Source organism: Capsicum annuum, chromosome 5 (genome assembly GCF_002878395.1).
Source record: "Capsicum annuum cultivar UCD-10X-F1 chromosome 5, UCD10Xv1.1, whole genome shotgun sequence".
NCBI classification, from domain to species: Eukaryota; Viridiplantae; Streptophyta; class Magnoliopsida; order Solanales; family Solanaceae; genus Capsicum; species Capsicum annuum.
This window is the reverse complement of record NC_061115.1, coordinates 153634530-153706618: the sequence shown is the minus strand read 5'-3', so window position 1 is coordinate 153706618 and position 72089 is coordinate 153634530.

Sequence of the window (72089 nt, the reverse complement as noted above, 5' to 3'; positions counted from 1 at the left end):
CCTTGTTCACTCTCAAAGCAACCTTACCAACCAAAAAGTTTCTAAGTATATGGTTTGGATAATCATATTTAAAGCACCTGTCCCTCTTCTCATTATAGAAACCCTGATAAAACCAACCATAGAACTTACAAAGAGAACACGATAAAGTCGATTGTGCCCCACTAATCTAAGATTGGGCACTCTGTGCCCTGACGTTTTTGTCACCCTGCTAAGTCTGGCACCTAATGGTTTTGGGTAAGAAGCACTAGTTGAAGAGAAGGAACTAGAACTCCCCCACTTATTCTTTGGCCACTTACCACCATCCCGACTACTTTGTTGTTGACCACCACCTATCTCAGGGAATCTAAACTTCTTACCTTGTCTTTCACTTACCTCAGCCTATTTTTTGTTTTCCTCCTCCACCTGTTGCATATGAACAACCAACCTAGAGATATCTATGTCCTTAATTAGTAATATAGTCTTTCTTTCAAAGATTAACTTTCGAGATAGTCCTGAAGTGATTTTTCTTATTTGGCCCTAATAGTTGACACCATTTCCAGAACATACCTAGACAACTGGTGAAATTTCAAGGAATACTTCTTGACCAATATCTTCCTCTATTTCATATTAACAAATTCCTATGTTTTTAATTCCCTCAACTCTTGAGGAAAGAAGCCATCTAAGAAGCATTAGACAAAGTCTCCCACAAAGATGACTCCTTAATATCACCCCTTGCCCTATCCCATTCCTCTTACCATTGGTACGCAATATCCTTAAGTTGATAAGCTACAAACTCTATCGCTTCCATATTTGTGGAATGTATAATCCTAAATATCTTTTCTATCTCATCCTAAAAAACCCTGAGGATCCTTCTCACCTTAACACCAATAAAGGTTGGTGGACTCAACTTCAAGAAATTTCTAACCCTTGTGGCCTCAGAAGATGGAATAGCAATTGCACCACGATCAGCCTGAGAAGACACCAACTGAGCAATCATATAAATCGACTAACAAAACTTAACATTCGTTATGTCGGCCTGAGAATACTAGAAACTGGTGGAACTCTAGAATAATCAAGGAATGAATCCCTAAACCGAGTGTAGATCGCCTGAGTAGAATGTGTCCGATCAATATTGTCCCGAGTTGGGACAGAGAAGTTTTCATGCACATCAAATTGTATGATCTAAAAATCAAACAACCAAGAATTAGAGATGATTCCAGGACTTAGACTCCAAGATTACAATTAGAACACAAAGTAGTAAAATATTCTCAAATGCCTTGTAGGCTCTCCCTTATGAGTATGGCACACTACAGACCCTTAAAAAAGACACTACTCAAAATGACTTTATGGACTCCCAATTGACCATGAACCTAATGCTCTGATAACAACTTGATACTACCTAAACAAGGGCCTTATCATAATGGGAATCTCAAGTCCAACAAGGATCGGGAACCATCTTCATCAACCAACCCAACCTCCAAATGCGTACTCTGAGTTGGATGAATTTTGAACATATAAAAAGATAGTGTTTTGTGCAATTCAGGACTTTGGATAGGTCCATAGCCGTGACCAACCAAAGCAAGTCCAACCATCCAATGCTAAACCAATAACCATACCAAAACAAAAATAATAACCAAGTACAAGTCCATAACATAATAGGATGGAACTATCATAAATATAGTCCAATGCTATCAGCCCTAATACCAATGCCAATATTAAGGTTAACACCACTAAAACTACCCATACCAACCCATAGTAGTTCTACAAAATCTCTAACCAAAAGTAAATCAATATCTAGTTAGGACATGCCCCCAACCATAGCCAAAACCAATATCCAAGAAATAATAAAAGTATGTAAAGACATCTATGATATGAAATGGAGCCTTCCACGGTAGAAAACTCACTACTTAAATCTAATAGTTGATCCTAAATACAATTATTAAGTGGGAGAAGTAGAATAGTCAATTCCTACATTGTGTGGGGATACAGCCGCCCAAAGATGGGTTAGCAGCTAAACACTAGCAAGTAGTTAGGATAAGGATAAAATAAAATCATACCTTTTAACCTAAGTAAACCAACCATACGCATTCATAACCATACATATATATATATATAACACCATGTTGGGAAAGGGAACCGAGTTTAGCATGCTCTTGAAACTATTAACGTAGGTATGTGAAGCTTAACTATCCTAGTACTACCCAAGGGCTATATAGGTCCTGTGTAACCCCCTGAACGGGCCCGATACGTGTATCCGTATGAATTAAAGATACCATAGGAGTAGTGGATTCCTAAGTACCCTTCTCTCTCTCTGTGATACATATGTACAAGTATACATGGGGGATTCCCGTTTACCCCGTAAGTATCATATATAGTCGCCATGACCAATCCTTATGTCCACAAATATGAGTTTATAGTGTCCTTCCATTGGATTCATACCTTCATGGTTAGCTATCATACCCCACCAATATTTCCTAATTAAAACCATTGCCACACAACCAAACTACCATTCCATTTATTATTAACCAACATTATAAGTAGTGGTATCGTCATACCTACTATACCTTTCAAGGAATTTCCTTAGTCCTCCTTTTTAAGAAAAAAGAATTCTCATGTACTCATAGATTACATTATTAACCTAACTTAGGGGAATCCCATGTACCTCGCAGGTGATTATTATTATGTTTGCTTGGGGTATTACCTTATACCCCTACAAGGATTTAAATTAGAACAACTATAACTACCAACACATTACCATTTAACCATTCTAATCCATTTAAACTATTTATACCATTTAGGGTCCCATTACCAAGTTATACCATGCATAGTTCAATGAAAGTCAATCAATTTACCCAAAACCATTCTCATATCCATTTAATCAAACAAGTTGGGGCCATAGTATTTTGAAATCCAAAACCATGTACCAATTATCCATTCCCATACAAAAAATTGTTCAAACCACCATAATATTATAAAAACCATAAGTAAAAGACATGGGAAAACAAAAACCAACCATGGTAACCAAAACCCCCAAACATATATTTGAAAACCCAAAACCATACAACATTTATGCTATGAAAACAATTCCTAAAACATGCCTTTTGTTGGAACTAACAATGAAGAAAGAGTAAAATACCTTAGATTAAGAAGATGATGAAAAGATTCCACCCTTGTAAGTCCCAAATTGATCTTATTGATGAAACCCTAGCCTTTCTTAACCCAAGGGCCTTAAGAGAATTTGAGATAGTTTCTAAGTGCTTAAGATTATAGTATTAGGGTAAATAATGTCTCAAAAATGATATAAGTTGTAGGGCCTTAAGAGGTAAAGAGGGAAAATGTCTAGATTACACCCAACTTAAACTGGTTAAAATCTCTGTGGAATGCTACGACCACCCCATACCAATCATACCCTACCATAGGAGTGGTACCCACCACTTGTACCCTAGGCCTCTCCTTGGACCCCAACACTATCCAAAATCTACAAACCATACCCGACCATATGATTAGTACCACGAAATCGTACCCTAGGAAGAATCATGAGGGGTTGAACATTGTCCAACATGTAAGTTGGATTGTACAACTCGCAACCTCTCCTCATGACTCATGATAAGCCACCATACTTATATCCAAGTAAAGTTACTAAGTTTCAAATTAAGTGAAGGAAAACCCAAACTAATGAACCATCATAAAACATACGACTCTCACTCACCTAGTCATACCCATTCTAGAAACTCAACCACCCAACACTAGTCAATATATGATTCGGTCACCTGACCTATACCCTATAATACGAGAAGTATCCCAAGTCGTATGATGTCTAAAAGATAAAAAGCACAAAAAAAAAATTAAGGGTCAAAACCCACGGTAATTCATAGTACCAACCAAAGTCAAAATCATGGTGATCGTGTGTGTGAAAGTGTTGGATTTAGTGTTTGATAGTCTCAATATGATTTTAAAATTGTGTTGCTTGGTGACAAGCAAAGTCTTTATGTTGGGGGTATTAATGAATGGAAATTTTTCCACTGATTTATATATCATTTCTTGTATATGATTATGACTAAATTGATTATATGAGACTAATTTTCTAATCAATTACACTAATTTCTAGTATTTGTGGATTTCCAACAAAATTTGGTTAAAGAGAAGTGAAGTCGAAGCTGGAAAACAGAAAAGGCAAGTTGAGCAGGACAAAAGTTGAAAATATGTCTTAAAAATAGACCTCAGATACCATTATTATGATCTGAAGAGCCACAATCACGATGGATCCAGATAGATGAAGGTTTCACGATCACGAGAACATGCACCGTGATTGAAAAAGTCCAGACAGTAGAAGATATTACAATCATAATAAAAAAAGACCACAATCGCAGCTGATGGGGTCATTCCCAAGGGCAATAATAGAATTTCACATGGATTGATCCCAATACGCAAAAAGGCCAAAACCTAATATCTTTAACATCCAATTTTTCAGTTTATAGAGCTTAAAATACATTGCTACACAATTTTTGAATGAAAAACTTCCTTTGAGTGATTTCCAAGAGATGATTTAGTTATTTTATTGGACAAAAAGCTTGGAGATACCTTTCTTTCTTTCTTCATGGATAAATAAATGTTGATTTTGGTATATCTTATTTGCTATCTCATGCGTAGATAAATCTAAATCTTTGGGTTATGCTTGAATAAGTTATGATTAGTGCATAGGTATTGATGATTTATCTTCTTAATTAGATATTTATTATGGGTTTTGCAGTTATTCTATGTTTTAACTACGAATTGGGGGTTGCAAGCCCCAATTACCCTTGAACCTATGGAATCCTTGAAAGTGGGGATACGGGTGAGGAGTATATGCAATCAATAACTTGAAATAATTTATTTAATGAAATCTCTCAAATATAAGGATGTTAATTTAGGTATTGGATTGGTGAAATTTAGTACACTAATGAGATGTTCGAAAGAACCCATTTGTATAAATTTGTTATTCTAATTGAAATATTGACATCAAAACCTATGAATCTAGCCTATCTATTACTCCTAGCTAACTTGGTAAAATTATCAATCACCTAGAATTGCATAATCCCAAGGCCTCTCTCTCCCTACGTGATTACACTCTTAGAACTTTCAATCTCAAAATAATGTCCTAAAACTAAGGAAACTGTCATTATAAAAACTTTCTAATTAACCCCCACCCCCATTTTACATTTATTGTTGTTTTATTCATATTACGAGTTAACTTCTAGTTAAATATCAACAGTATTGGATTTTGAATTCTGTGTTTTCACTCCTTGTGGATTCGATCCCAACCTAAGTTCGGTTGTTACGTTGATAGTGATTGCTTATACCTATTTAAAAGTGTAATTTGAGTGTTATCACATAGTAGGGATGAGTACAGTCCACTTATACTCAGTAGCTATCATAGGCTGACTGAGCAAAGTAGAAAATAAAGTATATAAAATACATATTATGGACACATCACCTGCAATTAGAAAATTTCCCAAATGGTATCCCACATCATCTCCACTAATAGTTTAGGTTATAGAACATATACCAAGTACAAGTTTGAAAAGGAAGCATAGAATAAATAAACATCAAATCAATCACAAAAGTAAAACACATAAGGTGCATAATATATGAAATTCAATGAGAATGATAATGAAGATGACAGTGATGATGATAGAGTGAGATGTTCGAGGTTATCGCAGAACCACCATATGTACCTATCAATAATTGCTCTTGAGGTAGGACCTATGGGGAGTTCACCAATGGCAATACCAATCCAATATCTATATCTCCACTCTGACTCATGATCTACCGCAGATAATTTTTAAAGGTGTCACATTTTGATATGATTTTAACTACAAAAATGTGAATCTAACTATGAAAAAAGAAAGATAAAAGATAGATACATAGATAGCCTCTTGGGTGACTAACTACTAAATCAAATGTCACCTCTTGGTAGTAGCCTCTTGGGTCATTCCAAATGTATCCCGAGCTCTAAGCTAAGAACCACACATAGAATTGCTCTAATGTGTGCTAAAAGAAGGTATTCCAAGCATGTTTTTATGTCCTTAATTATATCATGGCTTTGATCTACATGTGTTGGCCTCGAATGACATGCTAAAGATTGTTGCCAATTAGAATCATATCATCCTTCCCTTCCTGAAAAGAATTCAACCTTGAGTCCAAATCTTGCAAGACCATAGAAGAAATAAGCAAACATAATATCCTCATTGCAAGAGGTTTAGGGTTAGCACAATCAATCATATCATCAAGACAACGTTGAACACACTTAAGATAAAACCAAGCATTGAAATGATCAATCAAGGCTGTAGAACCCCACAAAGTAAGAACTACTCGACTTCTCAAGTGACTTTCATAAAAGGGTAGACCTAAAGAATCATGATAAGTAGGCAACCTCACATGTAAACCCACATTGATTAGATATTCTAATAAGCATAAGATCTTTTTGAATCATAACTCACATGATAGTTTCTATTGCTAAGTATTTGGTCATAAACAAGGTAATCCTAAGTTAAAACTCCACCCAATGCACTAGCTATCTCCAAGAATAAAAATACTCCAAAATTATCACCGAGGTCAAATAAATAGAGTGGCCATAGACATGGGTCTAAACAATACTCTATTCCCCCAAGGGTACTACCAACACAAAATAAAATACTCTCATCACAAGCATAAGAGTATTCCTGGACAAAGAGAGAGTAAACTAAGGTGCCAAGCAAATTAACTTTCTCTAAGGTATTCTCAAGGTCATGCCCAAGAATGGGAACTCTCAAACAAGAATAAATAACTGGTAAACCAAGATCACCTTTCATTTATTCAAAATCCTTTCCCACAATAGTTTTCTCATCTTCCAAGAAGAGATTCCATATTTTAGAGGCTAGTCAATAAAATTTTGACATGACAATGTACTAGAATTTATTTGAGGATACTTAAAACTATTTTCACATGATAATGTACTATCATTTAATACAAAGGCTTCAGCACTATGTGGGAACAAATCTATCTTACAAGAATAGTTTATTCGGTGATTATTAGGATCAACTAGTGTATACACGCTCTCAACTTGTACATTATCATCACAAAGTAAACAAAAATTAGGCTCATCTAAAGTTAAGTTATCACTTACACTTAGTTGGATAATAGCCTCACAATGAACTTTCATATTTACTAGAGTGCAAGAGTTCGCTCAGTTACCTTGTAGCTTGTTCAGATGTCCATCCAAGTTGAACATCCCTCTTTCTATGTTCCCCAAATGGTTTCTTATGGACAATATTTTTTTATCAATAGGATTAAGCTTCTCTAAGATGGAATCCAAAGACATTTGAAGGATGGAATTGTGTATGTTACCCTTCTCAATTATTGTACCTACCAAGAAGACACTCAACGAAATAACAAACAATGTTAGTATTAGTAAATAAAGGTTCACAATCACTCGTGTTTACACACCTTTGATTACCTCACAATTGGATCAGCTAATGTTAAAAATTGCTTATACTTCGGTTGTTTGCAAAGTGTCGATTATTACTCTTGGTTGGAGTGAATTCTTGTTTTAAAGAAAGACAGATGACTAAATCATAAACAAAAAGGAATTGAATCAAGAAGTTAACTATGAACTAAAACTAGAAAAGAACACAAATAAATGGGATGAAGAAAGAAAATGGACTCAAGAACTAATCAACCAACTAAGTAAGGTGATTACTAGTTGTTAATTAGCTTAGGAATCAAAGAAAAGATGAATAAGAATAAAGAAACAAAACTTGGAATCTAAAAATGAGCATATGTAGCTTTCTAGAAAAAGATGTAATCTGCCTCATAGGGATGGTTGCTGCGACTAGTCCTCACTCTTGGAATTGACCATTCCTTTGTACATCTCTACCTTTAAGAAAAAGGTGTAGTCTGCCCCTTGGTGATGATTCTTGGGACTGACCATCACCCATGTGGTGGGTATTTGTAGGACCATTGCCTTTTTCAATCTTAGAGTGCTAACTTATCCTTGGGCTACAGTTTTTGTGGTTGACCATCACCGTTGTGGTGGCTCGTTGATAGGGTCATCGCCTCTTTCCAGATTGTGTTTCCAAATTATTGTGTTATTGTGAAGCTTGTTGGACAATTTTACAAGGACTTGGGGTTCTTCAAGTGAGATGTCAAGCTCAAGAAGCTTTAAATTTCTTGTGGTCACTCCATATACACTATTTTGTCCCTTCTTCTTTTGGAATATTCCCTTCTGGTGCTAGCTTTATCCTTTCTCCGCTTGGGAATTTTGGAATATTCCTTGCCCTAAATAAGTACAACTTTTCTTTCACTCCCTTTTGGATCAAACACACATTTTTGAATGTTCTTCTTCAATAAGATATGAGGATTGAAGAACACAGGAACATTCAAAATTTAACCCTTGAGAAAATGACCTCAGAATTCAATGAAATTTGAAACCCAAGCTCATTTTGAACTCCCGAACACAACCAAATTGTTTTAAGCTCAAATTCTCAACCATAATTTCCAAATTTGAGAATCCACTTTAACTTTTGTTCAACTCAAGATTCAACAATGGTAGATCACTCGAATCCCATTGAAATAAGCTCAACTTCTAGATTTTGACTCTACTAGTACTAGGAAACACTATTATAGCACTAAAAATGCAAAAACACACAAAACTCAAAAACTCAAAATTTGAAAATGACCCAAACTATGATGATAATTTTTTTATGATTTTTTAGATAACAAACCCAAGACTACAATCATGAGAATGATCCTATGCTCAGCTCTGATAACAAATGATATGGTTCTAACTATGAGAATGTGCATCTAACTATAGAAAAAGAAATATAAAAGATAGATTGATATGGATAGATAGATAGACACAAAATATAGAAATAAATAGGAACCATGGGTATATCAAACTCAAAAAACACCAATTCAATTATCCAAAAGCACTTAATCTCTTACGTTGACCGCAAGGGAATCGAAATGCCCTTACAACCACCATTTCTAAACAAAAGTCAACAAATGCTTTTCCAAGCTCTCATGCTCTCTCAAGATACATACCTCAATATTCATCAAAAGTAATGGCTTTTTAAAATATAGCCTAAAATGGAATGGACTGTCAAGCCTTGATGGCTCTACTGGCGGGCCATATCAAAGGTGACTAACCACCAAGTCAACCATCACCCCTTGGTAGTAGCCTCTGGGGTCCTTCCAGACGTATCCCGAGCTCTAAGCTATATCAGCCACACATAGAATTTCTCAAATGTATGCTCAAAAAATGTCTTCCAAGCATGTTTTTATATCCTTAAGTCGATCATGGCTTGGATTTTCATGAGTTATCCTCGAATGCTATGCTCAAGAGTGTTGGCGTTGATTAGAATCGTGTCATATTTATATCAAAAAACCAGTATTTCCATAATGGTACCAATGTCCCATGAATGTATATATGATACAATGATGTAATTCTCACAACCAAACCAAAATGAGAATCTAAAATCAAACCAATACACATGAGCTAGAATCTACTCAATAATCCAACCATCCATGATACAATATAATCCATGTACTGTTAGAGTGACATATGCAAGTAATATGTTCTTGATATCATATAATCCCCAACTTAGGCATTTCTACCAAGAAAAAAACAACCAAATCTATATACACAAGGCCAAATACATTATATAAGACCCCTACATGGGCCACACGTAGCAAATAAAGTCCCAAACCACCAATAACAACAACATAGGCATCCACACAGGCACAAAATAGTAATAAGATAATTTTTCATGATTAATACCCATACCCATAGTGATAACGATCCTAGTTGAAGGTGATAAATTGATATCAGAATGCGAAATTAAATAATAAAATTAAAATGATAGTTGATAAATAAGAGATGAGAAGTGAAGAAAGAAAGTCCTAATTAGAAAATAATCAAGCAAAGGGAGAAAGAGTGCTCAATAAAATGCATGAGAAACCAAATCGAATCCATAGTATGATAACTCAATGATCAATCAACCGAAGAAAATAACACAAAGAATTTGGGAATCCACCCTAATAATTAAATTTAAGATAACAATTGGAATTGAACTCAATTACTACCCTAACCTAGAGTAACAAAATATCAAGACTATTCAAGATAACTCAATCATCCAAAATATAAGTAATAAAAATGGCTAAGGAAACTTTTTATAGTCATTGCTTTTACAAAATAGCCTATTATAAGAAATACCCCAAAAGTGACTATTTTACAAATAACCCACAAGGGACCTTCTTGATTGTCCAAATTGAATCTTGATACCTATGACCTTGTGTATTTTTTCTTCATCTCTTTCTCCAGGGTCCAAGCTGTAATCCATATATGGAAAGCCCTCCTACTGTGCTTCAAGCTAATTCTACTTTTATCATCCTCCACTTCTTTAAATGTATTCATCCCCAAATCCAAATCTTACTAACACATAAAAAGGGCAAACAACCAAACATTCCCATAGTATGAGGGTTAGCACGAGGATAAGCAATAACAAATCTATTAACATGCCAAAGGTGCACATGATTAACATATAACCAAGTATCTAAATGAGTCACAAATGGTTTGTAACCCAACCAAACAAGAGATACTTGGTTACATAAGAAGCATTGAAAAAGGGGTGAATCAAATGAGCCATGATGTTTAGGAAACCACACATGTAAGTCCTCAATAGTTCTACAATTTCAAAAACACATATTTTCTTTAAGTCAAGTAACACATGATAGGCCACTTAGCTACGTGTAATGTCATAAACCAGTTCATTCTAAGTTAGGAATCCACCAAATGCACTAGTTATTTTCAAGAATGGGATTACTCCAAATTCATCACCGAGGTCAAATACAAAGGTATTCCTGATATATATTTACAAATATATCTCATTCAAACCCATAAGATCAAGCAATAACACCAAGAAATAATCACATAAAACAAAAGAAATGTTACTATAATACTTATCACCATGCATGCCAACAACTTCACTTATAACTTCCTTGCCAATTTAGACCAAGCATATCATAGCCAATGCACAAACAGCGTTTAACTAGCAACAACTTCAAAAAATAGCAACACAGTCAACAACCGCATAAAAAAACTGTAATATCAACATAATGACAACAAACCAGCAACAACTTCAACAAATAATGATGATGAGAAATGTCATCAACCCCCAAAACTTAGTTGCCCCATCTTTTTACCAATTTACCCCTCTCATACAGCCGAGAATGGCTATAAATTCATGACTTTTCCTCACATTCAATTTTTGCTCATTTATTTTCAGCAACATTATAGCAGATACATACCTCTCTCTGCATATGAGTTCTTTCTCTACTGATTTTCAAGTATAAAGACCAAACCTAATAGTCTGTCTCACTGTGGATTTAGAAATTTTCAAGAAAATCAATTACAAAATTTGAATTTGAAATCCAATATTTAAAATCTAGAAACCCTAATCCCCTCCCCCTCCAAAGATAAACCCCAAGTTCCTCTATAAATAGATTCTCAGAGGAAGAGGTAAAAAAAGAGGATTTTAGAGAAAAATCAGAGATTCTGGAGGGGCACCCATCTAATCATACGTAACCAAAATTCTAGAAGAACTCTCAAAAACTCAAAATTTGACGACTTCGTTTGAACTCCATCGGTAAGAATCGCGTCAAGGTGGCAGAAACTTCACCGTTTAAGTTCGTTTGTCCCGGTATCATTGCCCCAAAATAGGTAATGCTCCTATGCTTTCTATCCTGTTTCCTTGATTTGAGAAATTGACATTGAGAATGTCTATATTGGGTTTGATTTATCTGATTGTTCTTTAATATGTGTATAAATCTATTGTAATACATTCCTGTCCATACTAGAAAATGTGTGTTGGAATTTGCTGATCTCACATTTAGTAAATGTATTAAAATAAGCTTAACATGAACACCATATAGTATTTGTAACTTTGTGCTTTCCCTTCTCTCCTAAATGAACACGAATTCCCTTGCTCCTATCTATTATAGTGTTTTTTATTGTACTTGTACTGAATAAGGGCTTTACTTGATTTTGTCTTGTTTTGGTTAAATTTTTATAAATATGTGATAGTATTGGTTTTAATGTGATGTCCTTGATCTCTATATCATATTGATGAAAAGGAAAAATTGGTTTAAGATTAGCTACATGTATTTGCATATCAGTTTACTTAACTTGTAGCTCAATGCTTACATAAACATCGACCTACTTTCGAGAAAAATCTAGTCTCCTCCCTAGTTTTGTTTCTTTATATTTTGAGCTATTATGTTTATTTTGGAATATCTATGTTGGAATTATTCTTAAGAAAATGAATGTTTTCTCTTATGTATTGCATGTATATTAATGTTTTACTCACCTTGAACATCCAATAATGTTTGAGAACCAAATTCTTAACTCATCTTGTCTTTCAAGAGTTATTTTTATTAAAAAAAAGTTTGTTTTGCTTTAAAACAAAAAAAGAGCTCACTTAATTGTTCCACGTGCTTTCTCTATTTTAAAGGCTTCGTGATTGTTTCCTTCTCGTCTACATGTAATATGATCATATCTTGTTTAAATAATCTAATTCAAACACTAATTGCCTTCTTTTTTTCACATGCAATTCCACGAGACTCCAAATCCCCGCATCCTTTTGGGCAAAGCCCAATCTTTCGAGCCAAAAATGGATTAATATACAATGAATAGCCTCTGGTATACACTGGTATACAACAAATATGCAGGATTTATGGGTCGAAAGTGGATGTTATATGCTTATTCATAGTTCATAACAAAATTGAAAGCAAGTATATGGGTTTCCTCTTTCCTTGTACTTGTTTGTGTTGCTTGTAATTTGGACTAACTCTTATTCAATTAATCTAGTGGGGGTCCCCTATTTGTTGTTATTCTATTTTATCTTGTTTTTCATACTTAATTCATAATTTTCTCACCTAATTTAACTTGTCTAACTTAAATAAATTGGTTCCTTCGGTTCTTCTCTCTAAAATTAGGACTTTAAAATCAAGTATTTTATACCAAAATGGAGTTTGTTTTATTCATGTAACTAATGGGGTATTTGTATTAAAGTAATTTTCCTCAAACTCAAGAAACTAATTTTTCTTGTAAATTCCAACTTTCCATAGTTGATAAAACACTTTTAATTTGATGCCCTCTCAGCGAAAGGTATTATTTATAAAAAAATTTACTTTTCTATAATAATGATTAACAATAAGAAAATATTTCTATAATCTTCTTCTTTTACAAAAAACAAAATTCATTTTCGCTTAAATCCAAAGAATGACAATTTAGTTTAATTCAAGTAGAATTTTCCTCGTTTAAATAAATAAAGCCCTTTTAAACTGTGTAAATAAATAATTTTAATGGTTTTTATAAAATCAACCTTTTTTGCAAAGTTAGTCATTTTTTATGTTAGTCAAAAAATATTTGGTAAATCACTTTTCGAACGGACGCTCTTAAGTGTGTTGAAACCCTTCTCAGGGCGTTAATTGAACCCTTACCCATTTTCTCTAGTTTTAAAGATTTATTTATGTCTTTTAACTTTGAAACTCTTTTAATCTTTTTTTTATTTTTATATAAAAATCAAGTGGCGACTCTCTAACTTTCTTGAAATTATTTAAAACTTTTCTTGATTTTTTTAAATAGTTTTAAAAAGGTCAAAACCATTTTCTCTCAAATGAAATTTGAAATGGATTAAACAGAAATAGTGACTCTGTTAGAGATTTAACAAGGTTCTAATCAAATATTTTAACTAACTTCCTTGACTAATCATTCGAGTTTGTAATACTTGAACGGTTTGTTTGCTTATGTGTTTAAATTTTCATAAAATTTAAACTTTTGCACTTCATGTCATACTTTCACATTTTAAATATATAAAATATTTTTAGGTTTCATGGTTGTTGTAGCCCCTATTTGTTAATTTCAAGTGAAGTATTGGGAATAAGATAATTTATTGATATGTTAAGCATCTGATGATTGTTCGTATTTCATAACCCAAGTTGTCCACTTGGAATCCTGGTCAAAGCCCACTCAAGATACCTACGATAGAGGGAAACCAAAATATTTTTCAGCCATGAGCCTAGGACGACCTAAAACCTGAGGGGGTATTGGGCCCATTAGAAAAATCTACCTAACGTTTATTGACCACGTGTCAATAACAGATGATCAAACATTATGTGTTTTAATTAAAGAACATAATGCCAAATTATATGGACCATTACCCCTTGATATATATTTTGAGCCAATGGAACATGTTAGAAATGACATGTATATCTTTCAAGCATTAGGCTTACCTTTGGCTTCAAAGGTACCATGTATGATAAGATGTGTAACAATCGTTTATGTGATAAAGTATTTCCTTATTTTGGTTTGTCAATATTTTCTTAATCTGTTTGTTTAAGTGTCATATCTTTGGATTTAAACAATACTAGTCCATTATTCTATCTTGAAGTCTTAGAGAATTATAGGCATATAAGACTCCAAATTTGAATCCTTCTAAAATACCCTTAATGGTTCATCGATAAAATACCTTCCAATTTACCCAAGTTTTATTAAAAATTTCATTAGGTCATTATCCAATTCACATTGATCATATTACTCTCACAATTCACTTTGTCCCACATTTATTATAGTTAGAGCTATCCAAATATTCTATTAATGAAAAGACAATGTTGTCGTCAAAAAACAACTTTTTAAATAAGACTTTTAGGATGTTTATCTGTAAATACCTGATTTTTTCAATTCACTTATCTTATCCTGTTTAAAATTTTATTTTTCCCAATAAATTCAAGATCCATCAAAATATCAAAGTTTTGATCATTCTGTCACTTTCCCAATTGTCCTATCCTTTAAATTTTGGACTTAGTTTTTACAAATCAAATGTATGTCATTTGTTTCATATATTACTTTGGTCAATCATTATGATCATGAACTAACATTTTACCTTCTAGGTGTTTTTCTTTTCTATTAGAGAAATACTGATTTGTGTTGGTATTCAAACTTGCTTGCTTTAAAAAGACAAAAAGCAAATTGTTGGCAAAACATCAGTCTTTCACATGATCTAAGGTTAAGAAAGAAACTACAGATTCATCAGTTCTTACTTGGGATAATAGAAGGACCCATTCAACTATGGATCCTAGTTTGATCATCACAAATATTTAACTCGAGTCCAGGCCAACCATCTCTATGGCAATAGACCCTAATGCCTTGATAAGAAGAGAAATAACCCCTGAGGCTATTGCTGGTTTGGAGAAAAAAATTGCCGAGCTAAGGCACATGGTGAAGAAAAATAGAACACCTTCTCAGACTCCTCAAAATATGACTCTACCTCCCAATGCTCGACAGAAAGGGCCTATGTTTCAAACGTCAGAAGGAGTTGATCAAGAAGGTCATTTTCATATGCTTCTTATAATGCCCCTTCTTTGTACTCATTCACTCATCCAAAGGTTTCGAACATATCATTGTCACACCAAGCTCTGCCTATGTACACCTATTTTACCATCCTACCAGTAATATAAACGCAAGGGTTATACCACTTAGATTCTAATCATTAAGCTGAAGCAGCGAATGATCCAAGAATATACACTAATGAGAAAGTGAACAAAAAGATCAAGTTCTTGGAAGACCCAATGATAAGCCTCCGGGGGATTGGGAGTAACCAAAGTGTGAAGTATAAAGAGTTGTGTGCATTTCTCAAGATCGAGTTGCCTCCTGGTTATATGATCACAAAATTTGAAAAGTTTGATGGGTTCGAAAATCCCTTCTTTCATTTGAAAACTTATTATGAAAAAATATTTGGTGTAGGAAAAAATAAAGGAATACGGGTCAATCAATTTAGTCAAAGTTTGTGTGGAAAGGCTTTAGAATGGTACGCTAAACAAGATGTGACTAAGGGGCCATGGGGATGACTTTGCAAATGCTTCTGTCGATCACTTCAAGTTTTATGTCAATATTATTTTAATAGAATCTCTATCACAATGCTAAGGCAGAAATCAAATGAGAGTTTTTGTGGATATGCCATACAGTGGAGAGAAGAGGTGACCAAGGTACATCCTTTTATGGAAGAAACTAAAATGATTAGTTACTTTATTAACGCACTAAATCCAGAATATTTTTATCGCACGATAACAATGGTTGGAAAAATATTTACTAAAATTATCAAGACCGAAGGAATGATTAAGGATGTCCTCAAGATAGGAAGGATAATAAATTTGACAGAACTGCAATCCACTCATAAGGGCTTCCATACTAGCTCTTTAGGAAATAAAAAAAAGAAGTAATGGGAGTGATGACTCAAGAATATTCTTCAAACTACAAGCAACCTCCTTGGTACCAACCCATTTCTCGACATTCTCACTATCCAGTCTACAATGCGCAAGCAATATATCATGCTCAACCTCCACTACAAAACTACTAAAACAATGCACCTCGTTCCAACCATAAGAGAAAACCTCTCATGACCTTTATGCTGAAGGAAGAACCACTTACTTAGCTTTATGAAAGGTTGAAGGAAGCAGGGATACTTCATCCAATGAAAAAAAAACTACGAATACTTCTGCTAATTGGTATGATCCAAAAAAGAAATGTGCTTGCCATTTTGGAGTTATTGGATATGATGTAGAGAAATCTATCACTCTCAAGCATAAAATTCCAGATCTAATTGACAACAAGGTGATAAAGCTTGCAGAAGCTCCAGCTAATGTTAACAACAATCCATTTCCAAACCATAATAAGTAGTCATTGGCACCATTAATCAAAAGAATCATGAATTTTCCTCGAAAGATGCACTTTTGGCATCCTTCTATCCTAAATTTGGAAGTTATTATTTTCTTTTATTGTAATCTTACTTCTCGTTTTATTTTCTAGTAATTGCATTTTGTTACTTTATTTCCTTGTAATCGCATTTTATGGTTTGATTTCCTTGTAATTTCACCTTTTAGTTATAATGAACTATGTTCGACCTAATTTCCCTTGTGGAATATGTAGGTGTCTTGTATTGTCTTCGATCACATTATCTAAAGTATCAAATATTCCTTTTGTACATATGAACTATGTTTGACCTGAATTACCAAGAATAGGATACGTAGGTGGCCTATGTCAACTTCAGTCAATTCCTTAAAAAAATTATCTTTTCATTGTTTTGTATGAACTACGTTATACCTGAATTACCAAGAATGGAATATATTGGTGGCCTATGTCAGCTTCTATCAACCCCTCATAAGATTTATCTTTCTATTTTATATAGGAACTATATTTTTTACCTCAATGAAATTTGTGGGTACCACACTAGCTCGGTCAAATTTCCCATAAGATTTTCATAGAAACTGTCATAAAATTTTTGAGAAAGATCTTAAATATTCATCAAAAGGATCCTTTCTTAAGTTAAATGAAGATGACATTGAAGTATGTAACTTGGGCAGAAATTTTTAAGAAGGTCTCAAAAATTTCACAAAACTTGACGTTGCTACAAAGTTGAAAATCAGACGTTACTGAAGCAAAAATTTGGGCATAAATTTTGAAGTTCTTTTTGCTTAAAGTAACCTACGTCAGAAATAACTCAAGTATTTTGCATTTTAGACTGGGCATAATATTTTAGAAGATCTCAAAAATTCCATACTAATAATGTCATAACTTATAGGAAAGTTTGACTGTTTCTATGCTATAGCCTAGAGAAGAACTTCTGAGAAAGATCCTCAAAACTTTCATTGAAACTGTACCTCAATATCAGAAAAGTTTGCAGATCAGTGATCAACAAGGTGCATAAGAGAGCAAGGGAATACCAATACAGTCAGACTCTTAAAACTAAGAATTTTTCTTTAGATGTAGGAACAGTGAAGTTGTTGACTGCGTTAAGCATGACAAAGGGCACTATTAGACCCACTGTGGCCTTGCCATAGTAATCCAGACAACTTCTCTCCCATATTTTCCTCTTGATTTAGGTTTCTATTACTTCATTATGATCTCTAACACTTACTCTATTTTTTTAAAGAAATGATAGGGCATAACGATAAAGATGTGGGGATATTATCCAAGCTACTATTTCTACATCATCACGAGTCAAACAACTTCATCTTTATCTTTAAACACTATCTCCTACTACACTCATGGCTTAGTTATAACAAATTATTATATTATTAATGAGTGTTGTTAAATTATATAGGTGACATTATGCAACACCCTCTCTAAAAAATAATGCAAAAGTATCCTCTCAAAGTTTGATAATTCAATCCAGAGGCTCAGGACATACACAAGTCCTTTAAAGGACTCCTGATTCAAAGGATGAAGTTCAACAAATCAACTTTTATCTTTTGGTAGGAAATTTAAGAAATAGATATTGAGAATGTCTATATTGGATTGGAGATATTTGATTGTTCTTTAAGATATGTATAAATTGATTGTAAAATATTCCTGTCCATATTAGAAAACATGTGTTGGAATTTGCCGATCTCACATCTATTAAATGTATTAAAATTAGCTTAGTGTGAACACTATATAGTATTTATGTAAGTACCCAAAAATGGGTCCCGAGATGTCACATGGTGCTCAAGACTAAGAGTATCCTTAAGCTAATGTTGTAAGCCTTCTACTAAATCTGAAGCTCATAATAAAGAAATATAATATATAATCAAAGCTAAAATGCAGAATTATATCTAATCTAAGCTAAAATTATCTTAACATGATATTTGAAAGTATTAGTCTTAAAAGTCTGAACAATTAACAATTAGCACTAGAAATATGAATCATAACTAGAAGTCTGACAAGCCTCTACTACTGATAACTAGAGAGAGCCATTGGGACAAGCCTCCAACTGACTCAAACTAACTAGAAATACTGAATCAACTACAATAATAAGCTAGAAAATCTAAATAACTAGGTCCCCAAACTATGAGGACTCATCAACTATCGGGATGTAGATGGAGATGCCCGAAATCACTCACACTGCTGAAACTGAGCACCTGAACCTACATTATGAGACAATGTAGCACAAACATGTATATGTGGATCAGTACTTCTAGATTGTACTTAGTATATGGGGGGTGAATGCATAATTAAAACAACATTTTAATATCTGTGTAAATTTGCAAAAAAATACATGCTAAGTATAGATAACTCACAATAGCTTGAATAACTGAAAACTCATAATCATAATCATGAGTAACAAAACATGTATAAATCTAGTGAAAAATAACACTTAGTTCTAAAAGTCGTACTTGTATTTTATCTTGAAATCACACTGTTTAAGTGTAGGAAGGACTCACCAACTGTCTTATATAAAGCAATATCTGAATGAAACGGTGAGACTTTGCACTTAGTTTCTATAAGTTGTTCTGTTATTATTTTCTGTAGTCTTTTCTATTAAGGAGGTTCTTCTAACCATCTTACACTATATGAGCTATCATAGTGTCTAACGTCTAGTTCCTTAAGGGAAAACCTCACTTTGGGGAGAGATGTCATACTTTTTCCATGGAGTATAACCTAATCTAAGTGATCACATCTATATCTGTCACCCATATAGAATTGGGAATAATCTGATAATCTGAATCTACGTTGGCTCATAGTTCTAAGGCATGAGAACATACCCAACTCGGTGCTAAATGCTACTCCCTTTAATCTGTATGCTCATTCTGTAGGAAATCCACTTTTAAAGCTAGTATAAGGGTTTACAATGAAACCCTCTTGTAAATCTGTTTATTATACACTGTAGTTAAAACTTTAAAGTGGATTCTATGTTCAAAATCTGAATATAACTAATCATGGAAAACTTAAAAGCATAATCTTTTTGAAATAACAACATTCACACGAGGGCTAATAACCTATGCATCTATTCTATGTTAAATTATCATAAAGTTCATGCTTAATAAAGAAAGTATTGATAATTCAATTCAAAATCGGAAAAATAATGTCAAACGAATAAAAATACGAAAGTAGACATGAAATTCAACATCTAATTCACTTAAAATCTCATAATCTTCAAATAGTAATGAGTGGGTATAAACCCTATACTGAAATTCATGTAACTTCATATAAAATTAAACTGTAAAACTAATTTTGGGTACAAGGATGAAAGGTTTATCATTGTTGAAAACTGTCAGACCTTAATTGATGAATAATTGAAGAAGTTTGAACTTTGAGTTCTTATTTTTGCTCTTGAAGATCTTGAATTGGGAATCTTGAATTTTGGGTTATCTTGGAAAAAGAATGGTGGAATTTGGATTTCTTAAGGTTTAATTTTTGGGGTTCTAGGGTTTCTTGGAGAGTAATTTGATGAATATTAATGATAATATGCTTAGAAAAGGTTTAATCTTGTGTTTTTCACAAATTGGGGGCTTGGGAAATGACTAGGTTGCCCTTTGTAAAAATTAGTTTAGAACTGCAAATCCTGATTTTGTACGTCAGCGCGATATGCTGCTTATCACAGTGGCTTACTAAAAAAAGGACGAGTGTCATTTTGCACTCCACTACGACGTGGTGTCTGTCCCATTGAGATTTCTGGCATGATATTGAAAATCACAGTGAGCCACTATAAAGGGACGAATGGGAGTTTGGGTTACACCGCGATGCGGGCTAATCATGGTGCTTCACTAGAAAACAGACAATTATGAATCTTGCCTTGATTGTGATGCAGTGCTATCGCGATGCTCTACTGCTTTTCACTAAAAGTGTCATAACTTCTCAATCGAGTATCAAATTTAGGCAAAATTGGTATCATTGGAAAGCTGATTCATTTATCTATAATTTGGTGGGTCTACAGCTAGAAAATTCTACACGTATCAAGAGTTATACATTTTTAAAGGTTACCCTTGACACACTAGGATCTAAATGGGACTAAGAAAAGTATGGGGTATTACAATATCTCCCCCTTAGGAACATTCGTCCTTGAATGAGACTAGTTCAACTGAGGATAATGTGGAACTGAGGCTATATAGTAGCATGCAAAAGTGAAGCAAAACTGCATGACTGAATCTAAATCATACTGAGCGACTGAACTAATCTGCGAATGTCTAACTTGATATGAAGATAACTATATGGCTGACTATGAGACTGGAAAAGAACTGAATTAAGGAAGTTTGTTACCTTTGGTTGAATCTAAGTTTGTGGGATAAAAGGTAAGGATACTTGGTACTTATTTATACTTCTGCTTCCCAAGTAGCACCCTCACCGGACTAATTTGCCATAGAACTTTGACCAAGGGAACTTCTTTGTTCCTTAGCCTACGAATTTGATGATCAAGAATCTCTACTATAAGTTCTTTGTATGAAAGGCTATTCTGAATATCTGTGCTTTCCAGAGGGACTACAATCGCTAAATCTTCTATACACTCCTTCAATAAAGATACGTGGAACACTGAATGAACTGATGACAAGTCTGCAGGTAGATCAAGCTCATACGCTACCTTCTCCACACGACGTAATATCTTGTAGGGAACCTAATATCGGGAACTAAGCTTCCCCTTTTTGCCAAATCTCTTCACCCCCTTCATGGGTAAAACCTTCTAATACACAAGATCATCTACTTCAAACTCAAGATCTCTCCTTCTCATGTTTGTATAAGATTTCTGACAACTTTGAACTATATTCAATCTCTCTCAAATCAACTAAACTTTCTCTATGTTGTAAATACCATATCTGGCCTAATCAAAGCGGCCTCACCTACTTCAAACCAACTGATTGGTGATCTATATCTCCGCTCATGTAGAGCCTTAAATGGGGCCAACTAAATGCTAGAATGGTAATTGTTATTGTAGGCTAACTCAATTAACGACAAGTGGTCATCCCAACTCATTTGAAATCAAAAACAAATGCCCTCAACATATCCTTTAGAGTTTGAATGGTCCTCTCTGACTGACTATCTATTTGTGGGTGAAAAAATAAACTGAGATGAACTTGGGTACCAAGACCCTTCTGAAAAGCTTTCCTAAGATGAGAGGTAAACTGAGCACCCCTATCTGAGATGATGGATAAGGAAATTACGTGTAATCTAACTAACTCTCTGATATACAGTTTAGCATAATCTTCAGTTGTGTAGGATGTGTGAACTCGCAAGAAATGGGTTGATTTGGTCAATTTGTCTACAATAACCCAAATTGAATCATGTTGAAGATGTGGATGGGGTAATCCAGTCATAAAGTCCATATTCACCTCTTCTCATTTCCAAGTGGGAATACCAAACTCCTGGAAAGTGCCACCAGGCCTTTGGTGCTCTATCTTAACCTGTTGATAAGTTGCATACTTGGCCATAAATTCTGTGAAATCTTTCCTCATACCACTCCTCCAATAGAATTCTCGTAAATCGTGGTACATCTTGGTGGCTTCTCTATGAATGGATTAATGAGCACCATGTGCTTCTACCATAATTCGGTGCCTCAATTCATCAACACATGGCACACACAATCTACTCTGGTATCTCAACACACTATCTCCACCTTGGGAGAAAACCTCTAACTTTTGGTCTTTAACTGAACCCTTCAGCTTGACCAACCTAGAGTCTTTATCCTACTTGTCTTTCACTTCAGAAACCATAGAAGATTTTGAACTACTCTAAATACAAGCATTCCCTTCAGTTAAGTCAACCAACCTCACACCCAATCTAGTTAATCGGTGAACTTCCCAAACTAATTCCCTCTTATCATTCTCCATATGAGCAATACTGCCCATAGACAATCTACTAAGGGCGTCTGCCACTACATTGGCTTTGCCTGGATGATATAACATACTAATATCATAATTCTTCAATAATTCTAACCACCTTCTATGATGAAGATTTAACTCTCTCTGAGTAAACATATATTTGAAGATTTTGTGGTCTATGAACATATCGACATGCACCCCATAAAGATAGTGCCTTTAAATTTTCAATACAAATACAATAATAGCTAACTCAAGTTCATGGGTAGGGTAATTCTTTTCGTGAGGCTTAAGTTTTCTAGAAGCTGTAACACCCCGCATTTTGGGCTAGAATAAAAACTATTGTTTCTATTCATAGATGATCCAAAAGCCATAAATCCTATGAAAATTTGGCATGTTAATCAATTATGTAGTGTGTGAACCAATTTTAGCATGAATTTAGATCATAGAGGTCCCCTAACTCAAGAACGAGCTGAAAGTTTTCCTATCATTCGAGTTTGAGTGAGTGTTGAAACTTGGGTCAACTTCAATCGACCGTAACTCTTTGTATATAATGAATTAGAGGGCCTACTATATATCAAATGAAAGCTGTTTGAATTAGCTTTCCAAAGATAGCAATTATTCCTAAATCTGATACCCAAGAGAAAAGTTATGTACATTTTAGTGATTGAGACAGTAACATCATGCGATGAGCGTACTATGCATGCCCTATCGCACGCACCAGAATTTAAGGTTCTATTTTACATTTTTAAGGGCAAAATAGGTATCTTCCATCCCTTATCCATCTATAACATGGGATTAAACTCCCAAAACACCAAAATATGATTCTTTTCTCTCAAATTCATCAAGAACTTATCCTAGGGTTTCAAACTAAAAATCTAAATATCTCAAGATTTAACCGTGGGTTTTACTTAATTTTTCAAGATTTGGAATCTCCATAGCGAGAGCTACAAGAAGCACCCATTAATCGTATGTATAGCATCCCAAAAGGTAGAGTTCATTCAAAAGCTTTTAATTTAAGGTACACGGGGTTTTCCTAAAATCTCATGGGTATGGAAATCTTGATTTTAAGAAAGGGTTTTTCAGATTTATTAATATATTCATGCTTTACAAGCATTGATGATTTTGTTTTGGCCTTTAGGCTTTCCCCCAAATTGATTTGAAATTATATATATATTGTAAGCATGTGTTTTAAGTTTTATGATTGAATTTAGAGCATTATTCATGAAAAATCCCTCTCTTGTGATGATTTTCATTTACTTATGATATACTATGAAATCGTTTGAATGCATCTTAAAAAGCATGTTATGAAATATCTTGAATAATGTTATATTTGGATTATGATTTTGATTCCAAAAGAGAGAGGGTTGTTTATGTTGATAAATGTTGAACATAATTATATAATGAGAAGGGTTGCATGGTTTGTTAAAGATTACATGACCACCACTTGTTTATTGAAAGGATGGGAATTTTGCATAGTTTTGACTTATATTTTTGGAACATGAATTCCCTTTGTTAAATTGCATATTTGGGTAGTCTGAACTATGTTTTAATGAAAAAATCATGCATGATGCATTATGGCTCAGAAATAGGACTTGCAAGTCTTGGTATGACAATACCAATCCAGATAATGCCATGGTAATTCAGAATAGAATAGAATGCATGTTTGAAGTTAGATTTTTCAAATGTTAAAGCTAGAATAATGCAAGATTCATAACAGGATAAAATTAGGCATAAAGAGATCTTAGGTGGTTCCCCGAAGAAGGCATGAGTTTAGACAACTCATTGTCCAAAACCATGATTTGCCGATCCTGGTATATTATTATACGCTGGCCTAGTGCCCTGAGGCGTTTCAGACTCAGACACTCCAACCCTTGCAGCACACTTAGGTTGGGGGCTTCCCCGCCGAGTCAATGGCAAATTCTATATAGCCCATGGAATATCAGACTTGTAGGGGAGTGCCACCTAACTCAAAAGTAATACAAAGATAAGAAATTGCTTTTGACAGAAAGGTTTTTTATGTTTTTTCAAGAATACCCATGTGTTTTGAAAATTATATCTTTCATGATGTTTATGAATAGCTCTCAACTATTTTATTTATATAAAAGCTTTATTTTAGATTGCTCTACATACCATTACATCTGTGTTGACCCCCCTCTCTCCAGGTTCTGAGGTACAGTCTACGGGTCCTGATAAGCAGTAGATTTCATCAGACAGGAGTGAAGAGTACCTGTTGGTGAGCCTTCTATATTTTAGAAGGCCTAGTTTCTTTGAGACAGTTATTATTTATTATATTTTTCTCTACTGGGGTCCTTGTCCCAATTTTTAGACAGTTGTTATTTAATCATGTAGTAGAGATTTCGCTGACGGTTTTCAGATGATGTTTAGTTGATATTGGATTTTATTCCTCATTGTTAAACTAAATTTAGATTATGACCATGTTTCCGTAGAAGATTTTATTTTTGAATTTCTTATTTATATATGAATGGTGTATATAATTACAAGTTAGAAGGGCTCTCGGGCCTTCATGGTTTGGGTGTCCATCATGACCAGGGCCCTAGTTCAGGTCATGAAAATCTTAGTATCAGAGCATGGTTCGTGGTCCCAGGGTGTCTGCAAAATCACGTTAGGTAGAGTCTTTTTTATGGGTATGTAGCACGCCACACATATAAGCAGAAGGCTACAAGGCGTTTAGTAATATTTCCCTTTCTTCATGTTCTAGTTTGTGCTATTGAGCTAGAATGTTCCTCTTCCATACCCTAATTCATTCTTTGGTGTCGCCCATATGAAAGTAAAGTTATCCCAATTCTTTCCTTACTTTGATGTGCCCAGATATGTCTCGTTATTAGGGTGATTCAAGTGAAGAAGTTTAGAGTCTAAATGGTATGGTCCTTTCAAATTGAGCTATACAAGATTATAAAATTTTTGCAAGGACTTGATAAGAGTCCATTAGTTCTTCAGAGTGTATTGATTTTTGTGTGAACTTTGATTCTGATGAAATCATGCTTTTCAGTCTGCGGTATTAAGAGTATTCCATCTTTTTTCAAAAATTTATGTTGCAGATGTCATGCTTCAGGGTAAATGATGTATAGCAGAATGTTGGAACTGTATTTTCACTCGATTAGTACTACAAGTTAAAGTGTCGGTGTCATGACCTATTGGTAGTGAGATTAGACCAAGAGGTTGGTGATATGAAGTCACAAAGTTAGAAGTCAGAGTGAGGGTGACTTTTATGTAAATAAATATTTTAGTTGAATAACCGATGTTTGAGGATGATTTACCACTTTATAGTAATAGACTAACACGGTAGCTAGTAGCATGTGTGGATTGTATGGTAGTCTATGGGGGAAGTGTTTGACTCAGATTTTTATTTATACAGAGTAAGATGTGTATCCTTAGATCATTGAATATTGTGTGTCAATTTTCTACCTCTTGTAATATGTAATCTTGTTATCATAGTGCTTTTGAAAAAAAATATCAAAGTCTAGTGAAGTTGTGTGGGGCTCTTTCAATTCACTAGCATATTTGCTTTGTTATTCATTTCATTTTCTTATTCAAAATACAAAAATCAAAGTCTAGTGAAGCCGTGTGAGGCCTATTTCGATTCACTAGTAACTTGTTGTTCTTATGTTGGTTGAATATATGTATAGTCGAATCTTTTTGCATGAGATTGAGTTGGTAATAAAGTGATATGTCCTTGTGTGTTAGTTTAGTAAAAGGTAGAGAAAGAGTTATTAGTTAAGGTGAATTGTTGTCTGCTTGAAGTATGAAAATGGCTAGATAAGCCAGTAAGTTATAATTATAAACTCATAGTTGTTTGTGGAATTTAAAGGTAGTCTAACTGCATGTTTAGGTAAGTAAGTGTGATATGATAAAGCCGTATAAGTAGATAAAATTGTATGGGGTTACATTATAAGATTAAGGTTTACCATGTCTATTATGTGACTTTACCCCCCCCCCCCCCTCCCCCCCGACCTTCTTTTCATTGGTAGTTGTAAACTAGTACTTGTAATAACCTGTATGTTACTAAGCTAGGAGACGAACCTTTTTCCTACATATAAAGACTCATATTCTGTGAGTAGCATTTTAGTGCATCACTTAGAATAAGTATCCTAGAGATAAGATATTTATGATACATTAAGCATGTTAATATGAGTCACTTAAGGTGATACAAGCTACGATTTTTTGAATCCATCAAGTTTTAATGTTCAATTTTGCAAGGGTCATCTTTGAAAGAGTATAAATAGATGTTAATGTAGTATTTTGGCTAATTTAGATCCAAAAAATTGTAGAGAATCGAATTAGCTTTCCAACGATACCAATTTCGCCTTAATCCAATACCCGAGCAAAAAGTTATGCCCTTTTTCGTGAGAAACAGTAAGGATAGGCAATTGGTTAGGCGCCGCCCAACCCAAACATAGGCGATTGGTTAGGCGCCGCCCAACCTAGCTTAGGCAATCACTTGGGCGCTGCCTAAGTCAGTTCCAGGTGCGAAAAACACTCCGTTTTGAGTTATTTTAAGGGTAATTAAGTCTTTTAACACTCCTTACACGTCTCTAAACTTAAACCTACGAAATATATAGCTTCTAAACACATTACAACCCTATTAACATCTCAAAGCTCATCATCCAAGAGAACTTAAAGAGAAAAACAACTAGGGTTGCATAATTAAACTTGAAGATCCAATTTCAAGGAAATTCCTCCGTCAATCATCAAGAACCTCCCTTCTAAGGTATGCGTAGTGTTCATCCACGGATTCCTTTGGTTCGTGGAATTCAAGAATCAATCTTTAAAATACAAAAGCTTGGTTGATTGTGGTGATATGATCATACACATGTTGATTCTTTTTTGTTTTGCTATATAATAGTATCGTGACTTTATATCTCATGGAAGTTATGTTGTTAGTTGAAAAACATGATCTTTAGATGGATTGATAGAATGCAAGTATGAAATCCATCTATGCCTTAAAGAATGCATGCAAGGTGTTCGATAAAATGTCTAGTATGTTAGAACTTCATATTTACACGATTTCATGATATCTAAATAACAAGTTCATGCTAGTCATACACTCCAATATGAATTTCCATGCAAATTATGTGTTATTATTGTTGTGGTATAAAGTATGTAAGATAATGGAGATATAAATTATGTACACAAAATATATCCATTCTTTCCCTACCATGTTTGAGATTTTTAATAAATACATGAAGTATAATATCCCCAAATCATTACAATATGAACTAAATGTTACATGTTACCGTTCCCTTACGCTTGAATGGTTTCCATGCAATTGCTATGAATAGTATATGTTGTCGGAATGCCCATGATATTAGAATATGAGATTTATGACTTGATTATAAGCATTCCTATTCATGATAGATATTATGTTGACCATGTACTTCATGAAATCCCTCACTCATGTATTATGATGGATTTTTATTGATGGTCTTGTACTCAAGAAATTCAAGTTGTTTCAGTTTCCATCCATCGAGTCCTGGGGGTACTTGTACCCAAAAAATATAGTTGTGTGCCTAGAGTCATGTCATGTTTTCACGATACTCTCAGTCAAGCCATGATCTATACAATTCAGTCATTCAGGTGACTCAGGAAAGCTCAGAAATCTCAGTAATCTTAGTAGTCCAGTAATCTCAGTGATCAGTAACCTCAACAACCTCAGTATTTACAGTCAATCTCAGTAACTTCTGTAATCTCAACCAGTCCTCAGAACTCAGTACATTCCGTCAGTCATTGGAATCCAGTAAACTTAGTTTAGCTCTGCTAAACAATACCACTAGTATCAGTCTAGTTAATCAGTATCAGTTCAGTTCAGTTATTCAGTTCAGCTTAGTTATTCAGTTCAGTGTCCTTCAAATGGAAGTAGAATTTAGCACCGAGTGAATCCAAGGATGGGAACTCACCCGCCAGTTCAGGGTGTGATTCTTAGTAGTCATCCTTGTGTTCCAGAACTACGTAGCCAGCGTAGGTTGAGACATCTTAACTCGCCAGATTAGGGTTGATGAGGTGGATTAACCCTTCAGTTTAGGATTTCGACTGTTCTCATTGAGTACCTACCAGTATAGGGTTCTTACAGCTGTCCTTACGAGTGGCAAGGTATTGAAACCCCTCCAGTCAGGGTAGAGATTGGACCCTAGCTTAGCTATTATAGCATATTTGGGGCATGTCGGTTAGATAACTACTTCCCACAGTTTCAGTTACAGATTTCAGGACTGTCAGCTATAGCTACCCAGTCTCAGTAAAGAACTCAGATAGCTCTTTAGATTTCAGTATATCAGGGCCGTCAGATACAGTCAACTCAGAAATAAATGGAACTCAGATAGTTTCCTTCAACTTTATGGACTGTGAGATATAGTCACTTATGCTATCAATCACAATATTTATCAAACTCATGCTATCAGTACTCAACTTCAGAACTGTCAGATATAGTCAATCAGACTAGTTCTTCACAATTCGAACTGTCAGAAACAATCATTCATTTATCAGTAATGAAATATCAGTCTCTTAGTATATCAGTAATACAGTTCAGATCGATCACTTATTAGTGATTTAAATATTAATATCGGTAAACTTAGTCTTTTAGAATCTCATTATCAGTACACTTATGTTGTCAGTATTCAGACTCAGTAGTCCGTATCTCCACAAGTTTAGTTACAGTTATGTATGCATATATGTACTCTCACATTCATATCAGTCAGTAATGTCCATACATATAACCCTTTGCATTTAGCCTACCTCACTCGCATACTCACTACATTCAGACGTACTGACGCATTTACGCTATGGTGCTTTCTCTTATGTTACACCATAGGTTCAGAGGCATAAGCTCCAAATCAGCAGTAGATTCGAGAATCAGTAGTCATAGTTAGACGTGAGTCCTCATCCTTCGAGGACATGATGATTTTATTTCTATTTTAGTTTTCACTTTATTTCAGTAGTTGGAGTTAGTTGGGGACATGTCCCATCAACTCCTTATTCAGTTCAGTTAGAGGCTTTCGAACTAGATGTCAGATTAGATATTTAGACATTAGTATTTATGTTCCTTTTGGTATTGATATACTATATTTTTCAAATATGTATTAGTATTGAACCTTATGGCCTTACAGCTCATGTTTCAGCATATTTTATAAGATATTATGTAGTTTACAGGTACAGATATCAATCATGGGTTAGCTTGTGGTCCTTCGGGGTGATGAGCACCGTATAGCATTTTGGTTTAGAAAATCGGGGCGTTACAAACTTGGTATTAGACCCTAAGGTTCAACAGTGTCCTAGGAAGTCTGAAAGCTGCATCAAGTAGAGTCTTGTACATGGGCGTGTTGTGCACCACACTTATGTGCAGGAGCCTATGAGATGTTTTAGGAACAGTTTCCCTTCTGTCATGTCTCAAGATAGTGCTATAGCAAGTTTCTTTAAGATAACCATGTAGATTTATATCAAGCACCCCTCATGTTCACTTTACCTTACTTTCAAGGTAATAGAAATAGTAAAGTTAAAAGTCCTAAAGACAGGGCTTTCTCAGACAGTCCCTACGATCAGTTATGAGATTAGAAATAGACTCAAACAATATCCCATCAGTTCATTATTGTTCCAAGGTCATACAGTTTTAATTCATGATCATGAGAACTCATTCTTGAACCCAGAAGTTTAGCAGTAGTAGAGTTGGGATAGTATTATTCTATTTGATCAAATTATGTATTCATGGGGATTAGATCATTAGGCTTAAATAGTACGAGCTAAACACTTAAGTTTATTGACTCAAAATTAAGCATGAAGGTGTGAATGTGATATTAGAAGTATATAAGGAAATAGAATCAGATGATGTGTTTAGTAAGACAGACAGGTGTTGAACATAATGTAGGTATGTGATGGTAGATCAAGTACCTAAGCCAGGCCCTCAAATTTCAGTAGTAGAGCCAGTATGTATAAAAAGCAGTAAGGGAATACAATTCCAGACCCATTCTCATCTTAGTGTAGAGTTTTTCACTTCAGCTATCACGAAACCAACTCAAGCATTGCATACCAACTCTATGGTCACGAACTATAATCATGTATAAATTCAATTTCCAACATAAGGAGTCCCTTTTACTCCACAGTACGAGTCATGTTCCATGAGAACAATCTATTTTCACACACTTTCCATAGGATTATGTGCGCCTTTAGTTCCCAGTATAAGGGGTTCAGTTCCAGCTCCCTCAGTATTCGAATCATGTCTCACGAGTACAGAAAACTCTAGACTCAGGTCATGCAGCTCATGACTCATGTACGCATATCATGCTTTCCAGTATACTTAGCTTCCATGACTCATGCTATGCCCCTACAGATCAGATACATTTAGACTATGTCATGTATATCCTCAGTTCAGACCTTATTGGTAAATCCAAACTATTAATATTTTATTCCTCAAGTTTCAGTCATGTGTCAAGTTTAGTTTGTATCTATTCATGTTTCAGTTCCTCCTGATTTACTCCTCCAGTTAGCTCTCCTTATGGAATAGTGTAGTGATGATCAATTGTTTAGATAAGAGAAGATTATTGCATGCTTACTTTGCACAAGGGTGTAGTTATGAAGATAGGCTTGAATGTCATGATAAATGTGCAAGTAAACGTCTAGCAAGGGGTCGTATTTAGAAGTTGGGAAAGTACAAAGTGTAAGTGTACATTTAGATCCTTGACTTATGTCAGTCCCAGCATGTAGCCATCAAAAACTCAGTTGCCAACTCAATTATAGTTTCAGTATCCAGCACTCAGTGATTAGTGTTCAGTCCTTGAATTTAGTACTTCTGTACTAGCTATAGGCCTAGTTATAATGTCATCTTCAGTTCAGTAACTATATTTGAAACTCAGTTCAGTTCTAGACATGCTTGACCATAGCATTCAGGTTATCAATACTCAGTTATCAGTGTTTCAGTACCCAAGTTTATAGAATACCTCAGAGCCATGTCGTATGCTTGGTCTCGTATTCGAAAATAATACAGACTTCATAAATCCATGCTCAGATACCTTATTCTACTTAGTTAGTCCTTATCTCCTATGCATAAAGCTCAAAAATCTCAGCCCATCTATTCAGACTAAGTACAGTTTAGCTTTACAGATCCAGTATTCAGTTATCAGTTATTCAGTTAATCAGATAAGTTAGTATATTTATGAACTCGTGTTCAGCTCAGTTCATGTATCATCTCTCAGTTTCAGATCCTAGTTGTTCAGCCATGACTCAATTCCTAGGTTTTTTGAACATCGCCTCAATTTCCCTCAGTAGCTCATCCAAGTCAGTATTCTTTGAGGGACATAGTGTCCTAAGGGGGAGATACACATACCCCCAAACTTTCATGACATAAACATGTTGCTCTCTTTTCTTTTGATGAATCCAGTTTGGAGAAGGGGTACTCATAAGATAACCCTCAAGCTCCAACTTCAGTCGTATGCCATGTTTTCAAGATTTAGCTCAGATCATGATATTCAGTATATCTACCACGTCCCAAACTAAGTTATGTTCTCATGTTTTCAATCATGCATATAGAGTAATTAATCTCAAACTTATCTGTATTATCAGTTCAAGGTAACAGTTTTCCTTAAACTTACTCGTTCTCATGTTCATATTTCAGTGCCAAACTTGGTATTCAGTTCTATGCTAAGTTTTTAGTTCAAACTTGATACCTTTACCATTGCATGTTCATGAGTAAGTTCAGTCATGAATTCACGCATCAGATATGTGTGATCAGCTCATTAGCACTTTCAGTAATGCATTCACGTATTATGTCAGTCATATATCATGGATTATATATGCATGGATTCAGCCTTTCAGTAGTGCATCAGATATGCATTCTCATTTTGGAGAAAACTTACTTTATTAGAATCCACAGTCTTATATTCATGAATCAACTTCCCATGCATCAGATATGCATGTTCAGTATGTTGTGCTTAGCTTTCAGTCATGCCAGTATGAACCCATGTTTCATTAGTGTATGTCTTGTACGTACTTTATCTTATAATCTCTCCCACTTCAGTTAATTTCCATTCGACGACGAATGTTTCCAAGGGGGAGATATTGTAATACCCCGTATGTTTCTAAGCTAGGAGACGAACTTTTTTCCTACGTATGAAACCTCCTATCCTGTGAGTAGAATTTTAGTGCATGACTTACAATGAGTATCTTAGCGATAAGATAGCCTATGATACATTAAGCATGTTCATATGAGTCACTTAAGGTAATACAAGCTAAGAGATTTTGAATCCATCAAGTTTTAGTGTTCAATTTTGCAAGAATCATCTTTGAATGAGTATAACTCAATTCTAATGTGGTATTTTGGCTGATTTTGACCCACCAAATTGTGGAGAATCGAATTATCTTTCCAAGATACCAATTTTGCCTTAATCCAATACCCGAGCAAAAAGTTATGCCTTTTTTCGTGAGAGACAGTAAGGATAGGCAATTGGTTAGGCGACACCTAACCCAAACATAGGCGATTGGTTAGGCGCCGCCCAACCTAGCTTAGGAAATCACTTGGCCGCCGCCTAAGTTAGTTCTAGGTGCCAAAAACACTCCATTTTGAGTTATTTTAAGGGTAATTAAGTCTTTTAACACTCCTTACACGTCCCTAAACTTAACCCTACGAAATATATAGCTCCTAAACACATTACAACCCTATTAACATCTAAAGCTCATCATCCAAGATCACTAAAAGAGAAAAACAACTAGGGTTGCATAATTAAGCTTGAAGATCCAATTTCAAGGAAATTCCTCCGTCAATCATCAAGAACCTCCCTTCCAAGGTATGCATAGTGTTCATCCATGGATTCCTTTCATCCATGGAAGTTAAGAATCAATATTTAAAATACAAAAGCTTGGTTAACTGTGGTGATATGATCATACCCATGTTGATGCTTGTTTGTTTTTCTATATAATAGTATCATAACTGTATATCTCATGAAAGTTATGTTGTTAGTTGGAAAACATGATCTTTAGATGGATTGATAGAATGCAAGTATGAAATCCACCTATGCCTTAAAGAATACATGGAAGGTGTTCAATTAAATGCCTAGTATGTTAGAACTTCATATTTACATGATTTCATGATATCTAAATAACAAGTTCAAGTTAGTCATACACTCCAATATGAATTTCCATGCAAATTATGTGTTGTTATTGTTGTGGTATAAAGTATGTATGATAATGGTGATATAAATTATGTACACAAAATATATCCATGCTTTCCCTACCATGTTTGAGATGTTGAATAAATACATGAAGTATAATATACCTAAATCATTACAATATGAACTAAACATTACATGTTGTCGTTCCCTTACTCTTGAATGGTTTCCATGAATAGTATATGTTGTCAAAATGCCCATAATATAAGAATATGAGATTTATGACTTGATTATAAGCAGTCCTATTCATGATAGATATTATGATGACCATGTACTTTATGAAATCCCCCACTCATGTATTATGGATTTCTATTGATGGTCGTTTACTCAAGAAATTTAAGTTGTGTCAGTTTCCTTCCATCGAGTTCTGGGGGTACTTATACCTGAAAAATATAGTTGTGTCCCTAGAGCTATGTCATGTTTTCACGGTACTCTCAGGGAAGCCATGATCTATTGAATTCAGTCAGTCATATGACTCAGGAAAACTTAGAATTCTCAGTAATCTCAGTAATCTCAGTAGTCCATTTATATCAGTAATCTCAGTGATCAGTAACCTCAGCAACCTCAGTATTCACAGTCAATCTCAGTAACTTCAGTACTCTCAACCAGTCCTCAGAACTCAGTACATTCCGTCAGTAATTGGAATCTAGTAAACTTAGTTTAGCTCTGCTAAATAATACCACTAGTATCAGTCCAGTTAATCAGTATCAGTTTAGCTAATTAGTTCAGTTTAGTTATTCAGTTCAGCTTAGTTATTTAGTTCAGTTTCCTTCAGATGGGAGTAGAAGTTAGCACCGAGTGAACCCAAGGATGGGAACTCACCCGCCAGTTCAGGGTGTGATTCTTAGTAATCATCCTTGTGTTCCAGAACTACGTAGCCATCGTAGGTTGATACATCTTAACCCATCAGATTAGGTTTGATGAGGTGGCTTAACCTATCAATTTAGGGTTCCCACCATTCTCATTGATTACCTGCCAGTATAGGGTTCTCACAGCTGTCCTTACCAGTGGTGCGGTATTGACACACTTCCAGTCGGGTAGAGATTAGACTCCAGCTTAGCTATTATAGCGTATTTCGGGCATATTGGTTAGATAACTACTTCCCACAGTTTTAGTTATAGATTTCAGGACTGTCAACTATAGCTACCCAGTCTTAGTAAAGAACTCAGATAGCTCTTCAGATTTTAGTATATCAGGGCTGTCAGATACAGTCAACTCAAAAATAAAATGGAACTCAGATAGTTTCCTTCAGATTTATGAACTGTGAGATATAGTCACTTATGCTATTAATCACAATATTTACCAGAACTCATGCTATCAATACTCAACTTCAGGACTGTCAAATACAGTCAATCAGACCAGTTCTTCATAATTCGAACTGTCAAAAACAATCATTCATTTATCGGTAATGAAATATCAGTCTCTTAGTATATCATTAATGAAGTATTAGATCCATCACTTATTAGTGATTTACATATCAATATCAGTAAACTCAGTCTTTTAGAATCTTATTATCAGTACACTTATGTTGTCAGTATTCAAACTTAGTAGTCCATATCTCCACGAGTTCAGTTACAGTTACGTATTCATGTATGTACTCTCACATTCATATCAGTCAGTATTGTCCAGGCATATAACCCTTTGCATTTAGCTAACCTCACTCGTATACTCAGTATATTCAGACGTACTGACGTATTAGCGCTATGGTGCTTTTTTTTATGTTACGCATAGGTTCAGAGGCATGAGCTCCAAATCAGCAGTAGATTTGAGGATCAGTAGTCAGAGTTAGACGTGAGTCCTCATCCTTTGAGGACATGATGATTTCATTTCTATTTCAGTTTTTACTTTATTTCAGTAGTTGGAATTAGTTGGGGACATTTTCCATCAACTCCTTATTCAGTTCAGTTAGAGGCTTTCGAACTAGATGTCAGATTAGATATTTAGACATTAGTATTTATGTTCCTTTTTGGTATTGATATACCATATTTTTCAAATATGTATTAGTATTGAACCTTATGGCCTTACAGTTCATGTTTCCATATATTTTATAAGATATTATATTGTTTATAGGTACAGATATCAGTCATGGGTTAGCTTGTGGTCCTTCGGGGTCATGAGCATCTGTAGCATTTTAGTTCAGAAAATCAAAGCATTACAGTACTACTAGTGAGAAGGTATGTAGTAGATTTTTAAGGTATTTGGATAGAATTCCCAATTTGATGGACTAGTATATTATGTTTCCTTCTTCATTGGTGGTGGATGATAGATGCTAGACTATTGGCTTGAATTTAATGTAGGATGTGGATGTAAAAATAGTAGCTTAAGATTAATGATGAATGTTTTGTGAGAATTATGTGCCAGGTTGGGTTGTAAATCATGCTTAGCACTAGACATTAAGTTTGAACAGTTGATGTCCATAAAGGTGGATGTGATGATTTCTTGGTTAAAGATGCTAGTTACATGGAAGTGATCTAATAGGCTTGAATGGTGTATGCAATAGATTAAGTTTATTTTATTAGTACCTAAGTATGATGTTGTATGTATGAGGTAGAAGAATGCCCAAGGTGATATAGAGTTGCAGCATTTTCTAAGATTATTACATATTGCGTGTGGATAGTGGACATAGTAGTACCATTAAGTTGCTAGGTGGAGAAAGACTAGTAGTATGATTCATCAAAGGCTTGGTGATATCCATGATTAGGTGTTATAATCTAAGTTTGAATTTTTGAAGGTTGAACCTACAGAAAGAAGAGTTGAAGTGCTTAGGGTATGTACTCCAACTATAGGAAAACTCATGAGGATTCAAAGTTAGTAATTGTTCAAGTATTATATGATTGACTATTAAGGCTATAGAAAGATAGAGTGTGTCTCAGAAGGTAGGATTAGCAGTGGGTTTTCCCCTTCTAGGTGTAACCATTCGGGTTAAGTTCTATTAATTATGTGTATTGTCGTATTCTAGACCCCAGAGTATAGTGAGTGTAGTTCAGTTTAGCGTCTAGTAAGGTATCTCTCGAACTTAAGATAATGACTTAAATCTAAGGGGGAGATGATAGAACGAGTAACCAAGTCAGGCTCTCAAATTCTAGTAGTGATGTCAGTATGATATAGAACATCAGAAAGTGAGGGTGAGACTCAACCCATTCTTATCTCAGTATTTTTCAGTGATCCTAATACCTACTTATGCCTTATATTTTACTTTCATGATCATAGTTCATGTCCATGTATATGATAGAGAATCACGTGTTTTTCTAGTTCTAAAATGAGGAGTTCCAATTCATTTAGTAGTCGGAATCACATTCCATATGTTATGAACTTCAAATTGAGGTCATGCACCTCATGACTCATGTGCTCATTCTTTATAGTGTGCTCAGTTCCCATAATTCATGCTATGCTCTTTATGATTGACGAGATTTACCTTATAGTCATGTATACCCAAATTCAGATCACTTTGATGAATCCCTAATGTTGATTTGCTTTTCCTTCAGCATCAGTTAAGTGTCAAGTCTCATATAATATCCTCCCATGCTTCAAGGTCTTATGTTCTAACCTTTTAGTGACTCCTCCTTATGTGATGGTCAATGGAAATTTGTATGTGTATGTTCTTGGGGTAGCGCGTGGGAGTTATATTGATAGTGGATTGGAGAATATGTGAAATATGTCCTTATGGGTGATTGCCTTGGAGTTCATATGTGGTTATAAAGATAGGCTTAAATAACATGTTGAGATTTAAGTGGAGGAACGTAATATGTGCTAGTGAATCCATAGTAAGAGATTAGAGTTAGTCATTGAAGTGGTAAGGTACGATATGCTTAGGGTGTGATCTCTAAAATATATATATATATATATATATATATATATATATAAGATTGAATCATATGGTTTAGACTAGTATCGTGGTATGGCATGTTGTATTTTGTAATTTAAAGTTAGGCTTGATCATAGTGAGAGGACTTATGTTCCTTTAGGCATTAGTAGAAAGATTTATCAATGCCCATATAAGAATTCTAAGTTGAATCAAATGAGTATAGTATTTAAAGGGAAAATATAGTGTAGGGAGTTTTCGAGAAGTGTGCTAAGCTTGAAAGTAAGAAGTTGAATTGCCTAAGGCCTGGTAATTCTATCCTAGTTTATGAGTTATATGTCTATATTCTATGCTATAGAGTAGTGTCACTGTTGTGATTCCTTAGTTGAGTGTCTTGTATAACTCATGCCTATGATTCTTTGCTCCCGAATTCTACTAGAATCTCTTTAGAAAGAGTGTTGGAGAGATACTCCAGTTAAGTATAAGTTTCCAGTATAATTCAGCCAGTATGACCAGCAGTTCAGTTTAACATTCAGGCAGACAAGTTACTGTGGTTTTCTACCTTTACACCCAGTCCTGCTATCCAAAGTCCCATGTGTATGACCATCCCAAGAGATAATCTATTCCATCCATGTAAATTGCAAATTTAGTTCAGTCCGACCATCATGTTTCAGATTCATCTATTTAGTCATGACTCTGTTCATAAGAGTTCAGCGCATAGTCTCAAATCTCTCAAGGCATTTTAGCTCATACAGTGTAATTCCTTTGTACAATCTATATCTTGTTGTCTCAATATTCACACTTACATAAGTTATTACTTCTCAATTTGATACATATGATTGGATCTTGAACACCTCAAGGAAATCCTAAATTCTCAGCATGAATCAGCTCCTTAAAGCAAGCAAGGGCAAGTCAGCTTAGAATTCAGTTTCATGATGGAATTTAAATATTTCAGATCAGTATATTCTTTCTTAGAAGACAAATCATGTCCACTTTATTCCATACCTTTAAGACTTCAACATTCCTACCCATCATTTGGGGTCGAATGGTCCCAAGGGGGAGATAATGTAACACCCCGCATTTGGGTTAAAATAAAAACCATCGTTTCTATGCATAGATGATCCAAAAGCCATAAATCCTATTAAAATTTGGCATGTTAATCAATTATGTAGTGTGTAAACCTATTTAAGCATGAATTGAGATCATAGAGGTCCTTTAACTCAAGGACGAGTTGAAAGCTTTCCTATCATTCCAGTTTGAGTGAGCGTCGAAACTTGGGTCAACTTCAATCGACCATAAATCTTTGTATATAATGAATTAGAGAGACTATATTTCAAATTAAATCTCTTCGAATTATCATTCCAATGATACCAATTTCATCTAAATCCGATACCCAAGCAAAAATTTATGTCCATTTTAGTGACTGAGACAATAGAATCTTGCGATAAGCGTGCGATGCACGCCCTATCGCACGCACCAAAATTTCACGTTCTGTTTTCACATTTTTAAGGGTAAAATGGGTATCTTTCATTCCTTTATCTATAACATAGGATTAAACTCCCCAAACACCGAAATATGATTCTTTTCTCTTAAATTCATCAAGAACTCACCCTAGGATTTCAAACTAAAAAAACAAATATCTCAAGATTTAATCGTGGGTTTTCCTTAATTCTTCAAGATTCGGAATCCCAATTATGAGGGCTACAAGAGGAACCCATCAATCATACATATAGCATCCCAAAGGCTAGAGTTCATTTAAAAACTTCTAATTTAAGGTACGTGGGGTTTTCCTAAAATCTCATGGTTATGGAAATCTTGATTTTAAGAAAGGGTTTTTCAGATTTATGAATATATTCATGCTTTACAAGCATTGATGATATTGTTTTGGCCTTTAGGATTTTCCCCAAATTGATTTGAAATTATATATATTGTAAGCATGTTTTTTAAGGTTGATGATTGAATTGAGAGAATGATTCATGAAAAATCCCTCTCTTCTGATGATTTTCATTTACTTATGATATACTATGAAATCGTTTGAATGCATCTTGAAAGCATGTTATGAAATGCCTTGAATAATGTTATATTTGGATTATGATTTTGATTTCAAAAGAGAGAGGGTTGTTTCTGTTGATGAATGTTGAACATAATTATATAATAAGAAGGTATGCATGGTTTCTTAAAGATTACATGACCACTACTTGTTTATTGAAAGGATGGGAATTTTGCATAGTTTTGACTTATGTTTTCGAAAGATGAATTCCCTTTGTTAAATTGCTTGTTTGGGTGGTCTGAACTATGTTTTAATTAAATAATCATGCATGATGCATTATGGCTCAGAAATAGGACTTGCAAGTCTTGGTGTGACGACACCAATCTAGATAAAGCTATGGTAATTTAGAACAGAACAGAATGCATGTTTGAAGTCATATTTTTCAAATATTGAAACTAGAGTAATTCATGATTCAAAAGAGGATAAAATTGGTCATAAAGAGAGCTTAGGTGGTTCCTCGAAGAAGTCATAAGTTTAGATAACTCATTGCCCAAAACTGTGATTTGACAATCCAGGTATATTATTATATAATGGCCTAGTGCCCTATGGCGTATCAGACTCAGACACTCCAACCCTTGCGGCACACTTAGGTTGGGGGCTTCCCCGTCTAGTCAATAGTGGATTCCATATAGCCTGTGGAATATCAGACTTGTAGGGGAGTGCCACCTAACTCAAAAGTAATACAAAGATCAGAAACTACTTTGGATAGAAAGGTTTTTTATGTTTTTTCAAGAATGCCGATGTGTTTTGAAAATTATATCTTTCATGATGTTTATAAATAGCTCTAAACTATTTTATTTATATAAAAGCTTTATTTTGGATTGCTCTATCTACCAGTACATCTGTATTAACCCCCCTCCCTCCAGGTCTGAGGAACAGTCTGGTGGTCCTAATAAGCAGTAGATTTCATCAGATAGGTGTGAAGAGTACCAGTTGGTGAGCCTTCTATATTTCAGAAGGCCTAGTTTCTTTCAGACAGTTATTATTTATTATAGTTTTGGTCTACTAAAGGCTTTATCCCAGTTTTTAGACAGTTGTTATTTGATCATGTAGTAGATATTTCGCAGACGGTTTTCAGATGGTGTTTAGTTGATATTAGATTTTATTCCTCATTATTAAACTAAATTTAGATTATGACCATGTTTCTGTAGCAGATTTTATTTCCACATTTCCTATTTATATATGAATGGTGTATATTATTACAAGTTAGAAGGCCTCTCGGACCTTCATGATTCGGGATGTCAATCATGGCCAGGGCCCTGGTTCGGGTCGTGACAAAGTCATAGGATATAAATTTACCTCTCTGCATTAAAACACAACCCAGACCAATTCTAGAAGCATCACAGTAAACAACGAACCCATCTGTACTATCAGGCAGCTCTAAAACTGGGGCTGAAGTAAGTTGAGTCTTCAACTCTTGAAAACTCTTCTCACAAGAATCTGACCTTTGAAATTTAGCTTTCTTCTGAGTTAATCTAGACATGGGGGATGTAATAGAATAAAATCCTTCAACAAAACATCTATAATACCCAGCTAAACCTAAGAAACTTCGGATGTCTGATGGAGAGGTAGGTCTAAGCCAATTTCTTACTGCTTCTGTCTTTTGGGGATCAACTCTAATACCATCACTATAAACAATATAACACAGGAAAGCTACTGATCTTATTCAAAATTCACATTCACTGAATTTGGCAAACAACTGGTGATCCCTAAGAGTTTGCAACACAATTCTAAGATGGTCTGCATGGTCATCCTTTCTACGAGAATAGATAACAATATCATTACTAAATACAATGACAAATATGTCTAAATACTATTTGAAACACTCGGTTCATCAAGTCCATGAAGGATGTTGGGGCATATGTCAATCCGAAGGGCATGACTAGAAACTCGAAATAACCATAACGATTTATGAAAGTTGTCTTAGGAATATCATATTCCCTTACTCCATGTTGATAATAGCCGAATTTAAGGTCTATCTTGGAGAAATAACTTGCACCTTGGAGTTTTTAGAATAAGTCATCAATCCTAGGAAAAGGATATTTGTTTTTTAATGTGACTGTATTCAACTGACGATAGTCAATGCACATTTGAAGAGAACCATCTTTCTTTCGCACGAATATAATGGGAGCGCCCAATGAAGAGACATTAGGCCTTATGAAACCTTTATCTAAGAGGTTTTTAAGCTTTTCTTTTAACTCCTTAAGCTCGGTTGGATCCATATAATATGGAGGAATAGAGATGGGCTGAGTATCTGGAAGAAGATCAATATCGAATTCTATTTCCCTATCGGGAGGTACCCTGGCAAATCTTTAGGAAAAATAACAGGAAACTCATTGACTACACAAACTAACTGAATTGTTGAAGCCTCAGACTTAGTGTCTTTGACTCGAAGTAGATGATGGATGAACCCATTTGAGATCAACTTCCTGGCCTTAATATAGGAAATGAAATGACTCTAGGGAGACAGTAAATTTCCTTCCCACTTAAAGACTAGCTCATCTGGAAACCGAAACTTCACCAGTTGGGTGCAACAATCTATAGATGCATAACAAGAATAGATACAATCCATGCCTAGAATAAGGTCAAAGTCAACCATATCTAGTTCTATTAATTTTGCTAACATGATCTTATAAAGGGTAGTGATAGGGCACTTTCTATAGACTCGTTCGGCAACAACTGACTCACCCACTGGGGTAGAAACTAATAAGGGCTTAGGAAGCATTTCAGGACCTACTTCAAAATTTACTGCAACTAGTAGGGTCACATAAGAGAAATTTAACCATGGATCTAACAACACATAAATATCAAGATAAAAGACACGAAGCATACCAGTAACAACATCTAGGGAAATCTCCTGCTCCCAACAGAATGGTAAAGCATAAAATTGATTCTGGCGCTGACCGTCATCGGTACTGGGTGATTTGCCCTGAGGATGGACTTGGCGATCTAGAGGAGCTGGTGCGCTAGTAGCCTGAGTCTGGGGACGAACATCCCTATTTTCCTACTTAGCATGAGGACACTCTCTGATTCCATGTCCCAACTTACCACAACCACAACAACCTGTCTATCCCAAAAAACACTCACTAAGATAATTCTTACCACACTTAGCACATAAAGGATAATTGGGCTTTCCACTCACACTATTCTGAGATCTGGATATAGAAGTCTTACCCCAATGCTCTTTCCTAGCTCTGGGGATAGGAGAACTAACTGAACATGGCACTAGTATAGAGGAGCGACTCTAAAACTGCAAATGGTTTCCCCCTGCAAACTTTGTCTGGCCATAATCAAACTGCCAGGTTCTAGCCTTTTTATTTCCCTTCTCTCTCCCCTTTAAATTTTCTGCCTCAATCTGTTGAGCATGAATCATCAACCTACCAAGATCCATATCCCCTATAAGCATGGGAATCCTACATTCCTTGACTACCAAACCCGATACTCCAGTAACAAACTTACTCGTACTCGCTCTAGTGTTAGCCATCGTATCAAGGGCATACTTAAATAACTGGTTGAACTTAAGAAAGTACTCCTTCACTGTTATCGAGCCCTGCCTCAGGTTAAAAAACTCCTCTACCTTATTCTCTCTTATTTCACGTGGAAAGAACCTATCTAAAAATATATCTTTAAACACCTTCCAACTTATAGGGGCTACATTCTCGCCTCTACCATTCTGCCACAGAGCCACCCAATCATACGCCACATCCTTCAGCCTATAGGTTGCCAACTCTACACTCACATTCTCAGTAACATGCATAATATGGATGACCTTCCTTATCTTATCTAAGTAAAGCAGTAGGTCCCCACCTACTTTTGACCCAAAAAACTCAGGCGGATTCATTCTCATAAAGTCTTGAATTCTGGCTGCTGATATATCCCCATTCTGCTGAAGTAGGACTTCCACTTGATGGTTTTCCTAAACATTATCAGCCACATCTTGGGCTAACACCTGAAAGCTAGCCCAAAATTCAGTATGGGATATATTCTTATTCAGAGAGTCAGCAGGCTAGGGTGGTTGGTTATCATTTGTGCGCGCATTAGCTCAACGGGGAGGTATATTCAACTTTCATATAAGTGTATGAGTTAAAAGTAGATAGAGATACTATAATCATGATAGATCATGAAAGAAAGAGATGATTTCCTAAAAATGTCACATAGCCTCTTGCTCATAAATATGGCACGTTTTACACCCATAATCAAGATTCTCGAAATGCGGCTTGCCTGACTCCCTAGGACTCTTATAACCTTAGGCTCTAATACCAAGTATGTAACACCCCAAAAATGAGTCCCGATATGTCACATAGTGCTCAAGGATATGAGTAGCCTTAAGCAAACCCTGTAAGCCTTCTACTGAATTTGAAACTTATAATAAAGAAATTTAGATATATAATCAAAGCTAAAATGCAGAATTCTATCTGATCTAAGCTGAATTATCTAAATATGATATCTGAAAGTATTAGACTTAAAAGTTTGAACAATCAACACTAGAAATTTGAATCATAACTAGCAGTCTGACAAGCCTGTACTACTGATAACTATAGAGCCACTGGGACAAGCCCCCAGCTGACTTGAGATGACTGAAAATACTGAATAAACTACTATAATAAGCTAGAAAATCTAAATAATTGGGTCCCCAAACTATGAGAACTCACCAACTGTCAGGATGTAGATGGAGATGCTCGAAATTACTCACGCTGCTGAAACTAAGCACCTGAACCACATTATGAGACAATATAGCACATAGGCCTATATGTGGATTAGTACTTATGGATTGTACTAAGTATTTGGGGGTGGATGCATAAGTAAAAAATTATTTCAACATTTGTATAAATTTGCAAAAGAATATATGCTAAGTGTTGATGACTCACAATAGTTTAAATAACTGAAAGCTGAGAATCATAATCATGAGTAATAAAGCATGTTGTATAAATCTAGTAAGTCATAACACTTAGGGGTTATTTTGTAGAGTGTATAAGAATAATACAAAATATAATGTGTTAATAATATTTGTATTAGTAATGCTTGTGTTAGCTATGCTTGCATTAATTATGTTAGTATTTTTCTTATGCAGTGTTTGGATTGATGTATTACAATAGCATGGATTAAATAATTTCTTAAAAAAAAAATTTACAAAAATATCCTCCATATATATGTCGGAAAAGATGTGAAATTTTTTTTTAGGGATAATTGTGTCTTTAATCATGTTAATTCATGTATTAGATCCAATGCATTGCTAATAGCATGGATTTTGAGGTATTAGTAATAATCACCTTAATACACAATTGAGTGTATAACTAATGCAAGCATTAGTTATACATAGGGTGCAAAAGTATACCAAACAAGGTATTAGTAATACACATTAAACTAATGCATGCATTAGTTTTCCAATACACTCTACCAAACGACCCTTTAGTTCTAAAAGTTGTACTTGTATTCTATCTTGAAATTACATTGTCTAAGTGTACAAAGGACTCACCAACCGTCTTATATAAAGCAATATTTGAATAAAACTGTGAGCCTTTTGCAATAAGTTTCTAAAAGTTATTCTGTTATTTTTTTCTGTAGTCTTTTCTATCAGGGTGGTTCTTCTAACCAACTTACACTATATGAGCTATCATAGCGTACAACGTCTAGTCCCTTGTGGAAAAACCTCACATTGGGGAGATGTGTCATACTCTTTCCAAGGAGTATAACCTAATCTAAGTGATCATATCTATATCTATCATCCATATAAAAATGGGAATAATCTGATAATCTAAACCTACGTTGGTTCGTAGTTCTGGAGCATGAGAACATACCCAACTCGATGCTAAATACTACTCCCTTTAATCTATCTGCCCATTCTATAGGAAATCCATTTTTAAATCTAGTATAAGGGTTTACAATGAAAACCTATTGTAAATCTATGTATTGTATACTGTAGTTAAAGCTGTAAAGTGGATTCCCTATCTAAGCTGAGATTAAAAGATCAAATCTTTGTAGAAAATCTGAATATAACTAATCATGGGATGCTTAAGAGCATAATCTTCTTGAAATAAAAACATTCAAACTAGGGCTAATAACTCATGCATCTATTTCATGTCAAATTATCATAAAGTTCATGCTTAATAAAGAGTATTGATAATTCAATTCTAAATCTTGAAAATAATGTCAAACGCATAAAAATATGGAAGTATACATGAAATTCAACATTTAATTCACTTGAAATCTCATAATCTTTAAAAAGTAATGAGTGGGTTTAAACCCTAGACTGAAATTCATATAATTTCATATAAAATTAAACTTTAAAACTAATTTTGGGCACAAGGATGAAAGGATTATCCTTGTTGAAAACCCCGCATACCTTAATTAATGAATAATTAAAGAAGCTTGAACTTTGAGTTCCTATTTGTTCTCTTGAAGATTGATTCTTGAAGATCTTGAATTGGTTATGTTGAATTTTGGGTTATCTTGGAAAAAGAATGGTGGAATTTAGATTTCTTGAGGTTTAAGTTTTGAGGTTCTAGGGTTTTTTGGAGAGTAATTTGATGAAAAGTAATCATAATATGCTTAGAATAGGTTGAATCTTGTGTTTTTCACAAATTGGAGGCTTGGAAAATGACTAGGTTACCCATTGTAAAAAATAATTCAGAACTTGATATCTCGATTTTACGCGTTAGCGCGATGCACTTCTTATCGCGGTGGCTTACTGAAAAAAAAGGGACGAGTGCTATTTTGCACTTTGGCGCGACGCGGCGTAATCGCGTTACGTCACTAGAAAAGGATGAGTGTCATTTTACACTCCATTGATATTTCTGGCGCGATACCGGCAAATCGCAGTGAGCCACTGGAAAGGAATAAATGGGAATTTGGGCTTCACCGCAACATGGGCTAATCGCGGTGCTTCACTGGAAAAGAGACAATTGAAAATCTGGCCTCTACCACTATGCGGTGCTCCACTGCTTTTCACTAAAAGTGTCATAACTTCTCAACCGAGTATCGAATTTAGGTAAAATTAGTATCGTTGGAAAGTTGATTCAATTATCTATATTTTGGTGGGTCTATAGCTTTTAAATTCTACACGTATCAAGAGTTATATATATTTAAAGTTGACCCTTGACACACTAAGAGATAAACAGGACTAAGAAAAGTACGGGGTATTACAATTTGTCACTCTGTGCATTCCCTTCGCTCCTAAATGCTCACGGGTTCTCTCACTCCTACTCGTTATCATGTTTTCTTCCGTACTTGTACTACATAAAGGCTTTACTTGATTCTGTCTCATTTTGGTTAAAATTTTATAAGCCATGTGATAGTATTGGTTTCAATATGATCTCTATCTTTGATATTTATATCATATTGACGAAAAGTAAAAAATTAGTTTCAGATTAGCTACGTGTATTTGCATATCATTTTACTTAAATTGTTTCTCAATGCCTACATAAACATTGATCCACTTTTGAGAAAAATCTAGTCTCTTCCCTAGTTTTGCCTCTTTTTATTTTGAGCTATTATGTTTATTCCCAAAATAAACATAAAAGCTCAAAATAAAAAGAGGCAAAACTAGGGAGGAGACTAGATTTTTCTCAAAAGTAGATCAATGTTTATGTAGGCAAAACACAGAAAATGAATGTTTTCTCTTATGTATTGTATGCATTATAATACTTTATTCACCTTGAACATCCAATAATGTTTGAGCACTAAATTCTCACTCATCTTGTCTTTCAAGGGCAATTTGTATAAAAAAAAATAGGTTGCACTTCAAAAGAAAGAGCTCACTTAATTTTTCCACATGCTTTCTCTATTTTAAAGGCTTCGTGACCATTTCCTTCTCGGCTACACTAATATACAATGCATATACAGGAAAATGTAGAAAAATAGTCCTGGTATACATGTGGTATACAATAAAGGAAATGGGCTAGAAGTCCATGGGATTTTGCTAATGGGTCAGTAGGGGTCCAAATCTTAAACTTTTGCTCTTTTTTTCTTTTTCTTGTACTTATTTATGTGGCTTGTAATTTGTACTAACTTTTATTTAATTAATCAAGTGCGGTCCCCTATGTTGTTGTCATTTATTTTATCTTATTTTTCATACTTAATTCATAATTTTCTCACATAATTTATCTTGTCTAACTAAAATAAATTGGTTCCTTTGGTTCTTCTCATTAAAATTAGGCTTTTAAAAATTAATTATTTTATTTCAAAATGGTGTTTGTTTTATTCATGTAACTAATTGGCTATATGGATTAAAGTAATTTTTCTCAAACTCAACAAACTAATTTTTCTTGTAAATTCCAACTTTTAGTAGTTGATAAGACACTTTTAATTTGATACCCTCTTAACATTTTTTTAAGATATATTCATAATAAAATTGACTTTTTTATAATAATGATTAATAATAAGAAAATAATGCTATAATCTTCTTCTTTTACAAAAACAAAATTCATTTTTTTCTTAAATCCAAAGAATGACAATTTAGTTTAATTCATGTAGAATTTTCCTCATTTGAATAAATAAAAGCCCTGTTTAAATGTGTAAATAAATAATTTAAGTGTTTTTATAAAATCAACATTTTTTCAAAGTTAGTCATTTTTTAAGTTAGTCAAAAAAATATTTGGTAAATCATTTTATCGAATGGACGCTCCTAAGTGCCTTAAAAATCTTCTTAGGGTATTAATTGAATCCTTACCCATTTTCTCTAGTTTTAAAGGGTTTTTCTATTTTTGAACCTTTGAAACTCATTTATGTTTTTCTTGATTTTTCTATGAAAATCAAGTGGTGACTCTGTAACTTTCTTGAAATTATTTCAAAATTTTCATGAGTTTTTTTAAATAGTTTTAAAAAGGTCAAAACTATTTTCTCTCAAATAAAATCTGAAATGGATAAAACAACATGGATTTATTATTTAGGTGCAATGACTTCACATGACTATCTACATAACCAACTATATCAATGCCAACACTTAATTATTAAGGTTCCTTAAGTTCATCACAAAACTCCTCATTTAGTGGGTCATCATTACACACGATTTGATCAACACCAATGTCAATTGATAATGAACTATCATTCAAAACACATATATCAACATTGGGTGGATATAAATTGATCTTACTAGAAGAATCAATTCAGTCATCAATAAGATCAAATAGTGTATCCATATCCTCAACATGCACATTATCAAAACATGTCAAATAATCACAAGATAATGTACTATCATTCAAGGCACAAGTGTCAACACTAGGTGAACACTAATTGATCTTACTAGAAGAATCAATTCGGACATCAATAGGATCAACTAGTGTATGAAATCTGAGCAAATTTGTTCTATGAAGTTGAAACCCACGTGTTGTGTAGGCCCTAGATTTTTTGCTTCCGCTGTTTCTGATAATGTGGCCAGCTATTGGCTGTTGCATCAGAGGTCAACTGTTGACTACTGATTTGAAATCTGATATGGAATTTAATAGTAAAAAAAATCAAATTTTGATTTTTTTTTTCAAAATTCCACAAGTGGCCCCACTACACCTTTAGCACTTCTCTTTCCTTTCTTTTTGGATCAAATGCTCTTTTTTACTCCTTCCTCGAGAACACATGAAGAACATGATGAATTTCAAGAGCAACAAAATTTGTAACTTCTTCAATTCTTTACGAAATTGGCCCAAATTTCAGGATTAGCTTTCGTCAACTTGGAGATCAAAACCCAACAATTTTTTTTAACTCAAATCACCCCTAATCTTCAAGACCCATTTTCAAGTTTCAAACCTTCAAGCTCCTTTAATGGTGGAATTTTCTCCACAACTCAAAATTTGATGAGTTTTTTGGATTTCGACTTAAATAACACTAGAGAATAAGGATCTAGTGTCAAAAACAACAAATCAAAACAAAATTTTTTAGGCTCTTGATACCAAAATGATAACGATCCTAGTCGAAGGTGACTAAAATCGATATTGGAAGGTACAATTAAATAATAAAATTAAAAGGATAGTTGAGAAGAAGAGATGAGAAGTGAAGAAAGAAAGGCCTAATTGAACAATAATTAAGTCAAGAGAGAAAGAGAACTCAATCAAATACACGAGAAATCAAATTGAATCCACAATATGTAACTCGATGATCAGTCAAGCTAAGAAGATAACACAAACAATTTGGGAATCCACCCTAATCACTCGATTTAAGCTAACAATTGAAATTGAACCCAGTTACTATCCTAACCTATAGTAACTAAATATAAAGTCTATTCAAGACAACACAATCATCAAAAATCTAAGTAATGAAAATGGCTAAGGCAACTATTTATAGTCATTGCTTTTACAAAAATAGCCTATTACAATAAATAGACCAAAAGTGAGTATTTTACAAATAACCCACAATGGACCTTCTTGATTACCCAAATGTCCTATTGATTGCTTATGTCCTTGTGTATTTTTTTCTTCATGTCTTCCTCTGGCTCCAAGCTATCATCCATATATGGAAGCCCCTCCTAATGTGCTTCAAACTAATTGTGCTTCTATCACATAGTATGCTTTTATATCAGTATTAACTACCCAACCTAGTCTAAAGAAAGTTAAGTCTTAATCTACCTCATGACGATGAAATATAATCCAAAAATCCCTTTACGTGAAGCTTTCCCCTCCCAAAAAGGCTCCAAAATCAACTAAAATATAAAAATATTGAATCTACGTGTCAAAATAAAGCCAACAAAACTATATTACCTATTTTCAAGTTGGAGTCCAAACGGACCCCCAAAATGGATTTTCAAAAAGAAAGGGCAAAATTGGATTTTTTTTTTTTTTGTTCACAAACATGTTACCCATGATTAAAGGAATTCATAGCTTAAAACCTAAGTGAAAACGAATTAAAAATGAGGTTTAAATTTGAAGAAAACTACTTAAGTCCTTGCGAGCAAAAATACTCAAATTTCACTTTTGAAATCATATTTTAACGAGCTTTAGATAACAGGAATCGAAGAAAAATAATTGAAATAGGGATTTCGAGCTCATCCAAGCTTGAAAATGGAAGAAATTGCCCAAAAACTCTTAAATCTAAAGCTCCAAGTCTCCAACTGGAAGAAAACTCGAGAAAATGATTTTTATATTATACTAGCGTTGACTGCTAAAATGCCAAGGATCGCTTTAGCGGTACTCGCGTGCATGCCTAATTCACTTTACGAGAGGTTGCTATAAGTGGCCTCCGCTAAAGCGGACAAGGCTCCACCAAAGCTCCCCCTAGCGGAAAGTTGGGTTTCAAAAGCGGCCGATTGGCCGCTTTAGTGGTCAGCACTAAAGCGACCAAAATGGCACTTTAGTAGTTGCACCAACTGCGACTTGGGAAATTTCCAACTCTTCGTAGACCCCTAAGAATTCCTTTGGAATCCCGAGAATGCAAAACAACTATTGTTTTGCCTTATCAAATTCGATGCTCCTAACTCAATGGTGACATTAGATTTTCAAAAGGAGGTTGTTTTCATAGAATTGACCCCCGAGACCCAGTTTCACAATCTTTCAAACCGAGAGATAAAATAAGATAAACAAGTCATAAAATCACACGAACCATGCTATCAACCCAAAAGCTATGTTTCAGATCTATTAGCTCTATCCGTTTTGCCTTTCGACACATGAAACAATAAATATTAACTGAAGTCAACTATAAAGCTTTTTTAACCTCTAAAAAATATAAAAACTCGCACAAAACACAGCATAATGCTTTGGGAACCATGCCAATCATCCCCATACCCTAGAAATATCACGAAGCAACCACGTGGATAGGTAAAATGGTCAAATCACATAGAAATGGATAATTTACAAAAATGAAGTCATTACATGCTCTTACACTTATATCAGTGAACTTGGATGCTCGGATATCGATTTGTCACGATTTAAAAACTAGGTCATAATAGCACTTGTCGCGTTCCAGCCTTGGCCAGTAAACCAATAACCAAAAAAAGGTTAGATAAACCCATCAAGCAAATTAAAATAGCAAGTTAAGACTTCTAGAATGAAGTCAAACCAACACAAAATATAAATAAAACAGAATAAAAAAGAACTACATAAACTATAAAATATCTAAAGTCATAGTGTAAGAGCATTTAGTATAATATTCAAAATGCTAAAATACAAAGTTCGTCTCTGGATCCAAAATATAGACAAGATAAATATGGAGTGAGATTTGGAATCTTCCCAGAACACTAGGATGATCTAGTACCTTGAATCTGGTCAACTCTGCTAGAAACCTCAACCGCCATGCATGGTACTCGAATTGGTATTTGTGTCAAAAAGTCAAAGTAGGTGTGAATATAGTCAACTTGTACTCGGTAGGTATCATAGGCCGACTGAGCAAAGTATAAGGTAATTAAAGCAACACTATGAGATCGGGCAAGTAGAAAAATCCCAAATGATAGCTCGCACTGTCTCCACTAACAGTTCTAATATACATAAAAATGAAAACAACACAAAAATACACGAAAAATATACTGAAACAAAATACAAAATAAGAAAGCTACAGAAATCATAAAAGATGTGTATGCAAATGCAATGCAATGTGTAAAGGGTGAATGGTGAAAGCCATCACATGACTTCTGTATCAACCACTGAGCTCGTAGCTCCCAAGTAGGATTCATGGAGGACACACAATCCATATATTATAGTTCATATCTCAATATCTCAATCCACCTCTTTGGCTCATATTTACAAAGAGGGTCTTTATGGAAGTGACTCATTTCTTTCAAAAATAGTGTTCTCAATTGTACCAGTAGAATGTATATGTATGGAATGAGGATGAGATTCTTATAATCAATTCAAAATGAAGGCATCCAATAAGTCCAACACATATATAAGTGAGCCCAAAAATCAACTCAATATGTCCATAATTAAAGATTATCAACTCTAATTAGGCACCATTTGGAATAAATATGAAGATAAGACATCATTTATACCATAAAAACCCCTAACTCAGGCATTTTTATCATGATAAAGGCAAACAAATGCTCAAAAAGGCCTAAAATAACAATTCAAGTCAACATATGTTCATCATATCAAGACAAAAAAATTTAAATGCATAGATAAAACTAATAATGTCAAATAAATCCCCGCACGGGTAACACGTTATCACAACCCAAAAATCAAGGGTCATGATGGCACTTGTCGTGGCAAGGTTTGATAAGTAAGCATATCACCCAAAGCAATATAAAATGACAAATCAATACCAAAACTAAGGCAAAACCCCTAGAACGAAGTTGAACCACCCATATAGAGTAAAAGCAAAAAGATAATCAAAATACCAAACCAAATTCCAAAACTAGGTGTCACAGTGTAAGAACTAACTAGTACAACTCTAGGTCAAAACAAATAAGATATCCAAATAGGAAGAAACTCTGTCTCTAGATAAAAGTAAGATATAATCTCGATAAGAAAAGTAAAAGCCAACTCCGGATGTGTATATCAACTGCTACCTCAAATGGACTCCAAGTATTGTCTTAATCAACTATCGATAGGCACCCTCATACCTGGATTTGCACCAAAAGGGCGCAATAGGGATGATTACGGTCCACTTAAAATCAATAAGTGTCATAGGCCAATTGAGTAAAGTAGAAAATAAAGCATATAAACATAATCTATGGGCACATCACCTGTAATTAGAAAATATCTCAAATTGTAGCCCATATCGTCTCCATTAATAGTTCTAATATACACACATATAACAAATACATGTAGAGAAAAGAAGAACAAATACACACGTACATCAAATACAAGTATAGGAATATAGAATAGATGGTAGATATCAAGTCAAAGGCAAAAATATAATCACATTATAAGAACAATATAAAGTGCAATGAAGATGATAATGATGATCATGTGATGCACGAGGTCATCGCAAAACCTCCTTATACATCTATGGAACTAAAGCTTCCCGACGTAGGACCAATGGGGGGTTCGTTAACCCATATACAATTAATATCCAATACCAATATTCATATCTCATCTCTAGCACAAACATTAGTAGAGGGTTTTCAAAGATGTCACATTTTCTATTAGAAAATGCCAATGTTTCCAATATTTTTAGTATTTCTATAGTGGTACCAATGTTTCATAAATGAATATGATACAAGGATGTAATACTCACAACCAACCAAAATGAGAATATCCAATATCCAACCAATATACCAACCATGCGAGCCAAAAATCCACTCAAATCAACCAACCATCCATGATCTAAAATAATTTAGAAAAACCATCAAGTGAAACATGTGAGAAAAAGGCATTGATACCACATAAATCCCAAAATCTAGGCTTTTTCCAACAAAAAGATTGCAACCAAAAATACATATATCATTACCAAACCAACAATATCATATAATACCTCATAAGGTCACACTTAGCAATTAATATTTCAAAAACCATCCAATATTATCCATATAGGCCCCCATACGGGCACATAAATCACCAAACACAGTTTCCATGATACAACCCCTACCCCATAGTATGCTTTTACATTATTATTAACTACTTAATGCAGTCTGAAGAAAGTTAAGCTATAACCTACCTCGAATGCAGAAAATCGATCCCAAAAGCCTTTAATCCAAAACTTTACCCTCACAAACGGACATGGAATCAACTAAAACATACAAATATAGAATCTACATGTCAAAAGAAAGACAATGACACCCATATTACCCACTTTTGAATTGGGTCAAAATGAACCCCCAAAATGGATTTTCGAAAAGAGAGGGTTAAATTAAAATATTTATCCAGAAACATATTTCCCAAGATTAAAGGAAATCATAGAAGAAAACCCAAGTGAAATGAGTTGAAATTGGGGTTTTAATCGAAGAATACTATTTTTAGGCCTTTGGGGCCAAAATCCCTAAATTTTAGCTTTAATTCGAAGTTTAAATAAGATTTGAATGATAAAATTGAAGAAAAATAGTTGAAATAGTAGTTTTGGAGCTTACCCAAGCTTAGAAATGGAAGAAAATGCTCAGAAACTTGAACCTTTAGCTCTACGTCTCGAAAATGGTATAAAATTAAGAAAGTGAGGTATATAAATAACACAGGTGTCGCTTACATATTAGTTCACCTCTCAGGAGGTGTCGCGTATGTGATCCTATTGTCATTTAAGTGATGGTCGCGTATGCAACATAGGAGTCACGTAAGCTATATCCTGGGTTCTCAGTTGGGTTGCTTAAGCATCCAAAATATCACTTAAGCGGGTGCACTAGCTGAGTGGTACACTAGTTTGAAACTTGGAGAATTCCAAGTCTCCACAAACCCCACAGGATTCATCAGAAATCTCAAGAAAGCAAACAGACTATGATACACTATCAAATTCAATGCTCCAGACTAAATAGTAGATTAGATTTTTGAAAAGAAATCGTTTTCATAAAGTTGACCCCCGAAACCTAATTCCACAATTATTCAAAATAAGGCCAAAATGATATATAAAAGCCGTAAAACCACAACAACTATATTTCCAACCTAAAATCAATGTTCTGGATCAACTGGCATAATCTGTCATGCAATTCGGTGTACAGATCAATAAATGTTTATCGAACTCAACTATAAGGCTTTTCAAGCCACCAAAAACCACAAACTTGCACAAATCACATCAAAATGGATTGGCGAACCATGACAACCATCCCATACCCCAAAAATACCATAATGCAACATAGAGAGGGGAAAATTACCAAAATTCAGGTTGTTGCATCATGCATCACTAAGAATCTAATTCGTCCTCAAACTAAGGGTAATATAAATACCTGAATCAGCAAAAAAATTGGGGATAGCTACTACGTATCTTAGACTCAACCTCCCAAGTTGATTCATCTATAGGTTGATGCCTCAATGGACCTTAACCATAAGAATAACTCTAGAACTCAATCATCTGACACCCTAGCTTGAATAGAGATAAGCTCCTCAACAAAAGACAACCACTCATATAACTAGACTGAATCCCAATGGATAACATAAGACTTTTCTACAATATAATGTCAAAGCATGGAGACATGAAAGACTGGATGAATAGCTGATAAATCAAGAGGCAAACATAGATCATAGGCTATATCCCCAATAGTCCAAAGGATCTCAAAAGGTCCAATATACCTAGGGCTATTGCCTCTCTTACCAAACCTCATCACGCCCTTCATGGGAGACACACAAAGGAAGATACGACCATCAAAATTAAACCTTAGGGCATAAAGCCTACGATCACATAGCATTTCTACTTATGTTAAGACACTCGAAGTCTATCCTGAATGACCTAAACTCTATCCAAAGACTCATGAAGCAAGTCTGTACCTCTGCGTCAAAACATGGAACCAACCAACTGGAGAGCGATATTACCTATCATATAAGGCCTCGAAAGAAGCCATCTCAATACAAGAATGATAGCCATTATTATATGCAAACTCCACAAAGACTAGATGTTGCTCCCATAGGCTTCCAAAGTCTATCCCATAAGCATGGAGCATATCCTCCAAAACCTGAATAGTTCTCTCCAACTGACCATTGGTCTGGGGGTGAAATATTGTGCTAAGATCGACCTGGGTACCCAACTCCTCTTGAAAAGTCTTTCAAAAATGAGATGTGAACACTGAACTATGATCCGAGATGATAGACACTAGTACACCATCATGATAAACTATCTCGCGAATATAGATAGGGCCAACTTCTCAGCACTGAAGAAACCTGAACAAAAATAAAATAAGAAGATTTGGTCAATTGATCCATAATGAACCAAACACTATTGCAACCACAAGAAGTACGAGGCAACCCAGTCATAAAGTCCATAGAGATTAGTTCCTATTTCAACTTGAGAATGGGTAACCTATGAAGAAAACCACCAGGTCCCAACAGCTTGACGTTTACCTACTGGCAACATAGGCAATGAGCTACAAATCCACTATATTCTTTTTCATACTACCCCACCTGTAATATTGTCTCAAATCATGATACATCTTAATCACTCCCAGATAAATGAAATATCGAGAACAGTGAGCCTCCTTCAAAATCAATCTAATCCAATCTCCCACTCATGATATACAAACTCGGCCTCTAATCCTCAAAACACCATCTGGATCAAGTGAGGCCTCCTTATCCTCATGACATGACCCGACCTGGGCCCTTGTAATAATGGGTATCCTAAGTCTAACCAGGACTAGGGAATACCCCTATTACCCAACCCAACCACTATTAGCATACCTCCAATTAGATGAATTCCAAACATATAACAAGATAGCATAACTTGACATAGACTAACTTTAGGATAGGTTTATTCTTAGACCAACCCTACCAAGTCATCTCATCCACCAAACCATACCAACCAAACCACCAAGCTAAAACAATACCGAACCAAGGGCCATAGACCAGGCCATAACCAAAAGAGTTCAAAAACATAATATGATTAATCCTAAAATGACATACAATGGAACGGTGAGATATTATGTTCAATAATGCCAGCCCCAACACCAATGCCAATATTAAGGCTAACACTAATACCAATCCCGCCTATTCCAACCCATAGAAGTACCATAAAGCCTCTAACCAAAAGATTAAGAATATTCAGTTTGGACATGCCCCTAACTATAGCAAAAACCATTATCCAAAAATAAATAAAAAATGTCTAAGAATATCCATAATATGAAATAGAGCCTTCCAGAAAAATGAAAGCTAGCCACTTTAATCCAATAGCTATCCTCGAGTCAATCACTATGTAAGAGGAGTAGAACTATCAGTTCCTATATAGAGTGTATATGCTGTTTCCCGAAGATGGGTTAGCGGGTGAATGCTAGCATGAACTCAGGATAAGGGTAAAATAATGTCATTTATATAACCAAGTAAAAACCTTCCATATGCATACACACCATACATACATTAATATATATATATATTTATATCTATGCCGGGAAAGGAAATCGGGTTTGCATGCTATTAAAACCTTTATCTGTATTGTGTATCTTTGTCGTCCTAAACTTCCCACGGGCTATATAGGTTTAGCTCCCCTATTAAAAGAGCCCTAGTGCGTAAATCCGCACGATTAGGGAAGAAAACCTAGGATGACTAGTACATCCCCGAAATATAAAGTATGACATCGTGCACACGGTTACCAGGACAAAACTTCACATTGACAAATATGAGTTTCAAGTTTTGGTCCCCCTAGGACCTCCACCTTCCACGGCTTTGCTATACCCCGCCATTATTTCCCAATTAAAACTATTACCATGCAACAAAACAATCCATTAATCATTTATTAACCAAGGCAATTAGTAGTGATATCTTCATACCGACTATACTTATAAGTTTTTTCCAAAGCCAACCATATATAAGTTTAAGGGATTCTATGACCCTTCATGATTTCTAATTAACCAAAACCATGGCCACCAAGGCATTTACAATCCATTTAAAACCATTTAAACCATTCATATCACTTAGCGTTCCATTACAAAGTTTAAACCATGCATGAGTTCATTGAAAAACCAATATTATAGTGGAAACATTGCTAAAGGTATTTTATGAAACACATTGGGGGCATACTATTTCCAAAACCAAAGTTCATTACCAAAGAACCATTCCTATGCAACCAATTATCCAAAACTACCATAAATGCATATAAAAGCATAATTAAAACATGGAAAAACCATAACCAAGCATTTATAACCAAAACCCCCAAATCATATTTAAAAACCCAAAATTATACAATATTTAAATCATAAAAACATTGTACAAAGCCTTTGAATGGAACTAAAAGTAAGGGAAGAGAATATGCCTTAATTGACAAACTAGACAGAGAGAAACCACCAACAAGATCCTAATTTAGTCCTCTAATTGACACCCTAGCTTCCTTGGCCAAAAGCTTTTGTGAGAATTATAGAGTGTTTAGGAAGAATTTCTAAGTGTTAACGAATAGAATACTAGGGTAAATAAACTCCCAAGTTAGTTATAAGTTGTAGGGCCTTATTAGGGTAAGTAGGGAAATGTCAAGAATACCCCTACTTAAGTTGCACAAAATCCTATCACAGGGGTATAACTGACCCTCACGAGTCGTACGAGTGGTGTCCGCCGCTCTTATCCTAAGCCTTAACCCTTGGACCCAACATTGTCGAGTGTACAACTCATACTACCCAAGTCGTATTGATAGCATATGATTTGTATGCGTCACCCATATCCCTACCAAGATAGAATCATTGAAAGGTTTGAACATTGTCCACCATACGAGTCCTGGTTATGACTCATACCTTGGATTATGGCTCGTGGTGAGCCACTTAAACTCAGATCCAACTTAAGTTACAAATTCTAAGGTTAAGTAAAAGATCCAAATGATCTGTATCCAACCATATGACTCATACCACCAAGTCATACCTATTCTAGTGACCAAAATGCATCCTACCAATCAATACTGGTCGGTATACGACTGAACCATACCATTCATACCCTAATATATGGCTCGTACCCATGATTTATATTGGGTCCAAAAACCAAAATTCTAGAAAATTTTTTAAGGTCCAGAACCTAGGGTGTTTCACCTTACTACTTAAGACCATATCTTGAATTACTCTCAGCCCAATATCATTAAATTAATGAGTCTGAATCTGCTCCATCAAGGAAAACCTAGCCTCTACAAATGCCAAAACATACCCAGGTGCTAAAACATCAAGCCTAACAAGCCAAAGACCGAACCTCTAAGGCCAAAGATATCTCTTGAGTCAAAAGATATGCCAAGCTACCCATACTAGTCGACTTCTATCTCAAGGCATTCACAACCACATTAGCTTTGGCCAGATGATAGAGACTAGTCAAGTCATAATCCTTAAGAAACTCAGCCAATGACCCTATCTCATATTTAGATCTAGTTGGGTGAAGAAGTAATAAAGGCTATGTGGTTTGAGAAATCTCATAATAGACTCCATACAAGTAGTGCCTCTACAACTTTAAAGAAAAAATGATCACGCATAACTTCAAATCATAGGTATGATAATTCCTCTCATGGGGTTTAACTGATGGGAAGCATATGTAATCATATTAACCTCCTATATTAATACAGTACTTAAACAAATACCTATGGCATCACAAAAGATAGTAAAACCCACACCCTTCTTGGGAAAAGTCAAAATGGAAGTAGAAGTCAACAAATCCTTAAGCTTTTAAAAGATTGCTTCACAAGCATCAAACCACTGAAAGAAAATCTTCTTCTGAGTCAACTTGGTTAATGGAGGCGATTGATGAAAAACCCTCAACAAAGTGTTGATAGTAACATGCTAAACCAACAAAACTCCATATCTTTGTAGGGGAAGTAGGTCTAGCCCAATTACAAACCACTGCAATCTTGCCTGAATCGACCATAATACTATTATTGGTCACCACATGACCCAAGATGGAGATAGACTCCAACTAAAACTCATACTTGGAGAACTTAGCATACAATTTTGCATCCCTTAATCTCTAAAGCATGGTCTACAAATACTCCTAATGATTGTCATCACACTTGGAATAAACTAAGATATTATCTATAAATATAATAACAAAAGAGTTAAGACACGATTAAAATACCTAGTTTATCAACTCTATGAATGTTGTTGGGGCATTGGTCAATCCAAAGGACATGACAAAAAACTCATAATAATCATACTGAGTTCAAAAAGTTGTCTTTGAAATATCTAAAGCCCAAATCCTTAATTGGTGATACATGTACCTCAAAGTCGGGTCATCACATGCTATGTTTAGTTTACTTCTAGGTCGTTTTAACAGGGATATTTTGGTCACTTACCACTCACCTAGATATACCCAGATGAGTCCGAATTTAGCCATTTTGCTCATTATTATTTCACAAACAAAACTAGGGTTTCTCTTTAAATTTAATCTCTAAGAACAAGACCCAATCTTCTTTAAAACTCAAAGGATTTCAAATCCTTTAAGTTCAAAAACATCAAAAACCTTGAGTCAAGTATGTGTAGTGTTCATCTATGGATCTATTTCATTCATAGAGCTCAAGAACTATGTTTTAAAAATTATTATATGATTTTCTTATTGTGTTATGAGCATGTACATGTTGATGATTGTTATTTAGGTTTCAAGATGATATCTAAAGGTGTTTTCATGAAGTATATGTATTTGTTAGTTGAAACCCATGATCCTTATATGGCTTAATATAGTGAAATTCATGAACACACTTAAGCTAAAAGAATGCATGCAAAGTGTTTATAATATGCCTAGGATGATAGAATTCATGTACCATGATTTAATAGTGCTTAAATGACAAGTCCATGCTCTATGCTTTACGATTTCCCATGAATTCCATGTGAGTGATATGCATTGTTGTTGTGATATGGATTGACCATGATATTAAAGCTATGTAAGTATATACATGTTGTATGAATTTTCCTTCCATGTATAAGATGCTTAGAACTATGCTTAGTGTGAAATACCCTACTTATGATATGGTAGATTGTGGACTCTACTCTTACGATCAAGTCAATCATGTGTGTCAGTTTCCTTCCATTGAGTCCTGGGGGTAATTGTACCCAAAAAATATAGATGAGTACATAGATCCATGTCATGTTATCATGATAATCTCAGTCAATCCATGATCTATAGAACTCAGTCGGGCATGTGACTCAGGAAACCTCAGAAATCTCATGATCTTAGTTAATTCTCAACTAGTAGCACTAATCCGTTAGTCAACAAAAGTTAGTTACTTAGTCCATGTACCATCGGTTAAATCACGTTCAGTCTCTTCAGATGGGAGTAGAAGTTAGCACTGAATAAACCCAAGGATGGAAACTCACCTGTCAGTTTAGGGTGTGATTCTTAGTAATCATCTTTGTGTTATAGAACTACGTAGCCAGTGTAGGTTGAGACATCTTAACCTGTCAAATTAGGATTGATGAGGTGGCTTAATCTGTCAGTTTAGGGTTTCCACCATTCTTATTTTGAGTACCTTCCAGCTAGGGTCACTCTCAACTGTCCTTACCAGTGGTGCGGTATTGACACCCTTCCAGTCGGGGCAGAGATTGGACCCCAACTTAGCTATATGCATTATTGGGGCATGTCGATCAAACAACTACCTCCCACAATTTCAGTCCTAGTCTCAGTAAAAGAACTCAGATAGTTCTTCAGATTTTAGTATATCAAGACGGTCAGATACAGTTAATTCAGTTATAGAATGGAACACAGATAGTTTCAGTAGATTCAGGACTGTCAAAAATAGTCATCTATGTTATCAAAATTTCAGTATTTTTCATGCTAGATATCAGTAGATCATACATTAGTGTCCAGATCTAGATATCATATAATCACGATCTCAGTTACTACGTATGCATGTTTGTACTCTTACATTCATATCAGTCAGTCAGTTAGCATCTTTCATGCATATAAACCCTTTTGCATTTATCCAACCTCACTTATATACTCAGTACTCCCAGTTGTATTGATGTATTTGTGCTATGGTGCTTTGTTTCACGTTACACCATAGGTCCACAGATACGAGCTCTAGATCAGTAGTTGCAGTAGCATTCCAGTCGCAGAGTTGCAGTGAGTCCTCATCCATTCGAGGATATATTATTTATTTCATTTATTATTTCAATTCAATTTTGCTAGATGAAGTTAGTTGGAGACATCATCCTTCAACTTCTTATTCAGACAGTATCTAGAGGCTTCCAGATTTAGTTCAGATTTGATTCAGATTTTAGTTATTTTGGGTATTCGTTACCCATATGGATGTTATGATTGTCAGATAATCTATACAGTTGAACCGTATGGCCTACTGTTCATGTTTTCCGCATTATTACATTAGATATTATAGTATATAGGTACAGATATCAGTCATATGTTAGCTTGTGGTCCCTTGAGATCACGGGCAATATGTAGCGGTCCGATTCAGAAAATCAGGGCGTTACAAACTTAGTATCAGAGCCTAAGGTTTAATAGAGTCCTAGGAAGTCTGAAAGCCACATCTAGTAGAGTCTTGTGCATGGGTGTGTTGCGAACCACATTTATGTGCAAGAGGCTATAAGATGTTTTAGGAATAGTTTCCCTTCTTTCGGTATTCATATCATGCTAGTGAGCATAATCTCAAGTTAAACTCTCAGTCTAATCCATTCTTCTCTTATTTTAGAATATGCCTCCAAAGAGAAAAAACTAGCCAGCTCTTCAGCCCAAAAATCCTTTGGGCAAATATGTTTCTCATATGGAGTTTAGGGTCGTATTCACCATACTTGCTCAGTCTGTGGCTACCCAAAATGAATGGCCACTAGTTATTCCGGCCAATATAGTGGCCAATCAGCCACAGCTAGGATTTGGGACTTCACCTAAATAAAACCTCCATCTTTCTTTGGGTCTAAGTCTAACGAAGACCCTCAAAAATTCATTGACTAAGTTCAGAAGGTCATAGACATCATGGGAGTTACTTTTTGTTAGAGTGCTAAGCTAGCCGCATACTAATTACAGGATATTGCTCACACTTAGTACAAATAGAGGAAGTCTGAGAGGTTAGAGGATGCAGGTCCTATAGAATGTGAGAAATTTGTCACGACTTTCTTAGACATATTCTTTCCCCAAAAGCTGAGGAAGGCAAAAGTTCTAGAGTTCATCAACCTCAGGCAGGGAAATATAACAATTAAGGAATATTCTCTTAGATTTACTCAGCTAGATAGATATGCCCCTCATGTGGTTGTAAACAACAGAGCAAAGATGAGCAAGTTCGTGTCAGGGGTGAATGATAGTGTGGTAAATGAGTGTAGGTCTGCAATGCTAAAAATTGATATGACTTTAGCCAGGCTCATGACTTATGCTCAACAAATAGAGGAGCAGAAGATTAGGACTAGGGAGAGGCAGAACAAGAGAGCAAGGTTAGGTAGTTTTAGTTTTGCTCAACCAAAATTAGGAGGAAATCATTCGCAGTTTCATCCTAAGCTAGTAATTCCATATCCTTTCTCCACCAGTGCCCCAGTGCCGAAATTCAAAGATGGAAACAGTGATTGAGCACCAGGCTTTAAGTCTCAGGGCAGTGTCAGCAGTGCCCGAACTAATTCCCTGTGTCAGACTTGTGGTAAGAACCACAAGGGTTCTTGTTGAGCTTGTAGCGATGTTTGTTTTGGTTGTGGTAAACTAGGACACAGGATTAGAGAGTATCCACAGTCATGTCTACAGGGTCAGTAGAATCACTCCACATCCCAGTCTGATGGCCTAAATCAGCAGAGTGCCACTTTAAGTGCTACTAGTGGGCAACACCCAAATAGACTTTGTGCTCTTCAGAACCAACAGGATCAGGAAAATTCTTCTCATGTTGTTACTAGTACATTATAAATTTTCCATGTTCATGTTTATGCTTTACTAGATCCAGGTGCATCCTTTTCTTTTGTTACTTCTTATATAGCAAGCGATTTTGGAATCAGTCCCAAAATTTTAACAGAGCCTTTTTCAGTGTCTATGATATTTTCAGCGGGTATACAAGAACTGCCCGATTATGATATTTTAGAAAGCCATATCAGTAGATTTAGTTGAGTTAGAGATTATTGATTTTGATATTATTCTCGGCATGGATTGGCTTCATTCCTGCTATGCCACAATCGACTGCAAAACTAAGGTAGTTCAGTTTTAGTTCCCGAATGAGCCCTTCCTAGGGTAGAAGGGTAGTACTTCATCTTTCAGGGGTTAGCTTGTTTCATACCTTCGGGTAAGGAAAATAATTTCTAAGGGGTGTGTGTATCATCTCGTGCATATTAAAGATTCCCGTTCTGTATCTCCTAGTCTTGAATTAGTCCCAGTTGTAAATGAGTATTCATACATATTTCTCGAAGATCTTCCAGGCATTCCTCCCGAAAGGGAAATAGACTTCGACATTGACCTTATTCTAGATACTCAGCCTATTTCTATTCTGCCATACAGAATGGCACCAGTAGAACTCAAGGAACTAAAAGATTAGTTGAAGGATCTCTTAGATAAGGGATTCATCATCACCAGTGTATCCCCATGGGATGCACCAGTCTTATTCGTGCGCAAGAAAGATAATTCTCTTAGGATATGTATTGATTACCGTCAGCTCAACAAAGTTATAGTCAAGAATAAGTATTCTCTTCCCATAGTAGATGACTTGTTTGACCAACTTCAAGGTGCTAGTTATTTCTCCAAAATAGACCTCAGATCAGGCTACCATCAGCTCAAATTTAGAGAATGTAACACCCCAAAGACAGCTTTCCATACTCGGTATGGTCACTTCGAGTTTCTAGTTATGTCCTCTGCTCTTACCAATGCCCCAGCTGCTTTCATGGACTTGATGAACCTTGTGTTCAAGAAATACTTGGATATGTTCATCATAGTCTTCATAAATGATATCCAGGTCTATTCCTGCATAGAGCATGATCATTCAGACCATCTCAGGATTGTTCTTTAGACTCTTAGAGATCACCAGCTATTCGCCAAATTCAGTAAGTGCGAGTTTTGGCTAAGATCAGTGGAATTCCTTAGCCATATTATTTTTGGTGATAGAATTAGAGTAGATCCTCAAAAGATCGAAGTGGTAAGAACCTGGCCTCACCCCATTTCTCTATCAAATATTAGGAGTTTCTTGGGATTGGCTGGATATTACATATGGTTTGTTGAGGAATTTTTTTCTATCGCATCCCCCATGTCTATATTGACTCATAAGAAGGTCAAGTTTCAATGGTCAGATCCTTGTGAGAAGAGTTTTCAAGAGTTGAAGACTCGACTCACCTCAGCTCCAGTTCTAGATCTTCCAGATGGTTTAGATGGGTTCGTGGTATATTGTGATGCGTCCAGAGTGGATTTAGGTTGTGTCCTCATGTAGCATGGTAAGGTCATATTCTACACCTCCAGACAGTTAAAGCCTCATGAGAAGAATTATCCTACTCATGATCTTGAGTTAGCAGCTGTAGTATTTTTCTTAAAGATTTGGAGGCATTATCAATACGGAGTTCATGTAGATATCTTCACGGATCATAAGAGTCTCTAGTATGTCTTTTCTCAGAAAGATCTCAATCTTCATCAGAGAAGGTAGTTAGAGCTTTTGAAAGATTATGACATGAGTGTCCTTTACCATCCGACAAGGCCAACGTTGTGGCCAACACTCTAGTAGACTCTTCATGGGTAGTATTTCTTACGTCGAGGACAACAACAATAAGATAGCACAGGAAATCCATCAGCTAGCCAGAATAAGTGTTCGCTTAGTTGATTCTTCGGAGGGTGGTGTACGTGTTTAGAGTAGTTCAAAGTCATCTCTAGTGTCTGAGATAAAAGAAAAGCAAGACAGGGATCCTAGCCTTGTCAAGCTAAAAGAGTTAGTTCAGAATCAGGGAGTACAGTTTTTCTCCCAAGAGGGAGATAGGATTCTTCGTTGTCAAGGTCGTCTATACATTCTAGGTGTAGACGATTTAAAGCAGCAAATTCTTGCAGAAGCACATGGTGCGCGATACTCTATTTATCTAGGGGCCACTAAGATGTACCGAGACCTGCGGGAAATCGATTGGTGGAGTGGGATGAAAAGAGATATTGCAGAGTTTGTGGCTAAGTGTTCTACATGTCAGCAAGTTAAGATAGAGCATCAGAATCCTAGTAGACCCATGCAGGAGTTCACCATTCCTACTTGGAAGTGGGAAGAATTGAACATGGACTTTGTGATGGGCTTGCCTCGAACTCGTCATCAGCATGATTCAGTTTGGGTTATTGTAGACAGGATGACCAAGTCAGCTCATTTCCTTCCAGTTCATACCTCTTATTCTTCCAAGGATTACACCAAACTCTATATCAGGGAGTTGGTCAGATTACATGGTGTTCCATTATCTATTATTTCAGATAGAGGTACCTAGTTCACCTCTCTTCTGGAAAGCATTCCAAAAGGGTCTTAGTACCTAAGTCCATCTCAGTACAGCCTTTTATCCTTAGATGGATGGTCAAACAGAAAGGACCATTCAGATTCTTGAAGATATGCTAAGGGCGTATGCAATTGATTTCAAGGGAAGTTGGGATGACCACTTGACTTTGATTGAGTTTACATACAATAATAGATATCATTCCAGCATTAAAATGGCTTCATTTGAAGCTATATATAGTAGGAGGTGTAGACCTCCAATTGGTTTGTTTGAAGTTAGTGAGGCCTCAGTCATAGGTCCTGACTTGGTTTTCGACGCCTTAGAGAAAGTCCAATTGATCAAAGAGAGACTTCGGGCTGCTCAGAGCCAATAGAAGTCTTATGCTGATGTTCGTAGAAAGGATCTCGAGTTTGAGGTCAATTACTATGTCTATCTTGAGATGTCTCCCATGAAGGGAGTGAAGAGGTTTGGCAAGAAAGGGAAACTCAGTCCCCGCTATGTCGGTCACTTCAAGATTCTCAGTCGTTTAGGCAAGGTACCTTATGAGCTCAAATTTCCTTCAGATTTAGCCTCAGTTCATCCGGTCTTCTATGTATCCTTGCTCAATAAGTGCGTAGGTGACCTAGCAGTTGTAGTCCCGATTCAGAGCATTGATGTTCAGAACAGCCTCTCTTATGAAGAGATTCCAGTCTAAATCTTATACTATCAGACTCATCGATTAAGGAACAAAGAGGTCCCTCTAGTTAAGGTTCTTTGGCAAAATTAGTCCGTCGAGGGAGCTACTTGGGAAGCAGTAGAAGATAAGCGTACCAAGTATCCTTACCTCTTCTTCGCCGATTCAGATCAAGCTGAAGGTAATAGTTTGCCTTAAGCTTATTCAGTTTCATATTCATGTTCCCATTATAAACGTGGTATCTACTACCATTTCATACTCTTTCATGCATTCATGGATTAGTTTATTTATTAAATCATGCATTATCTATGTATTCTCGTCTTGAGAAACTCATTTTATCAGAATACTCAGTCACGCATTCATGTACCAGTCAACCATGCATCAGATGTGCATGAGTTCAGTATATTTAGCATGTCAGCCATGAAGTCATGTCTTAGTCACTCATGTTCAGTTCATATTCATTTATTATTTTCCCTCTTAGTCAGTCTCATTCGAGGATGAATGTTCTCAAGGGGTAGATGTTGTAATACCCATGCTTATTCCTAGCTAGAAATCATCTCAAGGATGCTAGTACTTGCTTTGAAATAAAAATCAAATTTGTACCTGCAGTATTTATGAGATTTCTACTTTCTATCATGTGGGAAATTGAGTTATCTTTCTAACGAGACCAATTTTGTCGAAATACGACACCAGACAAGGAAGTTATGGATGTTTTACTCAGAACTGACCGAAATGCCTAGGTGCGACGTCCAAGTTGATGGACCACCAAACAAGTGACGAACTGCCACTTTGACCGTCACAGCTAAGGAAGTAGGGCCACGTTCTGGATAAGGATTGACGGACAAGTTGATGGACCATCAAATTTTTGATGAACCGTCATCTAGGCCGTGAACTCTTATCCAGTGAACTCCATTTTTGGTCCACGTATGACGGTAGAAATGATGGACCGTCAAATTCCTGATGGACCGTCAGTCAGGTCGTCGTATGCCTTATTCAGTTTACTACCAAGCCATTTTAATACGGGTATTTTCGTCACTTACCACTTGCCTATATATACCCAGAGGAGTCCGAATTCAGCTATTTTACTCATTATTATTTCACAAATAAAACTAGGGTCTCTCTCTAAATTTAATCACCAAGAATAAGACCCAATCTTCTTCAAAAATCAAAGGATTTCAAATCCTTCAAGTTCAAAAACATCAAGAACCTTGAGTCAGGTATGCATAGTGTTCATCTATGGATCCATTTCGTTCATAGAGCTCAAGAACCATCTTTTAAATATTATTTTGTGATTGCCTTGTTGTGTTATGAGCATGTATATGTTGATGATTATTTTTTAAGTTTCAAGATGATATCTAAAGGTGTTTTCATGAAGTATATGTGTTTGTTAGTTGAAACCCATGATCCTTATGTAGATTAATATGGTGAAATTCATGAACACACTTAAGCTAAAAGAATGCATGCAAAGTGTTTGATAATATGCCAAGGATGATAGAATTCATGTCCCATGATTTAATAGTGCTTAAATGACAAATCCATGCTCTATGTTTTACAATTTCCCATGAATTCCATGTGAGTGATATGCGTTGTTGTTGTGATATGGATTGACCATGATATTAAAGCTATGTAAGTATATACATGTTGTATGAATTTCCCTTCCATTTATAAGATGTTGAGAATTATGCTTAGTGTGAAATCCCCTACTCATGATATGGTAAATTGTGGACTCTACTCTTACGATCAAGTCAGTCATGTGTGTCAGTTTCCTTCCATTGAGTCCTGGGGGTAATTGTACCCAAAAAATATAGCTGTGTACCTAGAGCCATGTCATGTTATCACGATAATCTAAGTCAAGCGATAATCTATAAAACTCAGTCGGGCATGTGACTCAGGAAACCTCAGAAATCTCATGATCTTAGTTAATTCTCAACTAGTAGCACTAATCCGTTAGTCAACAAAAGTTAGTTACTCAGTCCATGTACCATCAGTTAAATCACGTTCAGTCTCTTCAGATAGGAGTAGAAGTTAGCACCGAGTGAACCCTAGGATGGGAACTCACTTGTCAGTTTAGGGTGTGATTCTTAGTAATCATCCTTGTATTCCAGAACTACATAGCCAGCGTAGGTTAAAACATCTTGACCTGCTGGATTAGGGATGATGAGGTGGCTTAATCTGTCAATTTAGGGTTCCTACCATTCTCATTTTGAGTACCTGCCAGCTAAGGGTCACTCACAGCTGTCCTTACCAGTGGCGCGGTATTGACACCCTTCCAATCGGGGCAGAGATTGGACCCCAACTTAGCTATATACGTTATTGGGGCATGTCGGTCAAACAACTACTTCCCACAGTTTCAGTCCCAGTCTCAGTAAAATAACTCAGATAGTTCTTCAGATTTTAGTTTTCAGGACAGTCAGATACAGTTAATTCAATTATAGAATGAAACACAGATAGTTTCATTAGATTCAGGACTGCTAGACACAGTCATCTATGTTATAAAAATTTCAGTATTTGTCATGCTAGATCTTAGTAGATCATGCATTAGTGTCCAGATCTAGATATCACATAATCTCGATCTCAGTTACTAAGTATGTATGTTTGCACTCTTACATTCATACCAGGAAGTCAGTTAGCATCGTTCATGCATGTAAAGCCTTTTGCATTTAGCCTACCTCACTCGTATACTCAATACTCCCAGTTGTACTGACGCATTCGCACTATGGTGCTTTCTTTCACGTTATACCATAGAATCACAGATACGAGCTCCAGATCAGCAGTTGCAGTAGTATTACAGTCGCAGAGTTGCAGTGAGTCCTCATCCATTCAAGGATATATTATTTATTTCATTTATTATCTCAGTTCAGTTTTGCTAGATTGAGTTAGTTGGAGACATGTTCCTTCAACTCCTTATTCAGTCAGTATCTAGAATCTTCCAGATTTAGCTCGGATTTTATTCAGATTTAAGTTGTTTTGGGTATTCATTACCCCATATGGATGTTATGATTGTCAGATATTCTATGCAGTTGAACCTTATGGCCTAGTATTCATATTTTCTGCATTATTACATCATATATTACAGTATATAGGTACAGATATCAGTCATGGATTAACTTATGGTCCCTCAGGATCATCGGCACCGTGTAGCAGTCCGGTTCAAAAAACTCAGGCGTTACAAAGTTGGTCAAACAAATCATCAATATGAGAAAGAGGATACTTATTCTTAATCATCACCTTGTTCAACTATTGATAATTAATACACATACGCATCGACCAATCTTTTTTTTTCACAAACAAGACGGGCGCACCCCAAGGTGATACACTAGGTTGGATAAATCCCTTATCTAACAACTCCTGCAACTGATCCTTTAATTCCTTCAACTCTATTGGGGTCATCCTACAAGGAGGAACATAAATAAGCTTGGTTCCCAATGCAAAATCAATAGAAAAGTTAATATCATGATTCGTAGGCACACCAAAAATGTCTGTGGAGAAAATACCTATGAAATTGTGAACCACTCAAACATAATCCAAAGAAATAGGGGGAGCAATGCTAGTATCACAATTATAAGCCAAATAATATATCTCAACTAAATAACAAGCCTGAAGGAAAGATACAACTCTCTTAAGACCCGAATGAAGCACACCCTTTAAAGATACCCTTAGCATACCTAAGGAAGCTAAAGTCACGGTCTTAGCATAATAATCTAGCACATCATGATAAGGAGCTAACCAATCTAAACCCAAGATGACATCAAAATCTACCATATCTAATATGATCAGATTTACCTAGTATCAGGCCCAACAAAAGTCACAACACAAGATTAGTTCACCTGATCCACCACTAGAGAGTCTCCGATGGGAGTAGATACATGAATAGGCACATCAAGAGGCTCACAAGTAGAATTAAAACTTAAAGCAAAATATGCAGACACATAGAAGAAATTCAATCACAGAACAAGCAACACAGATATAGATCTAAAACAAATAGGGATGATACCTGTGATAATGATATTGAATGCCTCTGACTTTGGCCTGGCAAGTATAGCATAGCATTAACCACTTCCACCACTTAGATGAGTAGTCCCGCAACCACCACCACGGGCACCACTACCTCTACCTCTTGCACCCTAAGTAGAACCTCTATCTCTCATGGCCGATTTAGGAGTAGCTCTAAAAATACGCTTGGATAGTCCTTGGCTACATGTCAAGTCTTATCAAAAATATAGCAAACCTTATGGCCCGACTCAAAGGAAGGAGATATGGATGAACTAGGACGACCATCTGAAGCTGTCAAACCAGAAGACCCATTACCAAAACTCTAAAAGGTTGTTTTCACTATCTACTATGATACCCGTAGAACCCTTTAGAATCTCAAACTCGAGAGATGTGACCTCTAAACTTACCCAAAAGGTACAACTTCTTGGCACCTCCATATGACGATCAAAGAATGGACTCAATCATCTTAGCATGATCCACAATAATCTGAAATGATGCTCTACACACAACCATCTGAGTCATAGCAAGATGAAAAGAAATATCTGATCCCTTTGCGAACTTTTAAATCTTCTTAGACTCGGTGAAAATACTGGTATAAGAATATCTCGATAGGGAATAAAATCATTCCTCATACTCTACAATAGTCATGAAGACCTACTCCTAGTGATCAAACTCATCTCTTATTTGATCCCTCAAACTAAAAGGCATAAAGTTATCCAAAAAAGCCTTTATAAATTGATCTTAAGTAATCTCTGGAAAACCAAGATATCGATAACCAATAAGTTATCTCCACTAATCCCTAGTTATATCTCTCAACTAGTAAGTAAATATAAAACCACATGTGATCAAGCAAATCAAGGTTATGCAACTTCTCATGATAATCCATCAAGAACTATATGAATCCTCATCATAGCACTATTGAATATAGGAGGACCCAAATGAGTGAATCTCTATAACCTCTTCTAATCCTCAAAAAACATAGTTGCACTTCAAATAAT